The 72,089-nt window shown below is 41.3% G+C and overlaps 1 protein-coding gene across 1 annotated transcript; it reads right to left on the minus strand.

The window, feature by feature from the left end:
* Positions 1–3,426: 3,426 nt before the first annotated feature.
* On the minus strand, positions 3,427–25,580 carry TRIB2 (tribbles pseudokinase 2). The gene is made up of 4 exons (XM_064508453.1): positions 25,472–25,580; positions 24,145–24,581; positions 19,758–20,050; positions 3,427–5,781 (listed from the first exon to the last, which is right to left on the minus strand). Exons 2-4 carry the CDS (start codon positions 24,412–24,414, stop codon positions 5,313–5,315), a joined length of 1,032 nt encoding a protein of 343 aa, XP_064364523.1. The 5' UTR covers positions 24,415–24,581; positions 25,472–25,580; the 3' UTR covers positions 3,427–5,312.
* Between the last annotated feature and the right edge of the window lie 46,509 nt (positions 25,581–72,089).

A 72,089-nucleotide genomic window follows, 5' to 3' on the forward strand; every position in this document is an offset into this window, starting at 1 on the left:
AAGGTCAGGCGTGGACTTCTGTGCAAGGAGGGGCTGCCCAGCATCCAAATCAGACCAAGTGTATGCCTTAACACTGATGTTTGGAGATTATCATGGGAAAAAGTCAAGCCCAACGGGAGCTCCACAGATTCTTACAAGAGTTCTATTAAGCGCAAAGTGTTTTAGTCTCTCTAGGACTGACTACCCTGTGAGAGGACAAACGAGAAGCATAGGCAAATACACTGTTTCCTTTTTTGTGTGCTGGCTTTGCAGTATGCATTTTGCTAACCTAATCAGATGAAGATAAACACCTGGCAATAGACTGTATAACTGACGTCAGCTGTATTTGTGTGCTTGGAGTGATGTCAGCACCAGCTTTGCAACTACACTTTAATCTCTTGAGCAGAAATAAATGCAGCAACTAACCTATTACTTTCCACAAGCTGCCACACCAAGATTATTTTATTTTTTCCCTGCAGGCTATGGATGTTCTGCTAAGGAGGCAGGAGAGCCAGAACAATGTGATCTACTCCTGCACTAAGGCTGGGCTGAGCCACTTTTACTGAGGAGTTTAAATGAATTTAAATCGAACAATAACTAGAATAAATGACATCTTTCAGCACACAGGTCAGGCTTATTTAGGTCCTTAAGAAATGATTTCCAGGCTCATTTACGTCCACAAAAATAATATCAAATGAATCTCTCAGGATTTATACCACTATCACTCTAAATACAATTTTCCTTACATTTACATACACTAGCCAATATACTTAGAACTTTCACAAGCCACATACGACCTAGGGTTTCACAATCTTACAGAAGCCACTGGAGGAAAAAAACAATGTCATTTCAGGAGGGTCAAAATTTCAAGCAAATAGGCTAAATTGGCTTAAATCAGAAGTCAGAAAAAGCAGAAACAGAGACATGGAAACCGGTACTGAGAATGTAACTAACAGGGGCTATGGGAAAGGCAAAAGTCAAAGTCAGAATTAACCATTTTAAGCTTCTTTCTTTTGAAATAAAGGCTCCTCAGTCATTTTCCATGTTCCAGTGGAATTACACCATATTATAGGTCATTTATACCCTGCTTTACCTACACTTTGATTTCAGTTTGTCTCATCATGTTACCAATTTTCAACATTTGCTTCTAGTGAAAGAATAGGAAAGCTACAAGTTAGTTAAGTTGTTAGCTGTACTGTCACTTATTAAATTAGCAAGTTTTTTGTAGAAACTTTAGAGAAAACTAAAAGAATAAAGAACTGATCATTACTAATTCTTTTGGTATTCATTATGCTATTAGTCACAGCACTCACTCATACATTTCCAAATTTCAGCATAATCATTTCAGGATGAGGAGTATTACTTTTTTTCCCCTTCCCAATAATTTTTCCTTGGCATCGCATTTCATACCCTTCCTTTCTGCCTGCCAGGAAAGTGTGGTTTGGTATTTTTGGGGGGGTTGGGTTGTTTTTTTGGTTTCTTTTTTAGAAGCACAGGTTTTACTAAGGTTTTTTTCCTTCTCTAAGAGAATGCACTTTTAATTGACTTGTTTATTTCCGTAAAATATTCACACCTCAGTAAGGGATCAGGTTATATGACATCATAGTACCAAAGGAATAATTGTTACTTGTTTGTACAGTCCTGAAGAAGAGCCTGTAGCTCGAAATCACAAGCAGTACTGCACTGATAAAAATAAACCTCATTGTAGATAATGCAATACTATGGGGTTTTTTTTTTGGGGTGGGGGGGGCGGGAGATGGAGGAAAGATGGGGGGGGCAGCTTTGCACTCCAGAAGCCTGTGATAGGGTCAGGTCGTACCAAGCGGTTTCACTTATGGACACAGCTTTTCATCCTCATTCATTAGGAGAACGACAGCCCACTCAACAAAACGGGGAGCCAGCTGAATCCAGCAGACGGTCTCTGCTAGGCAGGATTCTAACTCCGACTGCAGTTGCTACCCAAAAAGAGGGCTGAGCCGTGTTAAGAAAGCTGCCGAGGGGTTTCTGCAGCATGTGGTCCCCTACAAGTACTCCCCTAGCAGCACCCATAAAGCAGTAATTAGAGCCAGAAATGAGCTGCTGGAATCACACATTCCCCCTTCTCAGGCATCGCTTTAGGGACTAGGAAGCTTGGAAAACCCCTTCAGCATTTTATAAAGCAGCTCACTTCAGCTGCCAAAGGATTCCTCCACAGTCACACCAAGGAAGCTTTCGCCTTGAATATAAAATTCACTGCAAACGAGCAATCATTAGTCAGCCACATTTTTCATATAATTACTGGCAGTGAAAAAGCAAGCGTGCAGGTTGCTGTAAAATAAGGTCTAACTACTTCCACCCAAACAGAACAGAAGCCGTTCACATAAGTTTTAGTGGGGGAGAGGGAAATCCTCTCGGCGCTCCTCCCTCCCCTTCTCTCTATGACTGATTACAATCTGCTTTTTTCTATAAAGCACATTTATTGTGGGAGTTTGATTTGAAAGAGTTTCAAATAATTTAAACTTGTGGCTGCAGGCACACAGATCATTTAAAAAATAATCTTGAAGTGTTTCTACATATTAATGACAATTTTGGTTGGTCTTATAAGTTAGAATTTTAATTCTCAATCTACCAACAAAAATATTCAACACATGCCAAGAATTAACCCAGGATGAAACCACGTAGTACAATATTAGACAGCCTGATAGTAAACCCAGTGCTAGCATTTTTGGTGCAATATTTGGTTATTTTGAAGTGGAGAGATTGGCAGGGGTTGTTTGTTTAGGGGTGGTCATTGACTACTATGGCTTTTTTTGCTACTGAACTGACAGAAGTAGATTGCATCCTGGTTCATATTAAAGTCCCATTCAAATATATATATATATTTTTAACTGGACCAATGTCCATCTATCTTGGCTCACGCTGACAGAGCACCTTATTATTCCACACTCTTCTAGGTGATCTCACTTGGTGGAGCTATTAATTATTATTCAAGATAAATGACAGTAGCAGACTCCAGCCTTAAACAAGACAGTAAATTAGGAGGTGCTATTTCAAATCCATCTTTTCTGCAGTGAAGAGATAAATGCAAGACTCACATTTCTCTAGGACTTTGAAAAATGGAGATACTAGCTTGCTCTGCTTTTGTATCACTTTCCATCAACAGAAGAGCCTGCCATCAACAGAAAGATATAGTTCCCACTACATTTGAATACATTCCATTAAAAAGGAAAATAGGCTTGACAAGTGGCAGCAACACATCAAAAGAAAATAAAACAAAAGCCAGTTTCATTTGTAGAAGATTGTAAAATTTTAGATGGAAAGGCTCACAGTGTGGCCTTGTAAATGTAAGTCCTAAGCTTGCTTAGCTCACAGGTCTGGCTTGTGAGGAGTACAGAAGATGAATGTTCCTAAAGGAGAAAACTCCTACAGCACCTCAGACCTTCAAAAGAACATCGTTCACAACTGAAATTTAGTTAAATATGCACAATTTTATTTATTGAAGAGATTAGGACAAAAACATTAAACCAAATACATGACAAAGCACCAGAGGCAGTAAAACCCCACCATGCACATCACCAATCTTTCCTCCTATAAGGTACTTAGGGGGAAAAAAAAAAAAGTCCTTCTTGACACAGCACCATCTTCAGAGTGTAAAAACATTACTCCTTTATATTCTTAGTTACCAAAATAGAACCAAGGCAGGTCAGCTGCAGCTAGCTTTGTCTCTTGATAAAGAACTGTGAAACATCCTCTTGAGAGTGGGACCATAACTTTCCTGCAGGGCAGGCAAATAGCATCCATACGTCAAATGCCAAGTAGCTGTACGCACATGCCACATACTATAATTAAGCACAAATTCAAGTAACATTTACATACTACAGAGTCCACGTGTACCTACCCAAAAAACATGACCACTTCACAAAACGTATACAGGCAGTAATATCAGAACAACTGAGGTACTGGAAACACAAATATTTATGCCAAGAGATTTCAATATCATACAGCAATATAAAAGCAGTAATAAAAACATTTGCCAGTCTAAATCAAATAAAGCTATCTAGAAAAAAAAGCTAAATAAAAAGTTATTTAGGGACAGAAATACCTGAACAGAAAAGAAGTGTGTTAACTACAGCATGTAACATGTCATCCCAAGTCAACCCGTAATTGAAGTACTGGCTTAATACATCACTACTGTGACATTTTCTTCAATAAATAGAATAAGTCTTGACAATACAAAAGGTGCATATTACTGTGTATGTTTCAAGAGGAATATCTGTAATATAAATGTTCAGCTTATTAATACCCTCTTATTTCTTATTCTGGACATAAACAAAAATCAAACCCAAACAATTCTTTTCCCAAGTTGAGAGGAATTCAAAGAAAAAAAAAACCACAATACTCTTCTTCAATAATAAAGAGCCCTCTATTTACATGTGGGCAAGTCAGTTAAAGAAGAGATCGGTTCTCAGATAAAGACATGATTAAGGGCTTTCTGCCCTCTCTAGTCATATACGTGCAGCACGGCAGATATGGAAGCCAGTATCTCATATCTTAAAAAAAAAAAATTATATAATTTTCTTCCTTTTTCTATTATAGCAGTAATGCATCTGGAAGTTCGAGTTATAATAGCTTCCTGCAACAAACCATTTGACACAAAACAGAACAGCTTGTTAAATGACAGTTACTTCCCCTTAAGGGAACAAAGCATTAAAATGTCATTTCCTGACAAGAATATTAAGTAGTTTATTTAGAAGAAATGAGTTGAAAATAGCTATCAAGAGACATGAACTGAAATTTTGTTTGTTTTTAGCACCCACTTTTCATGTCCGTCTTTGTGCACCTAATTTTTTCTTAAATTAATCCCATTAATTATTAGACATCCGATTAAAAAAATGTTAGCCAATTTTACTTTCCCTGAATAATGGCTGAAGTTAAATATCTAACAGTGCGATGCCAAGATGTGAGTTGAGGCAAAAAAGTTTCTATTTGTTGTGAATTACAACTATTTTTAATGAAACAGAAACAGGAGTGATACAGCTGCACCAGAATTGGCATGTGCAGTCTCCTTGGCTCCAAAAAGGTGAGAAGCTACAATTGCTCCATGCTGCCTTTTTTCCTCCAAATCAATCTAACCTGATAGCAAGCTCCCCCCGCCCCTCCCCCCCCCCCAATCTGTCCCCATGCTACATTTGTTATATTAGCTCCTTGTGGAGATTCCTTCTCAATCCAAGGATCTCCAAGTGTCTTTTGCTACCAAGCTAGGCTGATGCAGGATGTGATTTAACACGGTCAGGAAGGGCTCCTTCATGTGTCCATCTCCAGGTCGTGTACCTTCTGAACACCAGTCTTTGTGCTCAGTTAAAGAATGGGTCCAAGTCTTCTTCCATGTTGACATCAGGCACCAGCTGATCTGATACTTCCTTAGCACCATATCCTGAATTCGATACATTAAAATCTGTAGAAAACCATGGATGGTCCAGAATTTCCTGTGAAGTCAGCCTTTCTGATGGCTCCCGACGCAGTATGCTACGTATGAGGCATTTTGCCTTGGGGGATAGAGTTTCTGGAATGTTAAATTGCCCACGACGGATCTTGCTGAAGAGGGAACTAGGCTCAATGTCATGGAAAGGATAGCGTCCAACTAGCATGGTATAAAGCATCACACCTAGACTCCATACGTCCGCTGCTTTGCCAGAGTAGCTGCCATTTGTGTTCAAGATCTCTGGACTCACATAGGCTGGGCATCCATGCTTATCAGAAAGAGAGTCATCATTTCCTCTTAAAATATAAGCATCCTCTAGGCTTTCCAATTTCACTCTAGTCCTATGGGCAAAAGAAAATACAAACAGGGTAAGTGAACATTAGAACACAAATTCCAGACCACTACAGTTACATGATTATAATAATAAAATCCTACAAAATTCAACAACAGTAGAACTACCTCAGTTTAAATTCCCACTCACGATACTTAAGCTATAAATAACTGACATTGCCAGTTAGAGACATTAAGATGAACATGTAGGGAATAAGCATGGGTACTGCCATGCACACAGCTACCAGACTTCAATTACAGTTATGTTCAGTAAGCTCAGTAGTAAGGTCTTAAAAGAAAATAAGAGTAATTGCCATATCCTCTGATGCTGCAAAAGGAAAAAAAACCCTGCAAATTTCAGTTCATTTCTCTTTCAATTTTCAACCAATTCTAGAATTCTAATTTGGACAATATATCCAACAGATTTGTTGGGTTTTTTTGGGGGGGAGCGGTTGTTTGTTTTTTGGAGGGGGCTAGGTACTGTTTAACACCTTCTTCAGCATCCACCGCTACAACTTGGGAACTTTAGACTTCAGGCTAGTTGTGGCACTGATCCTTCCCCTTTCAATACCAGGACTTCACATTATGTGAGTTATGGCAGCATTTTGCCTGCAGAGGGTAAATAACCATTTTACTGGAAGCCTGTGCAGGCCCTCCTGAACAGTAAAAGAATCTAAACAGTTCTTTATTACCAATGCAGTTTTCAAATGGAGAATTTTCATGTGTTTGGTAAAGTTCACGTGGACATGACTTCCAAAAGGAGATAAAACCTCAAGATTGTTCTGTTGCCTGCCCTTTTATGTACATGTTTAGGACTCATGCCCAAATCCAAGTCTTGCCCTAACTAGAAGAGGCTATTCTGACAACTTCACACTGGTGAGCATTTATTTGCACCTGTAATTCCACAAAGTTCAACAGGAATAAAATTGTCACTCTGACCTTATATGAACCCTCTGGCCAGCCAACTTATTTCTTTATCCCAGTACGTTCAGGAAAAGCAAGTTTAACAGATCTTCCTAAGCAGACTTTTGGGCAAAAGGAGATCAGGTGAACCAAACTGCGAGATTAAAGACAAGTTTATCTATCCAGAGGAATCAGAATAACTCTGCGTTGGAATGAATGGAGAGGTTAGCAAAGGGTTTGCAGTGTGCTGACAGATATATCTTATCTAGACTGCAAACTCTTTTTGCCTGCAAAGTACTGTGAACTTCTCATTGCACTGCAGTAATCATCTCTGCAACAGAATTTCTTCCCTTATATATAGCACGTAGGAAAAGAAAAAAAAAAGAAAAAGAAGACGCCAAAGTTCCTTATCATAGCACTGTATTAACATAACCTTTCTTTCCTTTTAATTCTGACTGCAAGCACCTGTAACTAGTGTTTAAAAATCTGTGCCTTCTAAACGCATCCGAAAGGATTACCAATTACCCCTTAGGCTATTTGCCAGGAATGGCTGGCTTTAAGAGCAGAATCAGTACAGTGCAACAGAATTTGTCCAGTGCATGTAGATGGAATAGCGACCTAGCAGCAGCGCACTTTCTTTTCAAGGCAAACAGCTCAGAGATCATAACTTTGGGTATTACTGTCCTAGTCCCACCACCTCACTGGACTACATGGTCACTCTCAGCCCTGCGTCATGGCCATATTCTGATATTGCAGGCTTTCATAGACAGGGACTGAATTTCAACCCAGAAAGCATAACTCATGGCTCTTGACTAAAGCACATCATTTAACAGGCATTAAAACAGACAAGGAGAGCCCTGTTTCTTAAATGTTTACTGAAGACAACATTACTTGGGCTTGAGTTGCAAAAGACAGCTGGACCAGCTTTGGCTTCAGACTTGGTTCCAGGGCAGCTCAGTGCTATCTTCTTTGAACCAACAGAAGAGCATTTTACTCCATGGAGTACTCCAGAGGCAACTGTGCCATAAACTCTCATAACGACACTCGGACCTTTTCAGCAGCTAGAGACATTTACTAGCAGAGGTGAAAGCCCCTTTGGCAACGTGCCTCGAATCAGGAAGTCATAAACGCAGGACTCGGAATACCTGGCTCCCAGGCACCGTGTGTCCAGGCAGCTCCTTCTCCCATTAAATAGGCCACTGTTCTCTCCTCCCGTGCAGATGCTGGCGGGGTTTGTGCAACACACCTGCTTCCTGATTAATCACTCATTGCCAGTGCAACGGCACTTCTCCTGGCAATGGGCAACCACTCGTTAGCACTCAAGCAATACTTTACAGCAGCAATACCTCACACGGGAAGCCAGCTGCAAGAAGAAACTAGCTGCAATCACAAAGATCACAGCAGTTTCCTTCCGTCCACAGCTCACAGTCCGAATCGAGAGGCAGACCCGGGAGAGCCCTGTCGCGATGCTAGGCTTGGGCAGCTCCTTGTACCTGCACCGCACCGGGAGAGGAGCAAGGAGAAGCGCAAGCTGAGAAGTCACCGAGGAGGGCCGAGAACAGCAAGGAGGAAATGAAAGGGAAGGCAGGGACGTGAGCTGCAGTTCCATTTGCATCGCCCACCTCAGTTTTTCCATAGAGAAGTATGTGCAGCAATAAACTGGTGAGGCCAGCTACTCAAACACGCATTAAGTCACTGAACTGCCAGACAGGAAGGCATCGACTCCCTCAAGCTAGCTAGCAGAAGTGGAACACACACACCGGGAATGGGGAAGAGTATGCTATTTATAAACAACTTACAGGAGGGAGTTCACCCCCACACATGCTCTCTTACCATCAGCGTGTCAACAGCACAGGGAAACGCTGGTTACGCCCCTAGCCATTTTTGTTTTCTTTTTTTTTAAAACATTTCCAAGAGCTGCCACAGAATTTAAAGGGAGAAACAGTTCACCGAGAAGCTTTTACATCAAAGAAAATTATTTGAATGCCCAAATCTCTTATTTTCTATAACCCACGTGGTACAAAACTGAAAAGAACAGACTGCAAAGTCTGCTTTTGTCAGAAATAAAAATGCTCAGTGCTCATCTCTTTTTCTTTCTCACCTGATTTTTTATATATATATATACACACATATATATAAAAATAAATAAAACGGAAGCAGCATACAAACACCTCACTCCAGCCTGGATCTGCGTGCCAGGCACTGCAGGCCGCAGCCCCGCACACGTGCTGCAGCAGGGTTCGTTTCAGCCAGCAGATGAACAACCGCTGGCCATAGCTGCCCAATCCTTCACAAGCCGCGGCCAACGAAGCAACCACTCAACCTGGCTTTCCATCTCGCTGAATTGACAGGGTTTGAGGAAACAAAGGATCTCAAATGAAGCAAAAAAGCACAACCTTCAGCCCTCCTTCCGCCAGCCCCCAAGCCCTCAACCACCACCGTTATGTCGGAGGCCAGAGCAAGGAAGGGCCTCCGTGCCGCAGGGCCCTGCCCCAGCAGGTGCGGTTACCGGATGCACCGCTCCAAGCGGATGCACTTCCCCTCGCTTAAGTGCACACCTGCCAGGTACACAGCCCACGTGCTACGGCTTTTTCCTCACGCTTGCCGCCACTAACAGTTCAGCGCAGGTTTTCAGCGATGGGAAGGAATGAGGAGACCGGCCCTGTCCTACAGCCGCTCGCCCTCTTCGGCGGCGGCTTTGGCGAACGAAGGCCCTCGCTCGCTCTTCCCTGCAGTCTTCTGACCTCTGGAAGATGACAGGCCCAGCACCATGACTGAGCACCGAGGCATGGTGGAGACTCGCCCTCGTCTACCTTTTGCTAAGTGACGGAGGGCTTTACATACCTCAGTTTTATATACAGATTACAATCCTCCCCTTGAACGCTGTTTTCAGTGTATCTTCGTCTTTATTTTATTTATTTATTTTACGCTGTTTGTCAGGCAAGCCGAAAGGAGCAACCCGGCTTCAGAGCTGCTACTTCCCTGTGCACAGCTCATCTCTGCAAGAAACAGCCCTCCCCGGCTTCCAGCTCCGGCTGGCCTTCCTTTCCTCCGCATTTCCAACACTGCTTAAAAGAGCTCTGTTTTCAGTACCTCTGGGAGGACTTTGGATTTTTTGTTGTTTGTTTGTTTTTGGTGGCCGGGGTGGGGCGGGGGGGGGGAGGAGGGAGAAGGGGGGGCAGGAAAGAGAGAGGCCTAAACATACACAGACACCCTGGAGGAAAACCAATCTCTACACCCCCTTCCTTGCAGGAAGCACCGAAGTTTAATTGCCAAGGGGAGAGGAAAAAAAAAAAAAAAAAAAGCCACCCAAAACCACCAGAAACAAACAGACCTTCGAAATTGCAAGTAACTTCTGAAAATACAGAACCTCTGCAGCAAAGGGTGGGAAGTGCATCCAATTGCAGAGTAAACAAACAACCCTAAATTCGACACTTGGCAGGCAAGGGACAGACTCAAAACCAAACACTAAAACGTGAAATCACAGTCGGCTTTGAAATGCTTCCCATCACAAAGCAGAAAAAGGACAAACAAAAATCATTCTTTTTTTTAAAGTCACATTTCTAAAAACCTCTGATTCTCTACATAAATGAACTCCCATCAGTCAACTGAAGGACCTCCACAAGAGAAAAAAGTTTTCCAAAAGCATCAGCATTTCAGTTCTACCATTCAAATGGTTGCAACAAAATTAATCCCTAAAGTTCAAATGTAAGCTGCTGCCAAAGCCGGATGAGAATCACTTTGTACACATACTGCAGCTCAACAAAGACTTTTGTCAAGGCTTACGTAATTACAGTACATAATTTCAAGTTTTAATGCAGACACTGAATAAGCACTTGGAAAAAGAGCATTATGCATCTATCAGATCATTGATAAAACACTGCATTAGTCTAATGCATTAAAAAAAAAAATACAACCCTGAATCATGGCTATTTAAAAAGGGGAAGCTATTCTGCCTATGAATGCTTTCCCATTACTGGTGAATGAAACCACAGAAGTGCAATCAGAGGGCAGCAGCAGCACTCAGACGGGAAATGCGTCTTTGTCCCCATAGAAACTGTCAGGGATACCCATGAAAAACAATACGACTCTGAATTTCTTATCAATATGCCATTCATTACTTGACTGCATTCAGACTTTGCTCTTCAGTAATGTAACAAAACCTAATCAATTAAACGTCTTCTGGAAGATTCTTCAATGCAATCTCCTGAGTTAGCAGCACCCGTCTCTGGCAGACAGCTTTCTTGCACATCCTATACTTTTTTCGGAGTGGTTCACGTTATTCCTCCCTGCCGGGGGCTTAGGGGTTACCAGCAAATTACTGCCCTGCCTTCCACGGCAGAAGGCAGGGCCCCAGGAACCCTGCCTTCACACTCCAGCGCCACTCTCGTTCTCCAAAAGCAAACACAATTTCCATACCTGAATCAGTGGAATTACTCAGAGGGCGCTAAGCTCATTCTTACCATGAGACAGGGAAAAGGAAAAAAAAAAGAAAAAAAAGGAAAAAGAAAGAAAGAAAGAAAAACTGGAACATTTAAAGCAGAAATACTGACTGAAGCTCTGAGTGTTTCAGAGCAAAACATCTCCACTGCTCTGAATAAACAGTCAGCAGTAAAGGAGCCCAGGCTTGAATTAAAGCAATTGCTTCGTGTTTGTTCCCAAAGTCATCTGTACAAAAAAATTACACCTGAACCACAGCTGAGCTGTTGCTACCATTTTAGGAATGCTTTAACTGCAGACTGGACCAGTGACCCCAATCCAGTGTCCTCCCTCCAGCAGGGGCCACATCAGCTGCTCCAGGAGAAGCTGAAGGAGCCATCCTGCATCAGACAAGATGGGCATACTATTCACTTGCTGCTCAGGTGGTGTCCAAACAGGATGATCCAGATTTACAGATCTTATACTGCAGCCTCTTATCTCCAGAGACCAGAAAATAACTTTCATTGTCATCTGAATTGCCATTTTATTGACATGACTGCAGGCAAATATAAAATGGCAACTTCTAAAGAAAGGGAAGCGATGCCTCACAGTATTCTCCTCAAAGTTAGACCACACATAAATATGAAGGCACCCAAGCAGTGTTATCTCATATTTCAGCATCATGCTGACCAAGGATGCGACAGCCTTTCCCTAGGTGGAGGCACTCAAGCCATCAGCAGGAATTGTTACTACTCAAGAGATCAGGGATTGCTCCTGTGTGGCTAATAACTTACAGGTCATTTAATCAAGGTCAGTGACTAGCACCCCTCATAAAGGCAAGACAAGCACGAACGCAATTACGCCATCAGACTCATGAGGAAGGGAAAAAAACCAAAAGGGAACAACATTGGAGATGATCCTCTTTTGCTCATTGATTATTTTACCTACGGGAATCTCTCCTAAATAATGCAGAAGTATGCTGCCTCCACGGAGACAGCAAAATGGGGAAGTCTGCTAACGAAATCCCGCACAGATGATTTGCAGCTTGGTGCAAAGGATCATCCTGAACTCAGAACTGCCCTATCTCCTCCAGGGGCAGGGAGGCATGGAAGATCAGAGGGAAAATGTTGTGCCATCAATTTAAATCCTGCACCTTTCGCCGTAAGAGCCTTTCCAGTGCGTAACAGCACACAGCCCAGGAGTTCACTGCACAACAGCCTACGCAACTTCAGCGAAAAAACCTGCACAAAGGCTGCCAGACAAACAGCCTCTTGCATAATAAAACGGGCTCAAGGATATGTTTCAAAAGGCAACTGGGACTTTCAGGCAGCAAAGGTTCACAGGATGAACCTTGCTCCTAAAGGAAGATTCCCTCACTGTTACTTCCGTGGAATGAGGAAGCCTGTAAAAATTATATCTCCCCACCCTTCCTCAGAAGGGATCCTGCCAGTGCCCTCATGCCTCCCCCTGCCTCCTCCTCCTGGCATGACCCAGGAGCTTAACTTAACTTGCTTTGAGTTGGCACTTTTCTGTGGACTTCCACTAAAAAACGCACCAAGAAAAAAATATACTTCATCCACCTCCGGTAGGGCTGGGACCCCAAAGACCTCAGCCTTACAACATTTGAACAGGATTGCCGGGAACAGCCCATCCTGCATGCCACGTACTTAATTTCCTCCATGCCTTTATTGCTTAAGGACACAGCATGTTCCAAAAAATGGGTGTGCGTGTGGTGTGGGGGGAGGACGAGGACTGTCAAATCCCGCAAAGACCCTTTCACTGAGGATCTCGGTTACAATACTGTGAGAAGTCCATTATTTGATAAGCATCAGGCTCGCAGACACTACTTCACCTCACTTTTATCTTTCTAGATCACATTAAAAGTCACAGTTTTAAAAGGTTCTACCATCAGCTATAGCCTGTGTTCACCATGCTCTCTAGACCTTTTCATATGATGCATGGTAAAGCTCCACAAGGAAAGGAGGCTAAAATTTCATTTTGTTAACATAACTGCATATAGCAGGAAAAAAAATCCCAAAGCCCTACATTTTCCAAGTCTGGTGCTGGGTACGACTGCTAAGCAAGCAGCCTGCAGTGGGTGCTCGGCACCTCTAAGATAAAGGAGGCCCCTTATTTCACAACCCAGTTTAGAAACCTTTGGCTTAGATGCCTATAACCTGTCTCCAAGCAATAAACATCTACTAAAAAAGCAGGTGCTTAAGACTAACTATGCCCCAGGTTGGCTCCTGTTTACAAACTCTCCTTCTTTCCTTTTCCTCTCAAGCCTGAAGTAATCTCACAGTGTGATAATGAGGACAATTAAAAGAAAAGGTGTGTGAGAGAGAGAAGTTCACCCTGACAATCCATTGCAGCCGCTACTCACTCTAGCTGGGTTTGCTTTCCCTCCTCCTGGTCCCCCAGCTCAGAATTAAGCAGACTTCCTCAGTCTCAGCTCAAAAATAAACATGGAATATTTTTGCACCAACTCTACAGAAGGACATTTTTAAGTCTTCAAAATGACCAGTTGCTGAACTCCTAACGCAAGGTGTCTTGCAAGACATCTACTTCCAGAGACTGCAGACTACCCATCTTCTCAGGGATCAAATCCATGACTGGCATCTCGTGACAGGCATCTGAACGTGCCAATCACACCTGGCCAACACACAACTCACAGCATTCAGAGGCCCCTTTCCAAAAGTCATACAAGAGCCCAGAAAGTGAATACGCAATCCACAGGGAGAGAAAAATGTGACAACCACCACAAAAAGAGCCTGCCAGAAAGCTGGCAACTGTAAGAACGTGACCAGCTCCAATTCAAACAAAGTGCTGAGCAGTCGTCAGAAGAGCAGCATTCATTCGGGCGTTTGCCTACGCAAACCACTTCTGCACACTGCAAGGGAGGCCAGCGGGTGATTGCCTGGCCCAGAGAGGCCAGCAGGATGCTATCTGCGGAAACAACCTGCAGCAACAGCAGCTCATTGTGAAGCCTCAAACTATGAGCCAAAGGTCAAAAGACAGCAGGGTCCACGGGCAGAACCTGTTGGAAACTCCAGATACCCTCAAACAGCACTAGGGCAAAGGCTCTTTCCACTTCTGGTCTTCCTGAAGGACCTACACCTGACTCCAGGTCCCTTTGGAGCTCCTGGGGCCAGCTCACCACCCACCAACCTCTTCCCCCAGCTTTTGCTTTCTTTTATGACCTTAGGCACAGCACTTAACCTCCATGACTACATACGCCCTCGGGAGGGGATTTAAGCACTTCACAGGGATGGCGTGATGCTCGACATCTGCAGCTAGCCTCCCGGGCTCCACTGGGAAGAGGACTACATCCGTAACAAACAAAGTGCATTACTCCCTGGAACGCTGTGATCAAAAAGCAGACTTAGCAACCAAACCACATGAAGGCAAAAAGGGAGCATGAACCTTTCTGCGGAAAACAGTTGTGTAACTGTTTCATTTTGTATCTGAAGTTTGACATCAGAGGTTTGCTGCCTGGAAAGAAACTCGCCTTCCTCCTCATATTCTAGTAAGATACAAAATAATAAAGTTATGCTATCTGATGCTGTGGCATCTTTCCTCCCCATTCAGGGTCACAGGGAATGACAAATCAAATGACTGGCTTTGTTCATCTTTTGGTACATTAAGAGCAGTCCTGTTTTATTTAACTTCCTTTCACTTTTAGGACTCTCTTTCTAGGATTTGGGGAATAGGGAAAGCATTAATTCATCTATCTGTTCTCTACTGAATCTTAAGTAAAGCAGAAAGTTCTAACACCATGGGAAAAGTCAGCTGACTCATACAATTTTACAAATGCATAAGGGAGAAAACCTACTACTAACTAAAAGAGGAAATGTCTATTTGGAAACAGGTTGGTGCATGTATTGTGTGTTTTTTGTGGGATCAGGTTTGCATCACCAGGATTCCAAACAACATAACTAGGTCATTTTAAAGCATCATCCACTCAAAGCTGAGAAATTCTACAGGAAGAAAACTAAAAAAACCCAAACATTCGAAGAACGTCAAATAAATATGTCATGCTAAACAGGTTTTCTAAATCAGTGGATTGCACTGGCTGCATTTCCCTGGCGCAGAGCAAAAAGTGTCAAATTATATTTAATTTTATTGACTCCCACCTGCCTACTATTTCTCATATTTACTCAAAGAATAAGGGAGAATTACAATATCTAAGATAAAATTATTTTAATTTTCCCTTCAACAAGTATGATGAATGTACAAGGTCTTTAAGCTCCAAATACTACAACAGCTAATATTTTAATATAATTAAAGGCTTAAAAATGCACTAAAGAAATTAATAATTTCCTGACAGCAGACATGTGCTTGTATTAAAGAAAGCCACTGGAACAAGCAACACAGAAATGCTTGATTTAATTCGGAGATCTTGGAGGTGGCTCTTCCTCAAAGCATCTGCTATATATCAGACTGATGAATTGCTTTATTAGTAACACTGTGCAGTGCTATTTTTAGTACAACCCAAAAAGCCCTGCCCATTCTGCAACATCATTATGGGACACCAGCTAGGAGAAGGGCACAGTTGCTCTGCCCAAGGGCCTATTATGAGGACATACTGTACAAGGAAAACTGTAAATACCATATGACATGAACACAGTAAAAATAATCAAAATGAAGAGCCCCACAAACACAAACAACATTGACCTGGCTTAAAATCCAGGCCAAGAAAAAGTGATGTGCACTGATATAGAAAACATGCAAAAGCTAGTGTTTTGACCTGGCTTAAAATCCAGGCCAAGAAAAAGTGATGTGCACTGATATAGAAAACATGCAAAAGCTAGTGTTTTATCCTAGCTATCTCCAATGTTTTGGATTCCATTTTATTTAGAAGTTTAAGGACCCATTCTTTAAATATTCAAGAATCTTATAGATCCCTTAAACAGTCTGGTGAGACCCAGCATGGTAAGTGTTGTTTTCCATATTCTCAGTAGTCTGAAAGTCACTGCCCTCATTTACTGGTGGTGCTGCTTGATAACTCAGTCTCACAAGACATTTCCTGCCATGCTTTAACATCTTAGAAATTCTGCTTCATCACGATCAGGTGCAGGTTTAAGAAGCCTAACTTTGAAATTTCACTACTAAAGTACTGGCTATTTCACCTGTGATTCGTGAATGGAAAAAAGCCACCCAAAAAAACCCTTGAAAACGCAACTATCCAACTTTTATATAAAACAAAAGGAAAGGAAAACCATTAAAAACCTAAGGCGCCTGGCAACAGCGCACATCTATTCCATGGAATGCAGTTTACAGTATCTTCAACATTTCTGCAGTTCAGGATTAAGGGAAGCCAAAGTATCTTAAAGCACAGATGGATTTTTGTGTGTGTTTGTTTCCACACTGTGGAATTTTAGATTGGGGGCTGATTTCATTTTAAGCACTGAGGTGTTTACATAGATGCAATAGTAAGATATAACACACCAACACAGTCTAGCTTTGATTTAGCGTATCAAGGGAATGTCGTTAGTAAGATTAGGACCCCTACAAAGTGCCCAGCACCACCAGCCTCCAACATTATTTTTTAATCACCTTCGCACTTCCTGGGTCATTACAGATGAAGGCATTGCAATTTGCCACATTTAAAATAGCATGCATTCTTAGCAGTGACATTAGCAGGAGCAAAAAGCACTCATGACACTGCTAAGTCAAGATCCTGAATTTTTATAAATTCCAGCTGTAGTTTAGATAGCAGCAACAAGGTAAAAAAGAGCTTCCATAGTGTATGTACCTGTCTATAAAATTCCAGGAGCCATGACTTCGTAACAGGCTACCAGGATATTATTAGGGTCAAAGGAAGGAATATGGACTGAGATATGCTTTATTTAAAAAAAAAAAAAAAATGGAAATGCTTTCATATATCTTTCATATTCTCTCTGGCTCCTGCAGTCAGTGATGCAGGTCTCAGCTAAGGGCACACAAATTGAAGGAAAAAAAAGTGTTTTCCATTATGTGTTGCCTACATGCTAGATTTCCAGTCTTTTCTGATAGCAAGATAAAACTGGGGTAGTCTTCAAAAAGAGAACGTTTCAAAGTGGTACGTACTAAAGGTGAACTGCAAAAAAAAAAAGAAAAAAAAGAAAAAAAAAAAAAGCCCAGAACAAAAAACCAAAAAAACAAACAACAAAAAAACAGACTTGAAGAAACAGTTAGGAGAAGAACTCCTGGGAAAAAGCTCCACTGAAGAACAGGAGACAAACAGCAGAGTTCACACACATTTCTCAAAGCACCATTTTCACCTCTTTTCTTCCTCCTTGGTTCATTACAGGTATCAAAGAGCAGTACAGCTTGCAAGATCCAGATCACAGGCGCTGGCGCAGACTGCCGGTTTCGGAAGCGTGGCTCGCTCAGCAGGCGGGTGCCGCCAGCACACGCGGCATGGCGAGCTCAGAGGGGCACGCAGCAACACACAAACACCTCCGTGAACCCGGACGCACCGGGAAGGGTTTGCAGCATCAGTGCAGCAGCAGATTGAAAATGATGACTGATTACAGGCCGATGAACAGAGCAGGCGAAAGAGAGACAGTCGCTGCTTGGTTCTTCTATTTCCATCGCGCGCTGGTTCACCTCAAGTGCATCGCCATTTACTTATCAGAGAAGTGATTACAATACCTTCCTACTTACAGATCAGTGTTACCTCCAGAAGAAAACCACATTATAACTATCTTAAAAATAACCAGCGAATCATATTTGACCTTTAAGGTGTAGTATTTTATAATTAGAAACGCTGTTCAAAAGTGAGTAACTGTGTGATTTTGCAGACTACTGTTAATGTTAAAAACATCCATAAAAGTAAACAGTGCTATTATGGTACCTACCGCTCTTCTTGGGTGGCTAAAGGCTTTTGGCCTTGTGATGCACTCAGCTCTCGGTACACACCAGGGCGGGAGCTCAAAAGTATCCCGTGTGGACCTACATCTCTTCTCATTACAGGGCTCTAAACTTGCACTGACTTCACTTAGAGCACAAAGGTAGGGTGAACCCTAGTGCTTTTTCCAGTCCTGCCCTTCATGTAAAACCACCAAAGTTTATATATATCCCCATGAAAAAAATGCATTTTGACATGTAGTAATTAGGATGATATCAGCCACAATAGAAACCAATCCCTCCCTCAACTATTTTGTACAAGTTTCCTCGTCATCCACACCAAAGGTGCTATAACGGTGTTTAATTATTAAACTCTGAGTAAAAGTTGCAAAAGTTCAGTTTACATATTTCTGCTTTTCATTTCTTTCTGAATGGACATTTAACTAGTTTCATTTTTGGCTTTTTTATTTGAAGAGGAGGAAAAAACAGTCATATGTATTGGGACTGTGGTAGAAAAATAGGGAATAGCTATTTGCCTTGTAGAGAATTGTCTGAACTGAATCAAGAAGAGAAAAGATTGTCTCTTATTTTACAGTTTGAAAAGAGATTGAAAGAAGAAGTTCATTTTGCAAAATTGAACTTTGAACAAAATTTAAACAGACAACATTTCGAACTGGCTAGATGGCTGTTATTTTTATTGTAAGGTCAGAAATGTCTCTTTAATGACTGAATTGCATATTAGTTTTTTCTATTCTCAGGGATACAAATACAATTATTGTATTCTCATGGACTTACTGAGCCTCTAGACAAGTGATGTGCCTCCCCAAACAGCCCCAAAATGGAATTAAAATGCATTGGTTATTTTTAAACGAAGCTCTCCAGAACATCAATTTCACCCTGTAGCAGTTTAAACAAGCTTTCAGACAATTTATAGGATTGAACTAAAAGGGAAAAAACAGCTCCCCATCCTCTACCAAGCCATGAAGAAGCAAAAAGGTAGGCTATGTCCCAATTTCGGTTGTTTTCTGAAGGTCATCTTCCAATTTAATCCCTCTGCGGAAGCCTGACATTACTCTGGCAGTGTTCATTACTCCAGTGCGGTACGTGGAAGTTGCAAGCAAATACATGGTGTAATATAATTAATGACAACTGGCAACCACAAGGAAAGAGATGTGAAGTTTCCATAGCTTCAACAGTACAGTTATGGCTCAGCATCAGGGACAGCACCTCAACTGCTTACATAGAGCATCCAGTGTTACTCCTTTCCCTGTCCTCCCCAAATCATTTACCACCAATGACTGAAAGAGGTACGTGTCTGAGGAGGAAATGGGGGGCGGGAGAGGGAAGGTAGTTCCCCAAGTACCACAACAGCTTTGATACTAAAAACAGGCTATCTACACAGCAGTGCAGTTTCTGGCCTTATTATGATTATTGGCCACGTAACACATGTAGAAGCAACCTCCAGACCCTTCCAACTCCCTCCTCCTTTAAACATCAGCTGTATTTATGTTAACAGAGCTCTTACACCAGAAACCTCTGCAGAAGTGGTCTCTCCTCCAAGAGAGGCAGCCTCATTAGGAACGAGGTGCTCCTCTGTGCGAAGATGCAGAGCCCAGGCATAGATGCAAACCGTGCTCTTTACTTTATCCCAAAGCCTCAGCCAGAAGATAAAACAGCACATCCATCCCATGATCCAGGTGTAGAGGCAGGTAAGGAAAGTGAAAAGCCTCGGGTACCGCAAACTCACTGAGAGCCATATGGCGACAGAGAAGGACACGGTGTACCATAACCATAAATCTGATACCCCCACCTGTAAAGTAAGGGACACTCTTACCTTTCTTCATCCTTGAAAATAAACTTTCGCAGCTTGAGATCTCGCAGTACCAGTCCACCATCATGGCAGTGTGCAACAGCAGAAGCTATTTGATAGAAGAGTTTGGCTGCCTCCTCCTCTTTGAGCTTCTTGCAGGTACGAACAAACGAATGCATGTCCCCATAGCTCCTTTCAAAGAACACATATGCTTTTGTCTCCCCAAGAATTATTTCAGTAATTTGGTTGATATTTTTATGCGCAGGCAGACAAAAACATGGTGCTAATAACTCCTGGTAGCAGCCAATATCAAACACCTGCAGGAACAATGACAGTAAAGGCAAGGTTAGCGACACGAGGGACACCCATGCTATGATAAGCCTAATTCTGTTAGCAGAATCATCTGTAAGCACGCCTTATGCTGTCCCTGAAGCTGTGCTGATGCAAACAGGATGTCAAAAGCTCACAGCACTAAAGACAAGACCAAACAGACTATACAACCCCACACAGAAGACATGCATAGCCCAGGCAGGGAAGGCTGGTCTTCAAAACTTGTAGCTAATACTTTACTAACTTGTATTTTCAGCAGCTAATAGCTGAGCAAGTTTAGAATGTAATCTGAATAAGACCAAGAGACCGGTGACACACAGAAGCAGGGAGCAGTCCTCAGAAGGAAACTTGTTTATCTTCCATTTTAAGGAAATCCAAAGAAACGCACAAAGAATAGGGCCAGCAGCTTTCTACTGAGAGAAGCGGTCAAATAAAACCCACCCTGACCCACAAATCTCTCTCTCTCTCTCTGTTATTAACTCATTAAAACTTAAAGTACTTTCAGGTTTAAAATGCCTTCTGTCACCATTCATATTTACTTCCTGCATTTTTCTCATGTCTGACAGACAGTGCAGCCGGTTTCACTTTCAAAGCCTGGGTCTACAATGGCTGTTTATGCGCTCAGAAGGACAAGCGGGGCAGTGGCCCTGCCTGCCGGAGCGCCGGCTAGCAGCCTTCAAAGGCCGGCACAAAACCACGCCGAATGCTCGGCATTTCAATCGAGTGCTCCATTAAAAGCCAAGTGTCCCTTTAATAGCAAGTATGTTATCACTGATCTTATGAATGAGCTGTAAGAATTAAAAAGGCTGCTGGGAAACCCAAATATAAAAAGTTACTATAATCTAGTGATGACGAATGAATCTGTATTTGAGTCAATTGAGAAATGCCCACATTCGAAGAAGAAAGACTTCATTGAGAATAACAGAAGTCAGTGTGCTGAAAGGGAATATAAGCAAAGTATTGATAGGAGTGATTTTTACTTTAATTATACCTGCTCCAGATGTACTACAAAGCAAGAGATTAGCATTTCCACCAGCATAAAAATTCTATTAATATGTAACATACTCTTGGGTGTATTGTTGCTTCAGTAAAAAGGATTTAAGGTAGCCATGCCTCATTCTAGTAAACAATTGACATAAAAATGAAGAACTGGTATAGATCTTAAACCAGATGGTTTAAACTGCAATCTTTTTTTAAAAAAAAAAAAAAGAAAGAAAGAAAGAAAAAAAAGAAAAACATTTTCTATTCTAGTATTTGTATTCTAGTACTGGGTATTTGTATCCTCTCCAAGAAGCAATCTTCCTTGCTTTCTCTGAAGCTTTAAAAAGCTTTCAAAACTGAAAGTGCATGACATGGTTCAATCAAAATTTACATTAAGCTCCAAAACATGAGTCATTTAATGCTTCAGAGCACAATCCTAACAAGCTCCTTCCCCAGAAAAGGATCCAAAAACCAAGAAATTGCGGCATCCAATTTCCCCCTGTCCCTTCCACCTCTTTCACACCTCTTTCCACCCCACACCCTACCTGTGCTGCTATACTCCAGCACTGGCAAAAACAACCTTAAAGGCAGACTGCCAAGCAGATCCAACACATTTTGCAAGGGGCAGATTAGCACTGAGGCATTCTGGTGACATGGTGAACCACAGAAGCAGAGCCGGGCTGGGGAGGGGGTTTTGCTGCAATCCCTAGCGTGTCATTCATTCCAGAAGAAAATTCATTGACGTTTGGATCTGAAAACTCGTAACTGCTGCATTGTAAGTGAATGGCTCTTCGACAAAGTGGCTGCTATAAAATACAATTTAAGAAGGAACATTCACATAGCTCAAACCCTCATCCAAAAAAAAAAAAACAACCTTTCCAGAATTTTAACTAGATTATCCTGCTATAAATTAGTTACATTCTGTGCTTTTCAGACTGTGTTAAGTAGGTATGATATGTATCAGTAACTAGGTTAAAAAGGGGGGAGATAGGAAGTACTATCATATTGCTACAGTCTCAAATACCTTTTAAAAAGGGTTTCTTTGTGTCCCAGTATTTAAGGTCTCTGGCCTCAATTCAGCAAATGTCCAATAAGCTGCAGTTTGATTTAGTTCTTGCTAGGAATTGGAAGTGAGATGTTACCATTGTTTGGATACCACAGAGCCTTGAAGCAAATAACGGCATCTGTAGATGCAGTGGGTGCAGCCAAATGAATCTTGGGAATCGTCAGCATGTGTCTGTTACCCAAACCAATGTTTGTGCAAGCAATCTCTAACAGCATCTTCAATAAGATACCAGATAGCAGGTCTCTTAGCCCAAAGGCTACTTGACAAATAGTAGTCATGATACTGCAGGCGTTTTAAAGCATGCATTAAATTAAGATGAGTTTAGGACTGACAACTGCGTGTTCATGAACTAGCAATTCAAGCTAAGATTGTATTTTTGAAGCTCAGCTAGAAGCAGTGCCTCATGCGTATGGAAAAACTGATATAACTCAAACATCAGGATCAGTTTAAAAACACACAGCTTAAAGGGAGGAAAAAAATAAAAGTCCACTCTTTGTGAGCTGCACTTACGCTGCTTATACTGTTATCAAAACAGTACCCTAATCCTGCAAATCAAAGGGGAAACAAAGAGGAGCACAGCCCCTAAGTTTCTACTTGCTATGCAAGTTTACCTATAATTTCACGCAGAGCAGCAGCTTTGTGGGATCTGTTTGCTTCATGAAAAGATGCCAATGTCCTAGAGTGCAGCACTGTACTACTGCAATGAGCAGGGCTTTCATTCTAGAAATTCTCATGTTCTGTTTCAGTTCAGTAACAAAGCATTCACCTCAGCATGCAATATCAGTCCTTTGCAAAGGCAGGGGCCCTTTTTTTCCCCCCCTAAATAATCACACAAAGTCCTAGGCTGCCTTAACATCAGGTTTTATAACTCAATCAGAAAGTATATTTAAATTGCCCTCTGAACTCAAATCCTTATGAAGAGCAAACGAGAGGAATTAGTTTTAACTTCCCCAGCTACACACTAGTCCATAACTTCTTATGAATTAAGTACAGAAGTATGAAATAGTCAGCAATACTATCCTTAATCCCTGGAATGTGAATATTATAATATGTCTGCTTTTCAGGTTACAGACAGTAAGTCCAACACCAGAAATTTGCCCAAGACAGCTAAATGGCACCATTCCATTTTCTGAGAACAATACAAACGCTGAAGCATGTGTTACAAGGTTGCAATCTGCTACCTAGTTATAAAAACTACTACTGGGTACTGCTTCGGTTTGCTGGGCATAAGTCTAGCTCACTACAGACAATGTGAATTGAAATTTAGGAACAAAGGAAAATATTCCCTCAGCCCAAAAAGAGAAAAACATCCCTCGACAGAGGGACACACGTGTGGGTTTCTTTTTCCCACAGCTCACCTTTGAATAGTAGGAGCAAATGGGGAGGAGGCAGCAAAAAGCAGGCAGGCTACAAAGAGTGGGATAGCTATTTTGTCTGCTCTTCTGAAAAACGTAGGTGTGCAGGTTCTAGTCTTGCTCAATTGTGCAATGGGGGAGGATGCTGTTTGCAAACAACCTCCACGGTGAGGGAGCCCAGGCTGCTTAATTCTCTGTGCATTTTTTTAAATCACTTTGCAGACAAAGCTGATGGCAGCCTCCCCCTTCTCCACCAACCCCTTCCTCACCCCAACTCACAAAGACCGAGGGGCATGACAATAGAGGAAGGCAGCGGGTCCCAGCACCTTAAAATTAGCTGGGGATTCCCTACTCCATTTTGAGAAGTGAGAGTGGGGAAGATGAGGTTTCCTCGGGATCTGAACTCACGGTAAGACCCGCTTAAAGGAGGGCTCTTTCCAGAACAATATCCCCGGGGTGAGAGGCAGAACTGGCTCCAGGCCACCGCTTTAACGTGGCCATTGTCTGGAGAGAGGGAAAAGTTACAGGATGCGCCTTCAAAAGCAAAAGGCAGCGAGGAAGAAATTAAACTGTTTAATAATTGAACTGCACGGCCGTGCTCGGCCCTCCTGTAAGACACAGGAAATCAATAGGCTACGGCACGCTAGGACGAGATAATAAGAGCGAGGAGACGTTTTACCTTGCAAACCAGCTCCTCGCCACTGTGCAGATGTACAGCTCGGAAAACGTGGTCTCCCTCGAGAGGCTCCAACAATAAGTATTTCCCGATGCAAGAAACGCAATGCGACAAGTTCGGAGTCTCCGGCGGGCTCGGGGAGCCTAGATTCGGGCTAAAACTCTGGCTTGGCTCGATGGACCGTATGGACGAGAGCTCTTCAAAATCCTGGGTTTTATTCCGAGGTCTCCCATATCGTGCTATCGTGATAGGGGTTGACCTTTGTATGTTCATGAGTATGCAGAAGACCAACCGAAACGCCGCGCCAAACCCCTGGGGTCAGAGCAGTCCCCGGCCGTCCAGCTGCGGCTCTTTGTGTGGCTGCGGCGGGCGGCGCGGGCGGGAGCGCAGCAGCGGAACGGCGAGCGGCGGCGGCGCCGGACCAGCCTCAGCGCCGCGTCCTGGGCACAGGGAGAGAGCGTCAGCCCCGGCGCCTTTTGTCTCCGCGGGGCCGGAGCGGCGGCCGGGCGCGCAGGGGCGGCGCGGAGCGGAGCGGGGCTCGGAGCGGGGCGGCGCGGCCGGGGCTGGGCGCCCGCCGCTCCCGCGGGGCGCGCAAGGCGAGCGAAAACAAAAGGTTAGGTAACGCGCTGCGCGCAGGCGGATCGTCCTTTCTCTCCCTCTGCTACGGCGAGGCAGCGCGGCGCTGCCGCGGCCGGGCTGTAGATGGCGCGGGAGCCTTGCCGCTGCGAGCGAGGGCTGCCCGAAAATGCCCCGCGGAACAACGAGGCAGCATTTAACTTGGAGCGGGCAGCGGCAGCGCCGACAAAAGAGCACACGCCGCCGCCGCCGCGCGCTCGCCGCGAGGCCCCCGGGGCGCAGCGGCAGCAGCCGCGCGCGCGCGCAAAAATAATGCCGAAATGCAAATGCGCGGGCGCACCGACCCGCACAGGCGGAGGGAAATCGTCGTGGTCGTCGCGGCCGCCTCAGTCAAACAAAAAGTGCAACCGAGGACAAGGAAAGATCAATGCTTTCGCCTTGCTATTGCACAGCGGGATTTTTGTTTGGGGTCTTTTTGTTTCCTTCGCGGCGTTTTAATGTAGTTCACACACAAAGAAGAGAAAACAAATACTGCGGGGGGGGGGGTGGTTTCTTACTGCAAGATCTCGAGGTGCGAGAAGCGAAAGGCAGCGGATGGGGGAATAAACTGCAATCGCTTAAAAAGAAAAAAAAAATCGCAGGGAGCAGAATTTTTCCCCCTCGGGGGCAGGACGAGGGGGGAGGAAAGGGATGGCCGCGCCGCTCCCCTTCAGCGAGGCATCGTCTCCCCCACCAGGTATTAATAGCTACTTACGTGGCGGGGACGCTGGCTGCCTCCGTGCCTGCCTGCCCAGTGCCGGCCGCCGCACGCCCGCACCGTGCCCAGCGCGCAGGCTGACTGCCCCGCCGCCGCCGCCCGGCCCGGCCCCGCCGCCGCCGCCGCCGCCGCGCCCCGCCCCGGCCCGCCCCGGCCGCGCGCCCCGCCCCCCCGCCGCCGCCGCCGCCGCCGCCGCCGCCGCGCTCGGGGTAAACAAGGTGAGGCGGCCGCGGCGGAGCGCGCAGCGCCGGGCTCGGGCGGGCGAGGCGGGAGCTCGGGCACCGGCGGGGCGCTGCCCCCTCGCCGGAGCGCCGGCAGCCGCTGGGGGGCTGGCGGCGGGGGGGAGCCTGGCCGCTGGGGGTGGTGATTAATTAGTTCTGTTTAATAGAGCTCGATTAAAACAAAAAATAAAAACTCCTCAAACAAGACTCCGGCCCCCTGCCCGGGCACGGATGTGGGTGCATTACGTGTGCCGACATGGGAGATCAAGGAGGGTGCCTCTCCCCCCGCAGTGAAGAAATCAGTTTTTCCGGGCAACGTGGGTCTCCGCGTCTTTACCGGAGCAGAAGCGGCTGCTTCCCGGTGCAGCCAGGTGGGAGGAGTGCTCCCGGCTCCGGGCCTGCCTGCAGCCGTCCCGAGCCTTAAACGGTGCTGGGGCGGGGGGAGAAAAGGATAGTCGCTTTTGCCCTGCACAGAGAGAGCCGTCAGTGAGGTCTGCCTGTCCCAGCACCGCTGGGGTCTGTTTTGTTTTGTTTTGTTTTGTTTTCCACACATCCCCTTTTCTTTTAATAACAGGAATTTGGATGGATAGTTTAATGAGCAGTTTCCTTGTCCTGGTGTTTGCTCCCTCGAGTTTGGCTGGGTGTCAGTTTTGGATCCCTTTAAAGCAAGAAGAAAAAAAAAAAGCACAGAGAGGACAAGGAGAGCAGGGCTCTGCTTGTCACATGGAGCTGCAGCCTGCCTGAGCAAGGGGAAACCTTCTGCAGGGCAGGGCAATGCCAAGGGCCTGGCTGCATCCTGGCTCCCCTTTTCCCAGCTCAGTACAGGGGAGGAGCAGGAAGGGGAGGTGGGTCATTTTGGGGGTGCAACAGCTTTTTGAGGGTGAGGACCTCTGGGTTTGGATGAAGCTTATTTTTCAGGGATGGGGAGAAAAGAGACCTTAACCTGCTAATGAAATGAACCTGATAGAGAAGCCTGTCCTGGCGGAAACCTCTCTGGGGTAGAGAAAGTACCTCTGAACAGGCTTCCAAAGATGCTTCAGGGATTCCTCCATCAAGGATTGGTCTCAGCTGGGGCATCCTCCGAAGTGGTGTGGCAAGGACTGTTTCCCTCCCCTATCAACATTGCACTCACCTCTTTGCACCTCCTCCATGCTAGGACCTGTTCGCGCCCAGAATACAGTTCTAAGAAAAATACTACTAAGAAAGGATTGTCTTGAGCTTTGGTTAAGCTTAACATGAAGCAGATGAGCCTACTGGGATTTGGGCTCAGTCAATATCCATTAGGTAGTGGGGAAGGATGAACCAAAGATCTGCTGCAAACTGTAGGGTGACCTGCAGACCCAGGTTTTGCTATCAGCCACAGAATGGAAAGGTGCCTTCCTCCCATTCCTCAGCCATTCCCATCACCTCTGAATACCCTGTAATGCTTCAATACCATTTTTAGAAATGGGATGAGCAGTGCCGGATACTGAATCATTGCAAATAAGGACAAGCCATAAAGTTATGCAATACATTCTCCAGTCTCACATCCTGTGATCCAAATCAAACATTCTTTTCTTAGTAGATGGCTTTTTACACAATTTCTCCCTCCCTCTCCTCCTGCGTACTCCTTCTGACTATGACAAAGCATGAGAGACCCAGGCTCTTGCACCAACCTCTGCTCTCTGGACCAATGTGTTCTGTTTAACTTTCTGAGTCACCCAGGATTAGCTGGAGCCACAGTACCTAGAAACTCTGAAAAGGCTATAAAGGGCCTTCAAGTACAACACAAAAGGAGAAAGGGGTGAAAAATCTACTTCGCTCTAAGCCTCTAGCTGGCAGTCCCTGATTTTTAATAGAATCTGAAGAAGAGATTCAGGGTGGAATGGGATATACTCTAAGTTCACATCTAGATGTTGCCAAAAGGATAAATATTCAGTTTCGGAAAGAAAAGTCATGAAGATAATTTTAATTTCTGGATTTAATTCTATCTAGGAGGTATGGAGGGATCCAAATAATGTGACTAGGTGTGACACACATACCGATATATGGGATGAATTTGGCTTTTCCAGTATATTTTAATAATTGTATCTTCTGTTTCTGTGGCATCTTTCCCCAAACCTAGCACTTCATAAACATTGCTTCTACTCTCAGACATGTCAATGAAGAAACTACCATTTCAGTCCAATGTTAAAGGAATAAGCTCTAAATGAACAAATCTTTATATGCCTCATTGAGAGGCATCTCTCAATGCACAACTACACATTAGGTGTAGATAATCCTGTGCTTATTTTTACTGGTGCAAGTCTGTGTCAGTTAGCTGAAACTGTAGAGTAACATCAGCATAGAACGTGTGACATATGCAGAGGAATCGGGTCCTAAGTCAGATCAAAGTCTGAAGACGAAGTCAGCAGTAAAGTTTTCTCTAACTGCTGCTGGCCTTGCATAGCTGTGGTGTTCATGTAGGAGGCATAACCAGATGAGAAGAGATGCTTGGCTAGCTAGAGGAGAAATGCACTGGCCAGAATATCTGGGTTAAAAAGGCGCAGTGGGCTGGTCTAAGCCTAAATGTCAGACTCGCAGCACTTGAAGACTCTTGTCTTAAAGGAAGTCTCTTGGCACTGTCAAGTGTTGTTTCATTATATATTCTCATTCAACTCAGTGACAGAAGTGTTCTGAATATTGAATATAACACACAGCTTCTGAAACAATAGTGCCAAAGAAGTAACCAGCTGAATGGCCTGTGATGAAGCTATCATGATCGACTAATACTTCTGAAGATAATGTGCTTTCAATAAGTCAGAATGAAGATTGTCCTTCTTTCCCTCAAGTGAGCTGGGGAGGATTCCTTCTAGGACTATTTACTGACTGTGCATCTCTGGATTTCGTTGTGCTGATCTACCTTGTCTGGAAACTGTCACCCAGAGAGAGAGTCCCATTAGAAATTTCTTTATCTTTTAAAAGGACTCTGCTATTATTCACTTCTTTGATGACTGTGACCATTATGCAAGTGCTGATCTTCCCTCTCTGGAATGGCCCTTCCTGCGGGAAATCCAGCTGGGAGAGGCTTCCCTAGAGCCTTATTTTCCCTTTTCCTATTCTTCGGCATCCCAGGAGCATCTATGCATCTATTTCCTATTCTTCATCTATCCCAGGAGTTCTTCCATTTTCGTATTAGAGAAAATATTCAACAAGCTCTCTTTTTTTTTCTGTATGCAAGGTTTATCTTTAGGTAAACAACACAATAGATCTAGAAACTGGAATTTCCTGTGTCAGGGGCGATGAAAAAATAGCAAAGAAAAAGACATCTGATTGCATTATAAAGCTAAGCTTGTGGAAAGGCAGGGAAAGTATCATTTCTGTAACTCTGACTTTTAATACATTTTATCTTTTAGCATCTGCTTTTGCGTATATGGACTCTGTGTGGACATGAGCCAACCTTCTCCCCCCAATAGCAGTCTTTCTTCCATTGATGTCAATGAGCTGAGATCAGAGCACAAGTCTTGTGAGTGATCAAAGACAGTGCTGCATAAAAAAGACTTCCTTTCCCAGGTCAGTCTGCTCCTTGTCCCTTTACAGAGAATATATTATCAGCATACAAACACAAGCCAGAACAAAAAGGATAATAATTTTTGAAGTGGTAAAATAAAGACCTTCATTTTACTTTTTGCTGATTTACAAAGTGCAGTGCTGAGCCTATTGGGTACATTAAACAACGATTAAGTGTTGAGAACTGTCATATTGAGAAGACAGTCTCATTCCAGCAAAATTAATCAAAGTAGCTAGCTCAAAATATGCTTGCAAGTACCCCCCCACCAGTTGTCAAGGCTGGATCCCCATGCCAGCTTGGATATGCTTTTCTATTTTTTGTAATAGTTTTTTGTAGTCATTTACACTAGAACTCTAGTATGTTAGAAAGGAAGTATATGCAAAATGATAAATCATGGGACAGCAAAGGGACAAGTCTGTCCTCCATACATCAGAAAAGGGAAATTCAAATACATGGAGTACAAGCACCTGTTCTTTAGAGGTGTAAATGTGACTTTTGGTATGTGAGTCCATTTTTAATCAAATGAGCTACTGTTAAGAGGTAACTTGACAAAAAATGTACCCATTTGCATGGACTGCATGTGGGGGGGTTTACATGCATATGCAATAAGGTTATGACAATGTAAGGATAAATACCTATGACGTGGTGTATCTGTAGTCAGAATCAAGCCTTAGCTCCATTCTTCACTTGAAAAATAAAAAAAAAAGGTGTTAGTGAATAAATCAGTGCAAGATTTACAACTGACTACAGTGAAATAAAAAAAGAAAAAAAAAAAAGACTCCACAAAGTAGTTTATGTTCTGAAGCCAGTTAAATGAGGTAAAGCAAAACAGGTCCAACGTTTCTGCAAGCTGCCTTCTTTTTATGTTGTAGAGAAATTGTAAAGAAAAAAAGCTGTTTGCTGAAGTGTCATGAGGTTTGTCTTCATGTGTTTATCCATCTGCGTTGTAAGAAGTATCTTAGTTGTCTGTAGGATGAATCTGTGTGTATGGGAGAGCATTCTCCCTAGGACACAAAACAGTCCCTGGCTCAAGAATTGATGATCTTTGTCTCTGGTTCCTGATCCCAGTAATGTGTTAGACTTTCCAAAGTGATACCATTATATGCCCGAGTTTTAGCTGTGGCTATGCCCACAGTAAGTCCCCATTCCTAGTAGTTTAGAAGTCTCCACCTCTGTGCTGGATCCATTACTCATGTGTCCCAGATAGCCTTAGCACAAGCAAACCAACCTTCCAGATCACAGCCCTGCCCTCCAAATCAGACCATCGAGGCTGCGGGCTGTTAGCTATGCAGTCAGACCTTACATTTCTGTTACCACCAGCTCTGATTATTAGCACGCGGTGCCATTCCCAGAAGCAAAAAAGCAGTTGTGTTGTGTATATGCATATCAGTGTTGTCCCTTCCTAGCTGAAATCAGTCGTGTGTGGTGGAATTCTCTTCTGAATGGCCTCTGTTTTCCGCGGGGCTTCCAACCCCCTCTTTTAGCTGTAGGAAATTACCTGAAGTAAAAGAGCTCCCTCGCTGGTCAGATGTGACAGTGGCATGCTTTTTATATTTGCTTCCTTTTAAGTCATGCTGTTATTGGTAAGAGAAGAAAAAAGATGGGGATTACTTCTTCTGTAACTGGCCAAGCAAGTACCGCACACTCACGCATGTAAGATGAGAAAGAGAAATGCCGTGTTAGCACATTCCAGGGAAACCTTCTTTATATGCATATATGTTATGAAATATTATCAGTAGTTATTCCTAACCTTTTTGGATCAAACAGACTCAAATGAACTCCCAGTTGCCATTAAGGTCTCTTTTCTTTTAGCAAGCTGTGACTGGCCATTTTGCATTTTAGGAATAAATCCCCTTGGGATGTTATTTTCCAGACAATTGTATAGCCTGAGCCAGATGTCTCTTAGGCCAAGTTTTGCTACCTCAGTTCCACCCACCAACATGAAGCTGGTGGAGGTGGATGTGAGATGGAAAGCTGACAACTGGATAGGCATCTAGGAGATGTTCTCCAAAACCTCGCTGCAGTCTTTTATTGCCAGCTTCTTCCGTAGCACTGAGAAATGAGTGGGTTCCTAAAACAGACCTGCAATGACCCACCCCCCATCAATCACAAAGCACTTTGACATACACAAGAAACTACCATTAGCTAAACCTGGCTCCCTTACTTTACTCAGATGCATCTTTATTTTATTTGTTTAAAAATATAAGTCAATATAGTTTGCACTGTGGCATTCACAGATGTTAAGGCCATAAGCCATCCTGTGACTATTTTTGACTCTTCAGCACGGGTCATTAGATTACCTTGAATTAATTAATTCCTGTTTGAACTAGAGCAGAGCTCTTAGAAAAGACATCCAAGTTCTGTCGTTCTTGCAGTGCTTGGTAAATGGTTCCAGTAGTTACTTATCCTTAAAGTAAGTAAAATTATTTGCCTTCAGCCTTCCACTGATTGCCTTGCATATTTGTCTACCAGAGTGAAAAGTCTCCTATTAGACAGCGTCTGTTCCACATGAAAGCACTTACAAACCGTAATCAAGTTATTCCTCAGCCTTTACTTTGATACGCTCAATCTAAATAGACTTACCCTGTGGAGTCACTCCATTTTACGGCTTTTTTTCATTCATGCTCTTGTGGTTCTCTGAACTGCCTCCAGATTGCCAGCATCCTTATTGAGTCCCTGACATCAGAACTGACATTATTCCAGTAGCTTTCAGTGCCAAACACAGAAGTAGTGCAGCCTCTTCACTCCCCCTTGGTGCTGTCCTCTCCAGCTCATTTTTCAATCTCAGCTTCCCAAAGATAATCCTTCTCCTGCGAGTAAGGCCTGAGATTTTTGTTCCTAAACAGATATGGTGTACATCGGGTTACACATAAAATGACTGTTGCTTTTGCACCTGCTCCTCAAGCAATGCCTGAAAGGCGTTCACCAAAATCTGCCCATTTCCAACATTTGGATCATTGGGAAATATTAGCAATGGCACAGCATTCTCCCGCATTGCATCCAAATAACATTATTAAGCAGCCCAAGGCTGATAAGCAATCCCTGCAGAACCCAGCCTCTGATAAGCCTCATGTTACATTAGCCCGTTAGACCTATGCATTAGCCATCTTTAAAACAACTGAGTTGGCCATGAGTATACATCGTATTAGTTCCGATTTCTGTCTGAATATCTTGTAATACTATATGTCAAATGCCTCTGAAGTCAAAATATACAATATTATCACAATTGCTTTTATTCACTGAATTTGTATTCCCATAAAAATAGCACATTAATTTGATAAGATCATTATTCCATTAATCTGTACTGATTGTCATTAATTAAATAACACTGTTTTAATTCTTTATTAATTGACTTTCCTATCAGCAACTCTATCACTTTGCCTGGAAGAGACGTCAAGCTGACAAGCCTATAATTACCTGGTTGCCCCACTTTGTCTGTTGAAGTATTGGCAAAATATTAACTTTCTTCCAGTCCTTCCTCAGAAAGACTGGTTGTTTTTAACCAGTGGGGTTTCTTTCTTAATTGTGGCTTTTTGAAGATCTGGTGAAATTTTCTGAGTTGCTCCAAATTATCATCCACATTTTTGTTCATTTAAATTTTCTTCTCCAGGCTGGCTGATACATCTCTTAATTGTTTTCAGCTTTGTGGAACTGGATCTTTAAAAGCATTAAGTATAAATTTTACTGGTTGGGGCTTTATCCTGCTTACATGTAAAACATGTAAGACACATTTAAAAAAACCATATAAAACATAAAACCAAGTCATTATCACTTCCACCTAAGCAAACTTTAAATTTTGTGATTAATATTTCCCTGTCAGGATGAGGTCTAATGCAGAAGTTTCCCATGCCAGATACAGCTCTTTTTGAGTCAGGAAGTTGTTTTGTGTATTTTTTCTTGAAAATCCAAGAATGCTTTAGTACTTGCATCATGAGACATCTTTTTGCTCTCCCTTCAAATTTATCTTGCCAAGACTGAAAGTGCCATATATAGTGAAAGGCTTTTAAAAGGCTAATCTGGAAGGTCACACTACACCCAGAGGTAGGGCTGGCTAAATGAACCAATTCTGGGTTGTCTGGAACAAAGTCTTGCTTCATGCTATACTGTCAGTGCTTACCAAGCTGCTGACACTGAAGACTGAAGTCTGCGAAAGCACTAAAACAGAGAGTTTTCCTTGAATGCTGGCCTGGATTTCATCAGAAGGTATTACCAAGAGAGGGTTACTGCCTGTCCTGTTTCTGGCTCAACGCTGTGCACTGCTACTGCCCAGGTGTGTCCTAGCTTTCAAATGATAAGCACCAGATTTGCCATAATTTTGAAGAAAAAAAGAAAAAAAGCGGATCATTTCATTGTCCTTCAGCATCCGTGCTCTGGTTGCAGGTAGCAGAGATCTCATTTAGGTCACATGGAGCATAAAGAGTAGCTCTGCAGGCACTGATATGTGTCTCTTTGTAAAATGTTTCCTCTTTGGATTTCCATGAGCATATTTTTTACCCTCCACTTGCCTAAGTGATGACAGCAACCAGACAGAAAGTTATCGAATCTTAGAATGGTTTTTCATCATCTTTAAAGAGAGATGTTTTTTAGGCACGTTAAGATGTAAGAATGACCAAAGGTTCCTCTAGCCCAGGTTCTTGTCTCTGACAGGAGACAATAGTAAATGTCCATGGAAGAATATCAGAATTGTATAAGCATGTAATGGTCCTCCCTCATAGCAGTCTCTCAGGCCCCTCTCCTGATGAGCTACAGCCCAGGAACTTACTGAACCAGTGGCAATGCCATTGTATTTGATGTCCATCAATGGATTTTTCTTCTGTGAGTTTTTCTGATTAGTTTTTGAGCTTTCGTACACGGTTAGCAACCACGGCATCCTGTGGCCAAACATTCCATAATTTAATTGTATTTATGAAAAAGTAACTCTTTGTTTGAACCTGTGTCATTCAAGCCTCCTAATTTCATTTGATACCCCCTTGTTACTGCATTAGAGAAGACAGCAAACAGTAATTCTGTACTTACTTTCTCCATGTCATTCATTATTTTATAGACCCTGTATTATATCCCATCTGTTTTCCCAGCTGAAGAATCTCAGTCTATTTAGCAATTCCTTTTATAGAATATCTCATTTTGCTGTTCCTTTTCTACTCCTATTATACCCTTTGGGATGGGAAATCAGAATCCCATGCCGCCTTCAGGATACAGCAAAAGCATGGATGTGCACGGTGACATAATGATGGCATCTGGTTCTCTGTTTCTTTATAATAGTTGTTGATATTGATTTGCTTTTCTGACCACTACTAATTGCTCAGCTGTTTGTTACAGTCTGTGACTATGGTTGTCTGTCATAACTCCAAGATCTGTCCCCTGAGTGATTATGACCAGAGCAGAGCCCTTTGCTGGGTTATGTAGTTAAGGTTATTTTTTCTCCCATGTGAACTGCTTTGCATTTATCAGCCTTGAATTTCCTCTGCCATTTTATTACACAGTTGTTCTGCAGCATAAGGTCTCTCTGCAGCTCCTCCAAGTCAGTGTTCATTTTTATTACTCCACATGTGCAAACCCTGCAAACTCATTATTTGCTCCCATTTCCTGATCATTATGAAAGTGGCCTACAGGACCATATATGCGCTAGGTGTTCGGTATCAGGAGCAGCTGACACCCCAGAGTAATGCCAGATTCAACCTTTCTGGCATCGTAGAGATGCAGTCTGCAAAAAGCGACCAGGCTGGAAGAGAGAACGCAGCTTTGTTGCAGACTTTCTTGACCTTCAGAGACAACCTTGGGTCCTTTTCCTTTCTCTGAACTTCAGGTATGTAACTGAGGTACCTAGGTTGAAATCAGCCACCTTGGGCTCCATCAGTAGTCAATAGAGAGGGGAAGTACCTCTTTAAGAGCAAGTTAAATCTGAGGTGTGCTAGCATGAAGTTTTCTGTCTCTTTCTGCCTACCACAGGAGAAAATTCTCCATTCTTAGTCGCCTGATTTAGGTGCCTACAATGAGGTGGGATAAATCCAGACTTTGGTTTGTAGGCACATTTAGTGAATTGCAGGCTGTGCAGTTTTACAAGCACAGGGAAAGCAGAGTTATATGGTATCACCTAGGCAGGAACACTGGCTATTTGAAGCATGTTATAGCTATAATTCACATGCTTATTTTGACAGGCTGGCTCTTGTTAGTTTTCAGTGGGTGTGGGAGGAAATAGCAGTGCATAAAACTTGCACATTACTAATACCATTGCCATATAAAATAAATATTTGAATAGGAAGTTTCAGAAATGATTCAGTGCTCTAGCTACAGAATATCCTACAGGAATTTTTTATAGTAACAGAATTAATGAAAAGCAAATCCTATTTCTCCACCATGGGCATCGGGTGGTCCCAGTGCAGCAGAGCCATATGCAATGCAATACCATATCTCTGGGATAGATAAAGCAGCCTCTACAGATTGTTGGCCCCTTGGGTGACTGAAGCTTGCTTTGAAAGGACTCCTTGAGCTGAGAGGTTGCTATATCCTTTTTAAATGACTGTACCAGATCGTGTGTGGGTGCAGCAGACAGGGGCTAAAAGCCCTGAGCTGCAATACAGAAGCAATTGAAAAGCCACTCCGTTGTTGCCTCTCTACCAACTGCAAGGGAAAAGTCTCTTCCCACCCCTACAGACTATTCTAACCACATCTTTTGAAGGTACTGAAGTTATTTCACTCACTTAGCCCACAGTTTTCTCAACATGAAGTCATAATTTGAAAGCTACGGGGTGAGGAGATAATTGTTACGTCAGTAGCAACATTTCATTGAGACACTGTCACAAGCGGAGGATTTCTAGGCACTGAAAATATGATATGACCACCAAACAAAGAAGCAAAAATATCACTTTAAAAATAACCACCTTTGCAATGTGTTTTTTTAGTTCACTGTGAGCAATTTGCAGGAGGTTTGGTCTCAGATCTCTTTCTTATCTGGAATATGGCTGTTCCATGGTGCAGTGCCCTAGGTCAGTGCATACTTAGGATCAGACTGCAAACAGTTTGCGACAGACATGGTGTCTTCCCTACTTTATCATGAAATGTCTTTGTGTTTTCTCAGTTTGTGTCTCAGATTCCCATTGCAAAATGGGGAAAGAGCATTTCATTAACTTCTGCAGAACTGTGATCGTTTCAGATGCAACAGTGACAGGGTACACATGAATTCATGGAGCTGAGTCACATTTGACCCGTCCCTGGCAGCACTTTGGCAACCCTTACTATGCTCAGTGACACAACATTGTCTGTGATCTTCAACAACTTGGCCAAGGAAAGTTTCTATTTTTTCCAACTTTCAACAACTTTTAAAATGTTGAAGAGGGCATAATAGGTTTTTGACACCAGAAAATCCACCTCAGACTGGAGAATCCATTTTATCTTTTTGAAATACAGACAAGGCTGTGTCTCTTATCTGTACTTTGTTCCTAGAATCATTTTTAGATTGAAATGTAGTATACAACCATTTTTTGCCTGCATCTATTTTAATGATCACATATACATGATATGGCAACAGGTGGGTTTATTTATACACATGGAAAAAGATGTTGTTAGATCTGTAAGTTGTTCAAGATCTTAAAATAAACTCATGTACTACAGGAATCCTTTCTGTTAACCTTAGAAAAGGGTGGAGGTGTGGGGAGGAAATGGTTTTATTTCTGTCTCAGTAGACATGAATGAATAAGTTTTGTCATCTAATCTTCCCCTGTTGATCCCAGTCTGCTACTTGCATGCATTCTCATTACTTATTTCCCTATTTCCTCAGCAAAGATGGGCAAAAAAACCCAGAGAAGTTAGGTCAATTTATGTTTTCAAAGTGAAATGAACTTGCACAATGTATTTTTTTTTTCAACTTTTAGGTATGTGGAAATTAATGGAAACAATCCTAACTCAAAAATAAAGAGGTGTCCCTTAAACTCAAGAGCTTGTAACATCCTGCAACAGTGATGCAATGGTTGGTAAGACTGACTGACTAGCCAAGTGTAATCCTGATCCCGATACTTTGCCAAGCTGTGACGCTGTCAGATTTCCAGAATAAGCCAATTTCAGAACTGTGGAGCCTCTAAATATGATCTTCTGTCAGTCATAGATTTCAATTTCAGGAAAGGAAAGGTTGATCTAGCAGATTATAGTCGCTACTGTACGAGACAGTGAAAGAAGTGATCTTTCCTATAGTGGGATGCCAGCTACTCTGGTACTAGTCATCACCTTAAACTGTGCTGGGAAGTGGTGGTGACTTAGCTCAAGTAACACTATGTCTCATTCTGTCCATGTGATGCAAATCACTGTTTTTTCAATAGGTGCTAGAGTGGCAACTCCCAACCTGCACCAGAACAGTCAAAATGCATCAGAGTTTCCAGGCTCATCCCCATTTCGGGGTTTCACTTCCCCCCAAAAAGAGAAATAAACTGTGAAACTGAAGCTCACACTTCCTCTCCAGGCACACCTGATTTCAGGGCTTTCACTGCAGGACAGTGAAAGCTGGGACGTCTTCCTGGAGAACGATCTGCCTCCCCTGCATCATCGTGGGGTAACTACTCACGTGCCTCCATGACTCAGCGCAGACGGCATGTTGTGGTAATCTAGGCTTCAGTTCACCGAGCCGTGGGAGAGGGAGGAAGTTTAGAGCAGAGAAGTGCAGTGGCACCTCGCAGCTCCTGCACGGCTTCCCCCTGAGAGAGGGGACGTCCGGCAAAAGCTGGACATAACTTAACCAAGACAAATTCTCCAACACAAAGTATTGGACCCAATGCAAGGATGGCTACATGAAGTGAAATAACAGTGATAAACAGACTAGCTATAATAAACAAGCTGGTCTGAATGTGCTTGCTCCAAAACAGCTAAAAGACACTATTATTTATGTTAGATGAAGTGATCTTCTTAACCCTTTCCTCACCCCAAATGCTGTTTCCTTGCTAAACCTAAAAAATTTTATTAAGGAACATACTGTGTCTGTGACAAACCTAGATCTCTTGGGTGGTCCTTAGCATGGGGTATTTGGTTAGACACTAGTTTGATTTTTGGTAAATTTTATGGCTCCTGCCAACACCTTAAGAAGATTACTACTTCTGGTAAGGACTCAAAATGTGAAGGGAAAACTAAAAAGAGAGGAAGTTCTTTCAAGAGAATAAAGCTGATGCTGTGGGCAATTGGAATGAGCTACATCAGGTTTCAGAGATTAAACAGGAAACTGTAAAGAAGATTTACCAGTAGAAACTCCATGTCATTAGATATCACTTTTTTTTTTTTTTTTTTTGCAGTCAAAATAAAATCAGTAAGAATTTAAAAAGTGAAACTGTATGTATGTTTGCTTGGACCAAACAACTATTCTTCCACCTACCACTCAGCTGCTGCTTTATATAATGAATGACTATTCATTTCTAACATTTTCAGTGTCTTATCAAATGAAAAAAAATGAATGGACAAAATTAATTTGAAGAAACATCTGCCCATCTTGATACCAGTAATTATCTATTATAGCTTAATATTATGGGCAAATTTGCAGTACTCTGGCATTCAGTAGTTCCTGAGCAAAGTTAGTTCACTATGTGTTGTTAAGGTTGACTAACTCTGTTAGTCAGTTCAAGAGGAACATGGGGTTTAGTTGTTTATAACCTCATCAAACTCTAACCAACTGAATTTAAAATACCCCTGCCAGACATCTGTCTCAATCTCTTTTTATGTGTTTTCTTTTGGAAAATTTCAGCTAAAATGGTGTTTTGGAAACAAAAAAAGACAAAGGAGAATATGTTTGGCCTCATGTGTTTCGTTAGTAGTCTCTTACAGCACTGTGCTTAAAAAGCAAAAGCTGGAGGACAAGAGGTGTTTTGTCCTACTGCCAGAGAAGTGCTTTTGGTGGTTCCATGAAAAACTGCTTAAATCTGGCCAAATTATTAACCTCCTAGTACCAAAATAATCTCGTTTTGCACACGCTCAGCAGAGATGAGACCTAAGTTCACTGAACTGCAATCACCCTCTGCAGTGATCGTGCTCTGCCAAGAGCTGCTGAGGCTAAGTGGGATTTTTGGTGCATTACCATCAATGCCATAGTAGTGCCAGATATGAACCAGTCTGACTCCTTCTCCCTTCTGGACTGTTCATGCACTTTACATTAGATAATTATTGGATATAAAATGAGAGAATAAGTGCATATTTCTCTTGCTTCAGTGAAGTGCCCAAACTGCAGAGCCATAGTTCTTTCTCTTCATCTTTCCCAGTGGCTTGGCTCTAAGAGAAGGTATAGGATGAGCCTGTGCTGTGTATGGCCTCGGCAAGGCACTGTCCTCAGCTGTACAGCTTTGGGCTTGCATTTGGTCAAACTGAACCCAGTTCTCCCACTTCCTCAGCACATCTGAACCAGTAGATTGCTATAGGAACAATAATAAATACCACCATTTCTATTGCTATATATGGCCTTCTCTGAAGTAAGGACTAAAAGAAGTAAGGCTTGCTGAGTTATGCAGAAGTGCTTGATATGTACCCCTAGCTCTGGCACCCAAGTTCCCCAGGCTGAGGATGGATGAGAGTTCCTATTACCTAGCTCTGGACAGCTTCCTTCTGCATGTAAGTCCTTCTGGCTTAGCTTTAGGAGATGCAAAACTCTTCCTGTTGACTTGATATACCTGAATCACTTGACTGGAACAAAGGACCAAATTTAGGCATTATCAAGTGTCTCTGCATCAATTGCTAGATAGTAGGAATAACAGTGCCACAGAATCTCCCAGGAGCCTTATGAAGACAAGCGCTTTAAACTATGGAGGAACAACCACATACATGTCATAACGAAATTAGTATATATTTGATACAAAGTACAGACTTAAGGTGATTTGTTAGTAAAACTGGAGTACATACTTTGAATAAAGGGGTTAAAAAGAAAAACTGTATAGCTAGCATTCGTTTTACAAAATGGAACTACTGAACAAGGGAAAACCTACAAAATGTATTAGAATGAATATTAAAATATATGATAGAACAGTGTTCTCCAAAGTTAGGTTCAGCAGCTGGGAAGTGTCATGAGTAGAACAGTTGTCACTTCAGGTGACTAGCCTGGCTCATTGCTAATAATGTTCAACCTAAAGAGGATATCACTGTTTCAGTGACAGAAAAAAAAGAAGCCATAACATGAAATAATTGTTTGAAGTATTGATTATATTAACCAGCAGGTAGGAAGAAAAATAGTATGTAAAGCAGTTAGATACAAAATGGCCCCTTCAAACTGTAATTATCTCTCTCTCAAATTAAAGGGTCAGATACCAGAATACATACTGGGAAATGTCTGGATAAAAGAGCAAATCTAAAGCAGATTCATCAATAGTAGCAAGGAACTTGCAGTGAAAATTGCAGTACTTTAACAACTCTCAGGATACTTGGGGCAACAAGGTAAGGATATTCTGAGAGGGTGGTTTTTTAGGAGGGAATAAAAGAGATTTCGAAAGTTATATCTCTCGGCTTTCTTATTACATCGTGTTTACATAATCATATCCAGATGCTTTAGGCAATAGTCGCTTCCTGTGCTTACGGTTTGCAGTTGTCTCATCATTCCTTTATTAATCTTTGTGAGGACTAACAAAACAAACAAGATAACTGTGAAACAGAGAACATTTTCATGCTGCTTCCTATGAGAAGCTGTTTTCCAAGGAGCAGTATTATCTTTTTACATATCCTGAATTTCCTCACAAAATGCTTTCTTTTTTGTTATATGTATATTTCTAATGTCAGATAGAGCAAATCACTGAACTCTTCTCCTCAGTGGCACAAGTAGGTAGCATTGTGCATGGCTCCAACTCATTGCAGGAACAGGGCATCAGTTTTTTAGACCTTCAAGTCTTTCATCTGGCCTTCATACGTAAGACCATGCACACCTACAGCAGCCTATAAACAACAGCACTTTTCACATTATTGTCCCTCTAAAAATAGATTATGTACTTATTATAACATGGAATTAACCAAGCAGTTATTTCCTCTCTGCATGTCAGCAGAATAAAATATATATAAATAAAACATGTCCTATACACTGAAAATAGCACTCTGTAATCATGACGATATGCAGGAGGGAGTTATTGTGCAATGGCAGCACACCTTGTTGAGTGATAGTGTGAGGCTGCTGCCCTTTGCCTAGCAACATACCAAAGCATGTGTTTGGAGCCTACACCCTGTGTTATTGCTCAATTAGGATTTGGCAAACATCCTTAGATGTTACCCTGGCCTGTATCCACATATTTTACTCACATATGTAACTTCACATTGATGTTATTAAGGGTAGACCTTGCTAAGTGTCTGCAAGATCGTGGGCCTTGCGTAGCTCAGTTTCTCTTGCAGGAGGTAGACCTTTCAAAGGAAAGGGGCTTTCCTAACTGACATGGCATAAATAGCATTTAACAGAAGGTAATACTCCTGAAATTCTTAATTGTTGAAGAAGCTGAATATGGCAGACAATACACTGAGTTGAATATTGCCACAGAAAAGTTGCAAAGTGAGGAAGAAGTTAAAATAACATCTGCAATCTCCTTGACAAAGTATTCCATGAAACATTTCTGAAACTATCTTACTACAATTACATCGTATAAAATTATATTAAAAATGGCTAATATATATTCACAAGCATAACAGCTAATTCCTTAGAAAATCGATAATCAATATTTTAGGTGGATGTAAGTGAAAGGCACTGGATTTAAAGCATTGTTACCCCAAGGATCTCATTATTCAGGATCAGGTTGGTCACTCAGAGACTGGAAAAGAAGGGTCTGCTGCCTTTGGTTTGTCCATTTTGTCTTGTTTGACTCAGAGAAACCACCACCTGGAATTTCAGCCATTTCAGATGTGCAAGACACGTGCCCATGTGGAACCAACTCTGCTCGGAGAGCTATTTAAGAATATAGTGTGGCTCATTTTCACAAAATAATAACTGCATAGAGCAAGGGATGGAAAAATATCTAAGAAAAATATAAGACCTAAGAATATGTCCCCATTCTAGATAGGTTAGGCCACAGCCTTACTTTTCTGTAACATTCAGTATTTCTCATATAGACCTGGCTTGAAAAAAATTTAATAGTTTTCTGGTAAAACTTGACTAGTAGTTAAAGTGAAACATCTTTCATCTTAAGAATCAAAACTAGCTCACTATAAACCCATGTGTTCAGAGTTCTAAAGTGAATTGGACAAGATCCAAAAAAAAAAAAAAAAGGAACAAACATCTAAATCCTTCCCTCTAAGCTTAAATATTGTCTTTCTCCGTAGTCTCAAGAGCCCAACATGATGAAAATTCCTCCACAGATGCTTTGCTGAATTTTGGAAGACCTATTTGTGAAGAATGCACACACCTGTTTTAAGTTCTCTTTCTGCAGTTCTTCCATTGAACGGTTTTACAAGCAGCAGTGATCACACGAAGTCTGAGTTCACAGATACCCTTCATCTGTGAGGTGCTCAAAGCTGGAGGGGTGCCTAATTGCCAATTGAAAAAATTGGGTTTTGCCAGCGCACGCATTGCAGAGATACCCAGATCCCTAGAACAATGTCCATCGTGGTCAGGTAACAGAACTATATCGTAGACAAACTTGTAGAAATCAAATTGGACCTATGGTCAGAATCTTTACATAATCAGTCATCTATAGAATAATCTCTGGAAATTTAAACAACAAAGAAATCTCAGAAGGTTCTTCTCAGCTTACAGACAATTCAAGACAGACAAAATGATAGCAAACTCTCTGTGCACTGAAACTAAACTATCCCGGGTTTGTGTCTCATCATCAGTAAACTCAGGCAATTTTTTAAACTGATTTCAAATTAAATTTCAGCATTAGCCTCAGCCTTAGCTCTTAGAGCTAAGCTTCACCAGAACTCAGTGAAACTGCACAGGTAGGAAACTACAGCTGAGAAATAAATTCTCTAGTAACGACTAAGGCACAAATTCACAGTGAATTTTTTATAATGGCTGGGACATTTCTGTTTTGCTGTTTTACCCTCAGTGGGGACAACTAATCTCATATCTCAGAAGAGAAAAAAAGAGCAAGCCCATCATCTTAGGAGGAGAAATACACCTTGCAAATAGTTGTAGCACTTTCACTTTGTGATAAGGGATGTATGGTGGGCCCAACACAGCATAACCCTAGAAACCACGTATACACGGTCTAAAAGTGAACACCTGCCTAATTGGCAAGGTTCATTTGGAGCCTGGCCTTACACTGAGTCCATAAGCACCAGTTCAGGATCTACAAATGTGTGATATCATCATCTTCCAGGAAAGCTGTGGTGCATTCTCTAATTTTACAGACTCATATTTAATAGTACCCAAAACTAATGTACTTGCCATTAGTAAAATTCTCACCAATATTGCATAAGTAAACAGACCGTGTGAGGGCCATATACAGTTTGCCCCTATGAGGAGATGTTTGTCCCTATGTCCTGCACCAAAGGCTAGAACCACTTTGTGCATCTTGCTAATACAAGGAATTCACTCAGCAAGTAAGGGGAATGGGCTTATGCTCCATGTTCATACAATTTATGCTTATGATATCCCTAGCTTCGGTACCATCTCTTAGAGAGGCATGGATTTATCTGGAAGATAGCTATGTGCAATTAAGCCCTTCATTAGCACTACTTGTTTCTGCATCAAGTATTGTGGTCATGGCTTCACAGACACATCTTCCAACTTCAAGCCTGCATCTGTCTCCTTAGAAATAATGAATATTTACAATATCAGTAATTTGTTAAGAAAATATCTGGCCACCTGCATGAATTATAAGGGCTAGGGCCAAGTTCTGTAGCTGTTTGCGCATACAAGTTTCCACTAGTGTAAGTCATCCCCATGGGTTCAGTGTTACTGTTCACTTTTGTTTAACTTTGTCATGTGAACGTGTTTGCAGTATCATGGCTTTACGTAACAAGTTTGTGATATTGAAAGAGCAAACTCTTTCAACCAACAGACTTACCTCAATCTTAAAAGTGTATAGTGCTGTAAATGAAAAAGTTTCTCAATACCAGACATCAAGACTTCCAGGATTGCCACATGCTGCTAAAATGAACAAATGGATAAAGAGGTAAGTGTTGGTGTTTTTCTGTTTCATCATAAGCACAGACTCTTTTTGAAAGCATGTTGCAGTTGTTTATGCTCTGAAGAGAGCAATATTTTTAGCTTCACCACTTACAGTACTGGGATGTATTGCAAACTTTTTGATTAAGCATCATAGGCTACAAGAAAAGCTTAGAGCTGTAATGTCTCTAGCACATTTTTAGGCAGTTACCATGCCAACTAGAAAAATGATGAGCAGAATGGATACAAGAAGTTTTTTGGAAAAGAAAATAGTGCAAAGTTAACACAGGGTTCAAAGTTTTGGAACACTATACTCTGTTGCTGGAAGCTTTGTCATGATCCACATATAAAACTACTGGTTATATCAGGAGTCCATCAGCTGTCACTAACTTAGTCTGCAAACCTGCAGAGATTTTCCTTGAAGACTAAAGCATCTGTTTCAGCTTTTGCAAAGTTTGCAAATGCTGTAGAACCAAAAACAGACCTTCAAGAAAGGAATCACTCCAGACTTTGCACTTGGAAAATCTATGTTCAGTGCATGCTAAGTATTGAAAGAGAAACATGGGTTTCTATAGAAATTCATAGAAAACATCTGCATGATGCTAGATTAAAGTTCAGTATGTGCAAGCAAACACAAATGCAAACAAATAACAAGTATTCCAAACTCAAATCTTACAACACAGGAAAATCAGAGGTGAGGTTAACATAAAAGGCATCTAACCAAGTTAAGATTGGCAGTGTGCCCAAATACCCTGGGCTTTGCCTTGCAGTGACATAAAGAAATGCAATATAATTAGGATGAGAATGTAGTAATGTTTGTAGTTCAAAGTAAATGTAACTCATTTCTAAAAGCACATTAGATTTTTTTTCTTCACATGGCAAATTCCATGATATTAAGATGCCATAGTTGCACATCTATATATATTTATATATTTGGGCTACCATTTTTCTCAAAGGTAAGTTGTTCTCAGAAGACTGGGGATGGGGATTAAAGCCTTTGCAAGGATAATATTTGGGAACATCAGCACTGCAACCTCATTCCCTTCGAAAACAACGGAGAGAACAGCTAATTTGAAAGAAGGAAGTTATTCACGGAATTCTCTGTGAAGGAGCAGTCAACTCTGGGTCTGCAAAGAGTGGTCATTTAGGAATGCAAATGTGAAAAAAAAAGACGTTAGCAATAATGATACTACTAACAACCATAGTAAACAAGTAAGTCACTCAGTTCCTCCTTCCTCCTCTTCCCTCACTTGAAATATGGTTGAGAGAGAAAATCTCAGGGGGGGTTGAGTGTTTAGTTGTACACAACAGTGGGTATTCACCCTTTTGGCCTGTGCAAGCCACACGCCTTCCTCTGGAGACCAGAAATGCATTTGTCATACAATCAAGCTAAGATGATAAAAACAGCTGCCCTGGGTCACATCAAAGAGAAACGTGGGCTGGTGTTCTACCTCCAGCAATGGCCAAGAGCAGAAGTGCAGGAAAGCGTATCAGAGTGCAACAAACATATTGTGGTATTTTGCCACCATACTCTCTCTGTTTCCAGCATTTGTGTTTCAGGGACTTGTTCAGTCAGAGGTGATATCTCTGGGTTTATTAGGACCTGTCTCTAAGGGGCCCATTGAAAAGGGAGCAACAGAAAGTGGGAAAAATCTGGGTGAATTGCTCTGGCAGACTAGACCCAACCTGCAACAATATTGATGTGTTCATGTTTGAGGACTAATCTTTATGAAACCCCAGGAGGAACTCTTATGATTGCTCTAGAAATCTCTTCACATTAACCAGAAGAATATTTATATTTTTTTTTCTCAACATCCTATTCCACAGATGGGATTTCCTATTAAATTTATGGGATGATCCTCCCCCCCTCGACAAATGGCAGGGAATATAAGAATTTAGCTGCCCTGCAGAGCTTATTTCATAGCAGGGACTTTAACTCTTATTCAATAAAAGTCTCCTTTAGTATTAGCTTTTCTTTTCATTTTTGGTATTAGATATTGTAGGCCTTCCCAGAGATGTCAGGTCAATGAGATTACTTGGGGTTTTTTTTCCATGGGAATAGGTCCAGGCCACTAGCGAGGAGCGGCATTGGGTGGGTGGGTTTGGAGCGAAGATACACAGTTGCTAAATGAGAAAAGTGACAGGGAAACTCCAGCTGCCTTTCTTTATTCATGGCTGGAGGTACAGTAGGAGGAAGAGGAGGCAGTGGCGGTTAAGTGGAGGACACTGGATTGTGCAATACATGTAGGAAGACAGCCAACATAAAGAGAAAAAAAATGTAAGCGGCAGCCGGCACACAGGCTACTTTACACAAGTCAGATGAATGTTCATCTGTGTCTTGCACCAGGGCATGTAAAGCAAAAACAAGGGTGACATTTCCAGCTGTACCCTAGTGTGAGAGTAATTGTGGTTTAACAATCCACGCAACAAATGTGATAATAATTAATTAACAATTAGCCCTTTGTAGTGCCCGCAATCCAGTGCTTCAAGTGCGTGTTTGGAGCCCTCCAAGCATTCATTTACCAAGGCCTCTGTACGTGAAATTCAAAGTAATCAGTTCACCCTTTGAGGAGTTAATCCTCCTGCTCCCTTCCACCTCCCCCTCCCAGACCCCACAAGGCCCAGGAAATTTGGGCTATGGAAGATCGCCAAATTGAATCTACTTAGTTGTGAATAACCAAAGTGATTGTATCCTAGGATTATCCGAGTGCAGGAGACCCTGCCCTCTTTTCACACCACTTTGCCACGAGCATGAGTCTGCAGCTCCATTGATCTAAGCTAAATTTTATTCCCTGGCAAAGACTTGTAGAAACGAGGGGAGATACTGGCCCTGGTTTTAAATATTTGAACAGGGTAAAAGCCAAGTAGGGTTGGAAATTATTTAGCCTGCTATTAGGGGATATAATTAGACATTCTTGGGTATAATTAGACTTGGATTAAATGAAGGGGAAAAAAATCAGCATGAAAAACAGCCTTGCTAACAGTGCAATCTCTTATATATTGGAATAAGGCAAAAACGTGTGAAAACCACAGGGGAAATGAAATAGGTGACAGGATTCGTCTTTTATCTCTGGTACTGCGGGGCAGATTATGTCCTTCGTTTGCCAAGTCAGGAAGTCGGGATGTCGCAGGAAATCCACAGACACAGGCCGTAGTTTGTGATCTGGGATCCATCATGCTCAAGGTATCCCCATCTGGCGGCAGGGAGTTAAAAGGGATGCGTCATCTCTCTCCAGACCCCTGTGGGTTTCCTTGCGTAAGGCGCAGTGTTATATTAGGTAGACGCTACAATGAGCCTTTTTTACTCCTTCAGCAAAGGTGACATTGTTTCTCAGGAGGCACCGTTAGGAGAATGGCTTAGGAAAGAATGATACTGCTGCATCAGGCAGTGACCCAGCAGAGCAAGTCCTGAGGCTTTCCTGGGGACGTACGGAGAATTGAGGCTTTTTACCTCCACACAGCAAACCATTCACAAGTTAGGCCACAACTTTTCAGTTCTAGTAACTGAGATGTACAAAGGTTTCAGGTCCACCACAGACTTTCCCTCAGAATTTTGGTAAAAATAAAAACAAAACCTGTGAAAGAAAATTATGAAGGTGGAAAAATCAAGCACTCAAAATGTAGGGAATCCAACAAATGTGAATTCAACTGTATGCAATCCTAATTCTACCCTTTTGTGTGTTTTGATACAGTCTTTAATTGCATAATCACATACTATTTGGTGAATAATTCCAGACCCAGGGCCGATTTGGGATTGTATGAACTAAATAAGGCATGAGACCACACACAGTGAATAAAGTGGATAAAAAGGAATATTGAACAGCTGCCTTGTTTACGGAGTACCACCCACTAAATGAGGCAGTGATTCTGCAGAATTAAAAAAAAAAAAAAAGTACATGATCAATATAATTAAATACTGAATCATAATGCGTATGTTCAAGGAAGAATGGAGAGGCTGTATGGGCAAATCAAGTCCCCTTCCCTAAATCTGCCTTTTATTCAAATCACACTTGCTTCACTATTTTTTGCAGGTGCCAAGAATGCCTGCTCTCACTCTTTCCTCTCAATAACTACAGTGCACTTTGATTAAGTTAATCAAACTTGCCCTGATTATAACTGCTAGAATTGCTTTTGCAGCCTGTTTTCCTTTCATACAGTGCTATAGCGAGGATGAAGTTCTATGACTGCATGACTATGGGCATATATATGCCATCTATAGAACAAAGTGCATTTGATCTGGCATACGGATAATGAATGTCACTCAGCACAAGTAGTTTTTGTGTTAAAATGTTGGCATGTCATTGATTGTCAAACCACTTCTTTTTCCATCCTTCTGAAATACAGAAATTTTATGATGCATCATCTCCATAGATATCATGATACATCACTGAAAAATATCACAGGAAAGTTTTATAATTCCACTTGCCTAGGAATGTTTTATGAGGATCTGGCAAAGTTAGCAAACTTCCTACCGAAGGTGTGGGCATTTTGAAAGTCTTAAATATCTGTTGTAAAACAAGCACGCACACACACAGACACACACAGACACACACACAAAATCACGCTTGAGTAATCAAGAAGAAAGTATATTTAAATCTACATGTCTGTAATTTTGAAAATCATGTCTGTCCTCAGACTGATAGCTCTCACTGTTTTTTTCTTTTTTTAAAAAAAATCCCAAACCAGAGTTTCCAGCATTAAAATCCATTGAGGGCTTTGCCTTGATGTAAAAGGATCATATAAGTCTCTCAAAAATATATATGAGAGGAAGTACAATGCAATGTTAGAGGTAGGGGTCAAGAGGCCTGCAGTTTGTTCCTGTTTGTACCTTATTAGTTTGCTTTGGAAATCGCATCATCTTTTGTCCATAATTTCTTCATTTTTAACATAGAGATAATGTGCTTTATAAATTTTATGATAAGTATTGAACTCTTTTGATGGAATTCTTTCTAGAATTGCAAATTTTCCTTCTTAAAATTTGTCCATAGCTGAAAACCTATCCATGTCAGATGGTATATTCTTCAAGTCTCACTGAGACCTCAGGATCAACTGATCCTGCTTTCCTAAAAAGCTTGGTTCTTTGAGGTACAAAAATGAAACATTTAATCCACCTGTAATTTTAAGAATGAGTAGCTCCAACAAATCCACACATCTAATTTGAGCACAAGTACTAATTGTTTTTCTTGACTGAGGATCTGTCACTCAGCACCTTGCAGGTTTGGATCAATGTAACATGCATTTTCAGAGTAATCTTGAGGTATGTTGCTTCTCAGAAGAATAGCTGCCTTCCGCCACAGATATATTATGGCAGGTAAAAAATCTCTGCATGTCTCTTGTGTACCTCACGTAGGTATTATGGGGTTTAATGGTTATATGGTATTCTTTGAGCTGCTTGGATGAAAAGTGCTCTATGAAGCAAAAATAGTTTTATATCTCATTAAAGGCCAAAAGAAGAATAAAGTGAGACTAAGAAACAAAGCAAAGTTGGAAGAGAAGAAAAATGTGGTCATAAAGGGGGCAGGAGTGAGTGGTGTCAGCCATGCCCACTTGTTGGAGTAAATGAAGGTCTCTTCACGTTCTGTAACTTTGCTGTGCAAGAAGGTTTTAAAATGGATACCGTACCTGGCATAAGAGTACAAATAATGTTTGAAATCCTCTGTCTTTGCTCACTACCCTCATGCACAATATATCTTTGAACTGTTGCTGAATGGATAATCTATATTTCATAATTCAGACTGACAGTATTTCCTATACATAATTATAACAGCAGGAAATATATAAGGCCTTTGTGGAACTTGAAAATTCTATTGCCTTGGGCCATACTTAATGTGCAATAAATTATTCAGCAACAAGGCACTCTTCATTCTATTTACAGTAAGTTAGAGCTAAGTGTGTGAGGTATACATAACTAACATGAAACAGTATTTACTAACGCTGCCAAGGCTGAAGTGTTTTTTGAAGCCATTAGTCTCATATTCAGTGAGCCAGATCCCCATCAGGTGAAAACTGGCGTAGCCTCATTGACTTTACCTTGAAATAAAGGGGAAGGGGAAGGTGACCTTTCTGATCCCCAGCTGAGAATCAGAAAGGTCAAGGGATAAATGTTATGGTAACTCAAGATTTAAATAGGTTATATCTTCCTTGCATTTGCTTTTCTCTCCAACTGAAAACAGTGCTCTTGAATGATTATCTATTGACAACAATGTTGTGGAGCTTGTTTTTAACTGGCAAAACACAGGGAGTAATAATGCTACCTCCTCTCCTGGATCCACTGATGTGCTTCAACTTATGCCTTTGCTCTGCCCACTGACAGTAACCAGAAAGGCTTTTGCACCATGCCTACTATTTGCTTCTGACAAAAAGTGATTTCTGTTGCATGGAACTTGTTCATTGACATTTAGATATCAGACATACATTTGTTTCAGCTAAGTTTCCAAATAACAGTTACTTTTTTCTTATGCTCAGAGTGGGCCTGAAACAACTTAGACACAGGACACCTCTCACCTTTTATATTAATGATCCAAGCTATCCATCCCAACTATCTTAATATTTGTGTAGATGTAGCTAGCAAGATACATGCTAGTTAAAAAAAAAAAAGAAAAGAAAAGAAAAAGAAAAACCGTATCATGTAACAGGTGAAAGTTGGCTTTATTGAGTAGTGTGAGTTCAGGGTAAAATCATAGAAGCCAGAATTAGAATAAAGAGTGTGATGCAGTGTTGGCAAATTTAAAGAAGGGCAAGCAACTGATTACCACAAACCAGGTTTTTGTGACGGATACATGAGATCAAAGGAGAGAAAAAAAAAAGACACCTTTTTATTTGTTTTCCTAAATATACCAAACTGAGAACTGAGAACTTTTTCCCTGAGTTTCAGAAAACAGGAAAATCAAACTCCTCCTTATATTTCTTTCTAGATTCACAGTTCCCATCAGCTCTCCAGCCTTGATTTAGCATCCTACCGAGACCCAGCATTCTCTTCTTGAAGGTAGTCTTTAGATATCTGAGGAAACAAAAAGGGGTCCATTTCATCTCTGATTGCTGCTGGGACCAAAGTACACCTTTCATAACAACAATTACATTTCCTGTACAGTTTCACCACATTTTTGTACCTGGCTGTCCTCATTTTTGGACATGGAAAGAGCTAAGCTTTACCAGTGGAGTACCTGCAGGCGTTCTACCCCAAAGCTCATGCTTTATGAGGTAATTTGATGTTCCTGATAGCTAAAAGAACTTGACTTATAGGCACAACTGTTGGCTATGAAAAGCAGAGGGGGTAAATTTAACGTCCAAAACAGTCAGTTCCTGAAGGTTTCAATGGACCATGAAGTAATTCAGCCTTGATCACCACCTGACCATTAAAAAGAAGAGAGGGAAGACAATTTGTGGGGAAAACCTCTCTCTCTAATGTTCAGAGGAGTCACCTTCTCCAGGTGTGTCTGAAGTCAACAGCCTTGGTTCCTGAGAGAATGGAGAAGGCTTAGGTTATAGTCTTTGCTCCAAGGACGATTTATTTAATATTCTTGGAATAAAAGCGAAGTTGATGTCTCCACACTGACAGGTGATTGCCCTAACTGCTGTGGCTAGAGCGTCACTCATTCTTGCTTGCTTTCTGAGTTATGTTTAATGGATACAAGGACTCCTGGAGCAGCAAACCAAACAGGAGATATGCCTGCTATGCAACCACACTACCACAGTCTACAATTTGGTGGTGAGTGTCCTCTCCCAGATAAGGGGTGACCGAGGCTTTAATTCCTCCTTGTGAGCAAAGGAACTCTACTTATTTAGTTGAACACTAAACTATTGAGTAAAAGCGAAGGCTCTGCCTTTGCTAGAAGAGTGTTTGAATTAAAAGAGCAATCTCTAGGAGACGATAAAGAGTTTGTCTAGCCTGTATATCTTTGCGTGTTTAATCGTGAACCAGGTATTGAGTTTCTTAGCACTGAAAGAAAGAGATGCATCTGAGCATGGATAGAAACAGAACTGGTAAAAGCTCAGCTCATCACTGGCTCATACCTTACGGAGTAGTCTTAGGTTTTCTGCCTAAATTAAACTTCTAGATCCTTTTCTCTGATCCAGCCTAAAGCATTTTTCCAGAATTAGCCTCATTATCCCTTTTCTCTGATAGTCCATCAGATTTCTCAGAGCTTATGTAGCACTAAGTGGAGTGTAGTACAATTTTGGTCTGTAATGTTTCCTTAAAACATAACTTGTAAAATTCCAAATTAAACTCCTCCTTTTTTTCCATGGAATTCTGATAACATGCCATTTGACTGTCAGTAGAAAGGAACAATTCAATGTACCCTTAGCCCTGATTCTGTAACTCATTCTTGCAAAATTTCTATTATTTAAGAAGAATTTCCTAGTGTAATGTGTACAGGAGCAGGCCCACAGAAATTAAAAGAAGGCATAATATATATTTTGCTTTGATTTGCTTTTGGAGATGTGTATAAACTTTGTGGAATCAACTCAGCCACTTTTAAAGTACTTATGGAAAGGAAAATCTCTGCCTACCGAGTTAATGGTGGAAATTCAGAATCCTTTGCAGCTGCTGCTGTGTTATTTACAACACAAGTTTGGATCAAAAGATGGGTTTTAAAGAATTCCTAATGCTTTACTCCACTGCCAAATATGTTCAGCTTTTAACAATGTTGAAACAGGCATTTCTACAGTGGCAGTTCCTCTAGGGTGATAAATCCCGGTTTATGTTTCCACGGACTGAAGATCTCTGTGATCATTCTGTCCGTGTTTGTAAGCCAGGATTCAAAGAATCACACAGAAGGAAAGTGTAAAGTGTACAAAATATGTAGTATTTGCCTTGATTCACTTCCACTTGCTCTAATTAAAGAACAGGCACTCTTTTATTAAATATCTTCTTTTAAACATTTCATTTTTGTTACTAAATGTTCCTTTTTACTCATATGCTTGACATTACTGATAGCTCTAATGCGATCCATGTTTCTTGTGATTTATAACATACTGAACCCTTTATTGCTTTTCTAAGTTGTTCAGAGTTTACTTCTGTCTGATTTAGACAATGTCTTGCAAGAAGTTCAAGTGCTGGACAATGTGACTGCTAAGTTGAGATGTTATACGCAGCTCTCTCAACTGTTAAAGTGGCGCTTTCTAATTCAAATAGAAATACATCAAAGAACTGTGTGTACTATTGTTTTTCTTCTCTACAGCTAATCCCTGCGTCTCAGTGGTGCCTTTCTATTACACTGATTACAAAACAGAGTTTTAAGTCAAACAGGATTAAAAAACATAGTGCTGTGACTCCCAGCCTAATTCCTGACAAATCTGTGATGCACCAGATGTTCTTTCCGTCAGGATGAAATGATACGTGGTGCTCTCTGTATTATCACTGCATAGATATGTTTACTCCACTTAACTTGCTCACATGGGGGAGAAAAAAAGACTGTTTACAGGAGATGTGCTTTCAAACAGAGTTAAGGAAGGAAAGGTTGGTAGGCAGAATTCGTACTTCCTCACCTTTCGGTGTTCTTGTTCACATCTATTTTGTTTAAGTGGCACTTTGGGGGAAGGAAGCCACTCGGTATGTTGAGCCTGTAGCTGTTAAACGGCGGCAGCTAACACGCACCCTGAGAGACCGTCAGTAGATTCTTCTCTATCCATAAAAGAAAGCCAAGAGCTGTCAAATGTCACTATGATTTAAAAACAACGTAGAAACTTTCAACTTTTCACCCCCGATGTTCTTTAAAGAAGCCAGGAAGAAGGTAATTATAATTTAAAAATAAAAGTAATATCCGTTCCAGTCACCTTTTAATTCCAAGTGTGAGAAATGACAATTATTTATGGGCTTCATTCAATTAAAGTCTGTGAAGCCCCTTAACCACTGATAAGATCAGAAGTGCCAGGCTGGTTTCTTTTCCATGTAAACAGCTCCTGGAGGAATGGGGATTGGCAGGGACTCTGTGTGGCGTTCTGCAACTCATGGTCTAGCTAATATTTCAGGAAACATGACGCATGTTAGCTACAGGCCCAGTCCTGCACCTATCAATGTTAGTGGCATGATTTCAGTAGCAGCAGGACCAAGCCTGCTTTCAGAATTAGGTACTCTGAGTGTTTCAAAGGTGTGGAGAGGAATTGTCAGGAAAATTATGAATCAAGAGGTAAATCCATGTCTATGGAAAGAGATTCAGTTTGGGTCTCTGTCCTTGTTCATGTGCGCTTTTTTTCCATTCACCTCTGTGTCTGTACAGCTGAATGGACACAGACAGACAATGCTGTTGTAGACAACCACTGATTTGCTCCTTCCACCTGAAGCCAGCCTCCATCCACCTCCGTCCAGCCGCCATCCACCTTCATCCAGCCTCCAGCCTCGTCTATCGATTCCGCAGGCAGCGCTGGTGCAGCAGCTCTGCAGGATGGTTACCGGTGACTGCAGTGAGAACAATTCCTCACTGCAGATAAGGCCTGAGGCTGTTTGTGTGACCTGTCAGGATAACTTTTAGTATTTATTGCAGACTGTAAACTTAGTAGGCACCAGAAGCCAGCAGAGGTCTGTTCACCCTTTCTACCTGCTACAGCTCTACAGCCTGGGGCTCTTTCAATAAAAGCCTGGACCTAAACATCACTAACTAAGGTGACTGATCAAACAGAGGAGCTCTCTTAGCCCCTCATTAGTCAGGAGCAAAATAAGCTGCAGCAAAGTTTTCATTTGTGCAGGCTCATCTGCAACCAAAGGCTTTATTCAGTCAACACTGATCATAGGAAAAGTATTTAATGATGGGAATTATGTTTACTAAGACTTTAAGCTCCATCCTGGTTTCCTTAGTAAAATCATTTTTAAAACAAAGTATTCCAAAAATAGAAGCCTTTATTAGGCTATTGTTAAAACCTAAGTGTTTTCCATGCAGGCCAAAACGCCAATATTGAACTCTCCTCCTCCTTGGATAATTCTTCATCCTTTCCCTTTTTTGACTATGTCTTGTTATTCTACATGTTTTAAATCACAGCTGAGAGAATCCCCTAGCTTAAAAGGAATGGTTATTTTACACTTGGGAGGAAGAATAAAATCACTAAACCGATATACTTATCTTTGTGCTGACTGTCATTTTCTGAATTTAATTTCAGGTCTTAATCTCAGTCTAGAAAGTATTTCATAAGCTTTGTCAAGCTATACTGGAAGGCAGCTGCAAATTTGAGATCCCCTGAATCATCAGCAGTAAAGGGATTCTTCAATTAATTTAGCGAACAAAAATTTTTCTGCAGAATTTTGGGCCCTAGATCATGAAATGTGCAGCTCTGGAACACAAGACTGAATCCAACCCTTAAAGTGTTCATGTGGTACAAATACTAGTCAAACAAAAAAACTTCCACTCAGTAATGATACCTTCCCAGGACTACACATCGACTAGTTCAATGGGAATCAGTGAAATAAAAGCAAAGAAAAAAAGCCTAAATTCGCTCTGTAGAAAGAGAAGTTAAAATGTAATATAAGTAAGTGTTGCGTGTCACAGAATAATACAGTGACAGTAAGCTAGAAAGGGAGATAAACTAGAAGAAAGCAATGATCTTAGACTACTGTTCTGTATTCCTGGTATATCCTGCTATAACGTAAGTGTTAACATTAAATATAATGAGACATGATGCCAAATGCTTCAGAGTTGATATGGACTGTGAGTAGGCTCTGTATGTAAATGTATCGCTGCAAGGGTATGTGAGAACAAACCACTCCGCCTACACTGAGAGGTGTAAATGGAGGCAGATCATGCATACACTCCACAGAGGACTTGATGATAACATGATTCTCCTCTATGATCATTAACCTCTCTCAGACCTGATTTCAAATGGATGTGTCCATCCTTCCTGATTTTTTCAGAGAAGATACTGAAAATGTCTCAATAGACCGGCTGAGGCAATTCTGCAGAATGCAGAACTCCTGGTATGAAATGGTTGGGGGAGTATAACACAGAGCATGAATAAACCTTCAAATTCACTGATGACACATCATGGTAGGAAGGGATAGATTGCACTATAGGTTAAACAAGTGCCTTCCAACTGGAAAAAAAACAGCAATTAGAAAACACTTTCCTTCACATTATTGAAAATGTGTGTCTGCCTGCCTTTTAATTACAGTGTGTGGAGACACCGTGCTGAATCATTCAATTTGGTATGTTCTAGAGTGCTTATTGTCATCATCTCCCTCCATGGAGTCCATCTTTTCCTTGATAAGACGGAACAAAAACAATAGCTATGATCTGCGGCTGAATCACTAAAAATTTCAGAGGCAGACAATGCATTATAGATTTTTCAAATCATTAGTTTAAGAAAATATTCTGCTGTGTACCAAAACAAAGGACAAAACAGACGTACCATCAGGTGCTTTGTCTCAACTTCAAATCAAGCACTTGGAAATCACAGTCAACCAAAACTCTGCCCCCGTTGTGGGGTAACTGGAAGTCTGTCCCCTCATACAGGAAGTTAAAATAAGGTCTCGTCTGATCTGAATTTGTCCTTAATACAATGTGATATTAAGCATGTTTGGAATATGAAGTACTGTGAAAAAAGTCACAAACTTTTATGTCCATGAAAAATAGCAAGTGTCATGTTGATCTAGACTAACAGCAGCGATTTTAAGAGCATAATGCGATAGTGTTGTGTCTATGCTGGAAGAAGAATAGTTCTTAACACATGGAAAAATGGTTCTGGTATTTGTATCAAAACCAGTAACTGAGTAAAAATGATGGTGACTGAGTTTATCTTTAGAGTTCTTTCTGTCTATTTAAGGTCTGTTCTCCATTCTTTTGTTGAGTCTTACATTGCTGTTTCATCTTCCTGTGCTTATGATTGCTCATGGCCATCTCTAAAATTTCATTGGCAAATGAATGAGTGAGCTCTGACTAATAAGTCTAGAACTACGAGACTCACAGAAAGAAATAATGTCTCTCTAGACTAACATGCTTTATTTCTTTATGCTGCAAAATATTTAAACACATAGGTAAATTCTAGTGAAATCTAAGGAGCCCGAAAAGCATGTGCCAAAATTAAGGTGAATATAATGTTTTTGTAAATGTAGGCATCCTGGAATGTATACAGTGGAAGTGGTCTCTACAATGTATGGGAGGTGCATTCTTGCATTACCATATTACTGTTACTTTAGTTTGGAAGTGATCCAGTACTTCATTCAGATACATTTTTGAGGATTGGAAGAGCATGACCATGCCTGTTGAATCTATTCAATTTCCTAGCAACCATTGTTCCTTGTTTTTTCCCTTGTATTTTTTTGCATACCCTGTTTCCCCAGCTTCCAGTAATCTGAAAAACATTCCTTTCTTGCGAACTAAAGGCAACTCTAAGCATTAACTCTGAGTGGTGGCACAAATGCTTCTCTTCTGCCTCTCAAGACGTAAGTCACAGGGCATTTATAGATAGGAAGTGAGGAGAAACTAGTCAGCTACATCACATGGGCTCACCAGTTCAAAGTACTTTAGTTTGTTTTGTTACTACTTCACATGATATAATCCTGATTTTGATGTTATGTTATACTGACCTTTAAGTTTACTGACTAAAAAGAACAGTTATGTAACTGGGATCAGCTAAACCAAACAGAACAAAAATATGAAGAGATGGAATCCAGACCCGGGAAAGTACTATCACAGAAATATGAACTGCTGTTCGCAAATTTTGCTGACTGACCAGTTTTATACAATGTTAAAAGTGATTTTGTTTGAGAGAGAGCCTCAAAGCTGATGATCAGTTACTGTCCTGACAGGCTAACTTCTTACTTGATATGTCATAAAGAGATGTGAAACGGTCCATGTGCATGTGGAGGTGAGAACAGATCAGCAGAGGCATGTATTAGTGCTTTGTTTCTTTTTTTAATGGCAGTGTTACTTTAAATACCAGCAGGTGTAACATGCTTTTAAGTAGAGCCAGCCCTGATTAGCTTAAAGTAGCTAATGCTATTTAAAAACCTGGCCCTCCTAAGAGCTGATAGTCCTGGAAGGACTTCCAGAATAAAGTGTGAATGAGGGCTCTGATACCAGTTAAGAGTAGCACAGGTTGGTCTTAGATTTGCTAGGAGTTGGATATGTCCTTGAAAAGTTTAATGTACAGGGAGTGTAAAAGGATTAAGACTGAGGATGTGAAAGAGATCTGGAGCTGGCTGTAAGTGCTAGGTGAGAACAGAAGAGTCCTCCTTGTAACAGGAGGAGTCTAGAGAGAGCCAGGTCTGAGGATCAGACTGTAGGCAGCCTGGCTCACCTGAAAGCAGCCCCTCCTATCACAGTGTGGGTCACTGTGGTCCTTCTTGACTGTAGCAGCTGTCCTTCTCTGTCTACTAAACCTGTTTTCCATCTTCCAGAGGTTCAGTATCATTGATATCTTGAACTCTCTGACTACGGCTTCCTCTCTCTTCCTACTTTTTTACCCTATTTTCAGCTAATCCTGGCTACTTTTCTCTCTGCTGTGAGGTGCTTGCAAATTGGAAGTCTTGAGGTAAGAACGACTTGAGCCTTGGTGGACTAATTATCACTGTCAGCTAGGCTATAGGTGGGAAGAAGGCTGACTCAAAAGACTTAGTACAGGAGAGCAGATGCTGAGGGCTGTCTCTACAGCCTTTGGAAGTAGGCACATAGCTGCACAGTGCTCCAGGCCTTCATCCTCGAAAGCTGTTATGCAGCTAGCTGTAGAGCTTAGCTTAGCTACAGAGTTCTGAGAGCAATCAGCCTTTTGGCTCTCAATTAGTTAAAAGGGCAGGCTTAGAGCTGTGCATTGGCACCTTGGACTCCTCTGCTCCACAGCTTGAGCTCAGACTACTCATCAAGAGGGAAAAAGGGTGGAAGTCTGATATCACTGGGTCCAGGATTTCACCTAGAAGGATCCTTGCTACCACATGCAAGTAAATGGACCTTATTTTTATCTTAGCAGAACTGACAGGTGCTTGTGGCATGGCTTCTACCAGAGAGCCTTAAGCTGCACCACCACAGCTTCTCTGGAAAGCTCCATGTGCAGTCAAAACTAGGAAGGGCTTTTAGGCTGCTTTGTTGTCGAGTTATCATAAAGGTCAAGCCACAGGAAGGAGGGAAATTTGGAACGAATGCACTGTGTATGTTCTTCCCGGAGAAGGGTGGGAATACACTTGTTTACATCCTCTTTCCCTGGTTTCCTTTCTGAATAGTAAGCAGCGTGCCTCAGAGACTGTCTTTTGGACTTCTTCATTTTGGATTTTGCTCTCCTTTGGCAAGAGGGCAGCCATTTGAAAGCCCCTTTTTTTTTTTTTATGCACAAGAACAGGGGAAGGAGGAAGCCCTGAAATAGGCTTGAAAAATAGGCTGCAATAGGTAAAGGAAAGGGGTAGTTTTCTTCTGTATTAAAGTTACAGAAACAAAATGCTGCCATTCAGCAGCAATTCAAGTAATGTGTGTTCGCTGTGTTGCTTTTACCCACTACTCTTTTTTTTTTCCTTAGCAGTGCTCCTCTCCTCTACTCCCCATTTCTGATCTGATGCAGTTTGTGTTGTTTAAATATAGTAACATTGTTTTAATTGACCAAAACAACATTCTAACGTCATATCTGCTTTATTTTGGCTTCCTATCACTTCTACATGGTATTTCGAGCCATTTTCATTGTTCTGTAGTTGCAGTTTTATTGATTGCTTTGACTTACAGATACGCTTCACTACACATTGATCGTATCTAATGTTTTCCCTGTTTTTTTCCAATGTTGCTATTTTTCCGCTTCATATTCTTTTCCTCTATTTACTTGATTCTTGTCTTCCAACCTTACATCCTCCCTGATATGATCAGATTACATTTCTATTGAAGGATAGTAGCTGTCAGGACCTTAGAGATTATCTTACTGCTTAAATAAATAATAATAAAAAAGTTGATGTGAAGTTTGCCTATAGCTCTAGCTCAAATTTTTGTGCTTATTGATGAGCCCTGGATCAACAGAGTTACTCATGAAATTCAGGTAATCCTTAAACTTTTGGACTTTAAGAGCAAAAACTCCTGTCCAGTTCTTGCGGAGAGTCCATCTCTAACATTGTCTTTAGCTCCCTTGCTTGTTATGACTCCTTTCATAGACATTTATAACAGTTAAAAAACAACATTTTTTTCCTGAAACAAAAACTTGCTTATATGCCAAGGAGAATAACCTTTAAGACTATGTGTAACAATGCCATCTGGTGACTCTTGCCATAATAAGCTTTTTCTCTGCCTTTATGTCCTACTGCTTTTCCCTCCCTTTCCCACCCATATCATCACTCACCTCCTTAACTTTTCCTTACCTTTCTTCCTCCTCACTCCCAGTATTTATCATAGCTGTTATCTCTCCTTCCCTACCATGTCTCCTTTTGGCTAACTGCATCTTTCTCTGTTGATGCCCTTCCACCACCACAGTATAAAGCTGTTGCTAAGTCCTCTCTCTCAGTTCAGTCTGGAGTGCTCTCCATTTGAAACTTCCCCAAGGCTTTGTACTCAGTATCCATCTCTAATGTATGTGTGCTTTTTATCACTTTTCCATCCTGTCTACCAAACCGATACATTGGCTTTTCTTTCCTTATATAAGATGAATCACTTTCTACTGCTTCTGCCTTCCCATCACTTCTGTCCTCTGGAGTCCAATACAGGAGACTTCTAGCTAATCCTTTCCTTCTGTGTTACTGTAATCTACTCACTTTCCTGACTTTTTTTTTTTCCTAATTGCTCTTGACTTCTTTTCTCTTACTAAGGGGCATTTCAATGGAGTAAATTTTCCTGGTCTAGTCCTTCCTTTTTCCTTGGCCCCTTAATACTAATCAATACACTGTTGCTGGGAGTGATGGTCATAGAGCGTGTGGGCCATGCTTCCACAAAAGGTGGTGGAATCCTGGAATGCAACAAAACTAAAAAGAATTTATGAAGGGTAGCCATCAGATATGAATTCCTTAAGGTATGCCAACATTAGTTTTAGGTATACAAATGGGAGGATTTAGAATAGGAACAAGGAAATGTTATTGCCGCAATGCTGCACCCATTGCTTCATCAACTTCTCAAAATGATATTTAATCATAAACAGTTGAAAAGAGCTATAAGAATTATTTCATATATGACAAATGTCTACAGTGGAAAATTTACACCTCTTGCTTGTATTATTAAAAAAAAAAAGAAAGAAAGAAAAATTACTTCATTATGTCTTCTGAGGACCTAATATGGAAGAGATTCCTGACAATAGATGACTGGAAAAAAACTTGTCAAGTCCAGACTAAAAATATACAGCAAAGTTTTATTCATGAAGATAAGTAGCCAATGGAATAACTTAACTTAGAGACTTGAAAGCATTTATTATCATTTCTAAAAAAAAAAAAGAAAATGTGCTACAACTGGGAAATCAGGCTTGCTGTGCTGAGGATATATTGCTGACAGAAGTCTGACATAATGATCTACATGGTCCACTGTAGCCTTCAACAGCTATTCTCAGACTAAGGGTCATGACGTGGTCACGGCATTGTAGACAGAAGCTGCAACTCAATGGAAATTCAATTGCGGAAATGGTTCTTGAAAGCAAGAGTTTAACTGAAATCTGAATGTGAGACTGTGAGGGAAGCTATTAAAAAGTTTGGATGTGAAAGAGCTCACTTACTAGGCTTTCTCTCTACTCTGTGGTATTCTTTCTACCTTGGTACCTGATTTCCCTCAATGACATCCTGAGTGAATCTGTCTGTTGTTCTGTCTTCTAAGGACATGCCAGACACTACTTCTACCTCAGCACCTTTGTTCTTCACCAGGCTTTCCTACTCGTATGGCTTCAACTCTATAGTGATGCCTTTGAAACTGACTTCTCCATGTCTTTGTCGTCTTCTGTTCTTCCTTTCGTTCAGGCTCTCTACACAGCATACTATCCCAATGGTCACTCTAACAGGATGAAATGGGTGAACCCCAAACCTAGTTTCTTACAGCCTTTCTTCAAAAGCTTTCTGGATGAGATCCTCATCTGGTGAAAGTCACTGTAGCTGTAATTTGAGAGCTGTAATAATTTTTAACACTAAAGATTTAAAGAATCTCTCATTCTGTCCTCCATTTCCCACTGATTTCCTTCCACTGCTGAAAACACCGCCATCCTTTTCATTGCTCAGCCTTGAATTTATCTTTCTCTTGTTGGAAGGCAAATGCAATGGAAAAAGTTCATGAAGATATTAAAGTGTGGAAAGTGAATCTATCAAAGAAAGGAAAACGAGTAAAAATGTGAGGTATCTCAAAGGAGATTAAAAAAAAAAAAGGTCCCAGTCAATTGCATGCAAAAGAAATGCAGAGGAGTCAGAGATAAGTGGGTAGCAGCAAACATTGAAAGGTGTTTTCAACTTTTATTCTCAAAACCTCCCACTCTTAAAAGGTTTTCCTAAAAACTATGATCTATTCCTTACGTATGTCAGCTCATTTATGAAATTGCGGATAATGTCAGCCACCATGTTCTTGTGGAGAGCCCATAGCTTTAGTTCTAGTTCCATATAGCACTCCTCTACTAGTCCTCTAGTGAATGCTTAAAGGTCTTAAAAGCTCACAGCTTCCTAGGAACAAGTTTGTTCTCTTTTCACCCAAAGTAGTTGAATGCCTTATATGGCAGCAGATTGCCAAAAAGATTAAATGTTTTTGTGATGTGCAGAGTAAACCATCTTTTTTTCATTTTGCGTGAAGATGCATTTTTATACTTTAGATGGTATCCTATGATCACAGCTCATTCATAGCACTCAGCACTGGCCATGCAAGCATTCTTTTTCAAAACTGTTCCAAGTCAGCACAACAGCAGTGAAATAGAGCTCCTTCTGAAGGATGACCACCCACCCGCTTTGCAGAATGATAACAATTTGGTGTGCTTGGCTTTGTTTTGCAATTTGACTCAACTGCACTGCATCGTAAGTGCTTAAAAAGCATAAAAGACAAGAGGATATTACAAATATCTAATGCTATACATTACATTTGTATGCATACCAGGGTATAAATATGCAGGACATGTGCCTGGACTATTAATCAAATTCTTTATTAAGCTTTTGAAACAGTATGAATCTATGAATAATGCATTATTTCATAGCATACTGTTCACCTTATTTAAAAACATGGAACTCCATGATTAAACATCTACGTTTTTTATCCCGTATGTGTAGAATTTTGGGGGTGGTTTTCACAGGAGATTTATTGGAGCATCTGAAACAATTCTAATAAGCAGCGAGCCATTGAATCTGCCGCTTCATGAATAGAGCTGGTAGTAAAGCATCCGCACAGCTGCAGGATCTATCTACAGCAATAATTTTAGATCAAGTGTTTTGTATTTGCTTACAAAGCACCCTCTGCTGTTTGAGCTGTTACATGCTTTGCAGATAAAGCTGCTTTTTGGAAAGATCAGAAACCTTTTTGAGGGGGCCTGTAAGAGCCACAAAAATATCTGGAGACAGTCTTATCTGTCTTGCACCTATAATGCACGTCAGGTGACTTGCATTTATATGCATCATGGAGTTAGAACTAGTGTAGCTTGTTTTCTTATCCAAGCAAAAACAAAGCAGAAACACAGCTAACAGTAAGGGTAACAAATTCAGTAGATGGAACAAACCCTTCCAAATTTGTCTGGTATGTTGGCAGAACTGCAATGGATTTTCCCCCATCATAAATGCATTTTGTCTCTTGAAACCTATATTTCTTGTGATAGGACTATATTGAGTGTTCATAAACTGCTTAACATAATCATTATTTCATGGTTATGGCTTAAGGATTCAGGTTTGGGATGGATCTTGCATTGAATTGGAAATACGGATGGACCGAAAGAGAGCTTTTGCTGTACCTTGCAAAGAGATTTAAAAGTAACTGCTGGTGAGTATATGGCTTTTTTCAAAGCTCTTGTGAAGCACTGTCCAGTATCCCTCGCTTGGTTTGCATGTCTATTCCTGTGACTGCCAAGAGAAGTCAGGAAGACCCTGCACTTGCACATAGATTCCAGGATACGGAAGTGAGAACAATGAACAAGATATTTTACACTTAAGAGGTCGTGGTTTGATTAGTCCACTTATACTGGCTGAGAATGGAGAGCAATCTCAAACTGAGTTTTGTTCCAAAATTAAAAGGGTAAGTCTTAAGAAATGGGGAGGGGGACATCCATTACAGTGAAATAATGTTTGCGGAAGGAACCATGTCTGCCCCTGAAGTTGGCGAATATTGAGTGTCACTGCAATCAAAGGAACAAAAATCTTTAATTGTTTAAAAAAATATCTTACTCTGTGTGTTGACTTCAAGGGCACTTCTAATACATGTTGATATTGCTTGGTATGATTGAGCATGTCTAATTAATAGAGCTTCTTAGGAATTTTGCTAAGAAAAATCACTTCAGAAGCAAAAAGGAATTTCTGCAAAAATTGTAATTTTCCACGAGAGAAATGAAAGAATCAAAACAAAATACATTGTTGCAAGCTATTGAAAATCAAAGCACTTCAGTTGCTTGAACTGAACACAAATATAATTTCAGTTTATCTCAGATACTTGGAGACACTATACCAAATGCTGTTAAGGTCCTAAACATTTAAATGTGACTTGTGAGTTTTGGCTACCAGACATAAAATGAACCAGATGGTTTTTAAAAGCTGAACACCTGTCTGAGAAGGAGGACCTTGTTATGGTGCTTCATGTTGGACATACAAAATCACAAATGATTTTTGAGAATTTGTGCCAGTGTTTATTACAGATTGAATTGTCAGAAATACTCAGTACTTATCTAGCTCTGCTTCCATTGACGTCACTGGGAACAAGTCAATGTGACTTCAATTGGAACAAACTAGGCTGATGCGGAGCTGTTTTGAGATCTCCACCCTACATCTTCTATATTGCATTAGTAGATTATTGTCCAAGTTTTGACTTAATTTAATAATGCAGTCTCTGAAAACATGATGAGGTTTGCTATGTTTTCTTCTTTACCCTGTCAGTTTACCTGCAACGTGATAATATAATGATCTCTCAGTTATATCATTTTCCACATTTTTGCCCTAGAATTCACTTTTTTCACAACACATTGTCAGCTCTGTATGTATGAGAGACCTTGAAATAACCTTTTGCGTATCTCATTTAGTCTACAGGTATCTCCCTGCAGGTCACTTTCTGTGTATTTTGAGCAACCTGAATAATCACATAACTTGAATGCTTACAAAACTGTGTTCCTAATTCAGGCAATGTTCTATACATAGAATAAATCAGCAAGGGGAATCGAGATAAAAAAAAAATCTGACAGAACAATATTTACAGAGACTCTCTCACCAATGCACATCCTGCTTGTTTTTTATTTTTCTCTCTCTTTTTTTTTTTTAAGCAGCACAGCAGTTACCCCGGATACCTGTATCAGTTTGGTGTGGGCAAACTTATTTTTTCCTTTGCTTTGTTTACAGTAGCTGTCTCTCTATTTCAAGTGGTAAAACGGACAGTTCATCCTCCTTTGCACACCAACCTAGAGAATTCAAATTTTTAAAAGTGGAGACTGTGTATATAACTAAACAGTGCCAGGTATCAATTACAGGTGCTGGAATTAGTTTGTCTACACTGTTTGTTGTTAACTCAGTTCCTTGCACAGCTTTGGCCCAGGCCAGCTTGCACCCACTTGAACAACTCCCAGGTGTGACTCAGAAGCTAGCATCGACCAAAGACTACTGCCAAAAGGCAGTTTGGGTGTAATCAGCCTATTCTGGAGGTTAAGAGAGTTGGTGGTATGGGTGGGGACCGAACACAGCAGCGAGGGACAGAGGACACAGACTACCTCTCCATGAGTAAACTGAACAGTTGCAGGCCAAGATATGCAAATTCCTGTAAGGATGAAAAGTATAATGCAGTCTGAGTGGGAGATGGTGTTAAATAGTCTTGTGAAAGGTTCTGAGTTATAGTGGTTTTTTTTACTGAAAAACGAATATATCCTCACTATCAGAACAACATATGTGATAATCATAGAATCACAGAACCATATGGGTTGGAAGAGACCCCTGAAGGTCATCTAGTCCAACATCCTATTCAAAGGAAGACCAGATACACCAGGTTGCTCAGGGCCTTGTATACACAATGTCTGAGTATCTCCAAGGATGTATTCTCTACAACCTCTCAGCAACCTGCTCCAGTATTTGACCATCTTCATGGTAATTTTTGCCTTATATTGAGTTGGAATTTCCTGTATTCCAACTGGTGTCTGTTGTCTCTTTTCCTTCCATTTTGTACCTCTCGCTCTCTTTCCTACATTTTTCTGATAGGTTTGCACATAGCGGTGGGATTCCCTCCTGCCTTGGCTGTGTCTTCTTAAGGCTGAAAAAAACCAATTTCCTCAGCCTCTCCTGCAAGCAGGACACACTATCCATAAGTGGTCTTACAAGTACCGAATAGAGGGGAACAGATCCTTCTCCTGTACTGCTGGCTACACTCTTACTGATACAGCCCAGGATGCTGTGCCCAGGCCTTCTTTCTGCCAGGGCACGCTGCTGGCTCATGTGCACCAGGACCCCATGGGCCTTTTCAGCACAGCTGCTCTCCAGACAGTCATTCCCAAGGCTTTGCCATTGCAGGGGAGTAGTCTGTCCCAGGTGCAAGACTTTGCATTCATCATCATTGATAAAGTTATTAAACAGGATAGGTCCCAGGATAAACCCCTACAGTATGCCACTTGTAGCAAGCCTCCAGGTAGAATAAGAAACATTAACCACTACTCTTTGTCAATACAGCCAGTTTCTCACGCATCTAGCAATCTACCCATTGAGACCATACCATCCCAACCTGGATACAAGAATGCTGGGGGAGACTATGCCAAAGCTTTGCTACAGTCAAGGTAGATGATATGCACTGCTCTCCCCTCATGCGCAGATCTAATCAGTTCACCATAGAAAGTGATCGGACTGGTCAGGCACTATTTATTCTTTCTAAATCCTTTCAAAAGGACTTGCTCATTTATTGCCCTGGGACAGAAGTGAGGCTGACATATAACAGCAACAAAAAGACCTGGGATATAAGAATCACAGTTTATATTGGTGACTTTAGGATCTACGTCTCCCAGTGTCTTCTGTCCCACTACTACCCACACCTGTTCTGGTATTGGAAATCACATCCTGTTTCACTGGGATGCCTGGTGCACAGAAATACAGGCCCTGTGAGCCCACAAGTTATAATACACAAAATCTCTCTCATATATGATCAATCGCCTTCCCATTCTTTTCTTTCACTCAAGCAGTCCTTGAATGAATGGAGTGAATCATCCCTGCGCTGCAACATATGGAGCAATTCTCAGAGTAAGCGTTCATTGATGTGGCCCATCATTCATAAAGCTTCCCAGTATAGAAGGCTCTTGGTCAGTGAAATCAAAATTGATGATCTGGGTTATGCAGCAGAGTTTAGATTGATCTCAGCCTCCGCATAATCAAATTACCATTGCGCTGGCTTTAAAATGGGCAGAATGGAGTCTAGTATAATAAGACTTTTCTTGTACAGTTCAGGCTATTGATCATGCCAGAGCAAAGTGAGCAGCATATTGGTGTAAAATGGTAATAAATCAGAATAGTAGCATTTTCTGTGAGTTTTGCACTGACAGCACTGGGTTCTGAACAACTAAGAACTAAGTTAGGACTTTTTAGATTTTATTTATTAGGGTAGAAACAGAACCAATTGCCAGAGGAACAGATCTTCCAGTTTCTCACAAAACAAAAGAATTAATTCCTTACAGGACGGTTTGAAGTAAAAATTAGTATGTGCATGGGGGGAGGTTAGTCTAGAAATTATATAAATTAAGGTATATTGTGGTCTAAATATGATCTTCTCTCCTCTCTCACAAAAAACTTCCATCACAAAGTGTTTTACCCATGTATCTTGAGTCTTGAAGATGTTTTGTTTGCTTCCTGTCTCCCTGGGAACAGCTAGTTTAGCTGGGACATCCAACTAAAAATAATGCTGAGAAGACTTTTTATTTCAGGGATAATAGTATGTAGGCTTCTTGAATTTTGCATTGCAGGCTTGTGAAAGGATGAATTAAATTCCTCTGCACTGTGGCTGTTTGGACTATGAGAAAACTTAGTGAGCCTAGCTAGAAAGTAATAAACCCTAATCACAATCCACAGCCCTAACCACAATCCACAAAAGGCAGCTTCGCGGCCATAAGGCCAAATTTTGAGGGCCTTATTTAGATCATAGTTGGACTAACTCCCATTTTCTTCACCAAAATGTACCAGCTTAAGGACATCAAGATTTATAACCTTGATTTGAAGGAGGTATTGTCAATAAAATGAATAAGAAAATCCTTAAAAGTTTCTCCCTAGGCTTTATGGCCCTGAACCAGCAAAATGTATCTTATATTCAAATCAGTATAACCTAAACATACAGGTTTTTTTTGTTGTTTCTTATGTGACGCTATAAGCAATCCCATTTGATTACCAAAATGCAGGGTTGGCTGGTATGTAGGGGGACTGTGAGGGGAATCTTTTTGCTCTTGAACAAGATACACAAATACCCCCAGGACATGGGTTGGCAACTGGGTTGCCAAATAAGGGCAGATATGCCTGAAACTGCTAAATGTTTATGCTTTCCCTCAGAAAAGACATTAGGCCAGCAAGGACATCTGTAAGGAGCTAGAAAAGGGGGAAGATGCTGGAGGCACCAGCATGCCTTGTCGCAGTTGTCAGGCACCTCGGAGAAGGAGAAAAGACGGAGGGCTCTTCCTTGGGCAGGGCAGGCGCCAGCCAGCTCGGCTGCCTGGGCATGGAGGGACAGCCAGGAGCTCCCCTTGGAAAGGCAGGGGTCTGCCATGCTGTCACTCTGTTGCTGTTAGTTTGCAGTGCAAAAAGAAGGGCATCCTGAAGTATTAATACTTTTTTTTTTTTCTCCATTATTGGATATCTGACAGCTGAGAGAGGGAGAGAGAGAGAAAGATTCTGGTCTTAAGCATGCTACAGCATAAAAAGCTGCCAAAAGACATCACGGTTACACTGAATTTGATTGAACAATCCAAAATATTTTCAGTTCAGCATTGCCAATTAAAAATGCTTGCCAATTATCAACTGCTTGTAGCAGGAAAAATGTTCATTAGCTTACAAATCAAATCGTGTATTATATCCAAGTAAGTTTGTACAAACAGCTTATATGCAAGTGATTATCCTCTCTACCTTTGGGGCATTTTGCTTAAAATACTTTTAATGACAATAGGAAATAACAGTCTGCAAATAATGGACATGCACTAAGTGGGAGTCATGGTCTGCTCTCCTACTTCCTTACACTTGTCAAAACTTGCAGAGTGCCTGCTTACTAATAAACAATACAAGGATACCTTTTAAGACAAGGCAAGCAGAATGATTTAATGTCATTAGTTTAGACTCAGGGGTTTTGCGATAGTGATAATATCTGCAATGTTATATTCCTGTTGCTCCATATTTGCGTGGATGCCAAGACTGGAATCTTGCTCACTGCTCTTCTGTTTTTTTTAAAAATGAATTTTTAAGTCTATAGATTCCTCTTGAAATTGAAACAGGAAGAAATACACCCAAACTATCAAACAGAACAACAAGCCACTATCATCACAAATAGATCATTTTAGTTGCCATGGGTAACCAGTGCCAGTAAGGTATTCAGGCACTGCAACAGCAAGCACTGATACCCTGCTTTGAAAGTGCTGACTGTGCGTCACATAGCAAACTTAAATAATTATTATGTGTAGGAGGGTGGTGGCACCAACAGGATATATGCTTGTAATGAGTCATTCTTTAAATAGCTTAATTTATCATCCTCAAACAAAAGGGGAGGGATTTATCCAATACAAGGCATTTTGAAATGCCTGAATTATTAATAAACTAGAATAACAGCCAGACAGAAAAAAGCTGGACAAATCTACATATATATATTTATGTAAAAGCTTAATGTTAGTACAACTGAAGGAAGGATGCTTCTGTAAAAGTAAAAGGCACAAACCAAAAAACATACACAAATAGCCTTGCAAGTCTGCAGTCACACTCCGTTTATTCATGTTAATGTGTGAATGTAAATAGTGGATAGATAAGGTGCAGCAAATACGACTCAAGGATGTGTACAACTGTTCCAGGCTTTCCCAGACCAGTGACACTGGATTTGCTCTGCACAGTAGTGTCAATTAGGCAGCTTTTTTTTCTTATATAGGAAGAAATGCAAAATCTCAAAGACTAAGCAGGGACATAGTCTGAAGAGAAGGCTGCCTAAGGAAACTTTTATCTTCTAGCAGGAAATATTGATAACTCAATATGTGTCACTCTTTCTTCTGAAGTGAAATTGAACAATACCCACAATTCCTCCACTTTCCTCCCTAACACTCAAACAGATAGGCACACACAGTAAGATAAGGATGGGCATGTTGTGGACATTTATCATTTGGAGTCAAATCAGAGTTACATAAAGAATCATAGAAATCTAGGCTGAAAGGCTACTCCCAGGCTGGGTACCCCAAGACACCAAGCAGGGAGAGAAATCAGGTGACTGACAGCCCCTCATCCTTTTCTCGGGTAGAGGGAGCAGGATCAGCTGCACAAAGCAGAAGAGAACAGCAGAGACCTTTATTCCAGGTTCCCAGTCTGCGTAATCAAGGATTGAAGGCCTTGGGGTGCAGTGTGCTCCACATATCTGTCTCTGAACAGCTGTATCTCAACAAAATCACCTAGTTCAATTTGCCATATTGAGACAGGAGGACATAGGATGGCAAGACAACACAGGTCACTTTTGACAGGTCTCTGTCTCCAGTGGTGCAGAGTCTATAGATCCACTTGATTGCAAGGGCCTCTATTTCACCTACCAAGAAGCAGATTTTTTTTCTTTCCTTTAGTATACTTCTTTAATCCTCTGTGCTCAACATTTCTCCTCAATCCTCTCCTAGAACCATGCAAAATGAGGGATCATTATCCCCTTGCTATCCTCCTTGACATGATTGAAATCTTTCCCTCCATATCACACATCAGGCTTTTCTTTAGATTCAGCACCCTCTTCCTTCAGCCTTGCCTCAGGTGTCATGTTTCTAAACACACTTTGCAATTGCTGCTGTTCTTTCAGAGCTCTCCAATTTCTACTTTCATATATTTATGAAAGTCTGACCAATGCTGGATGTGCTATTTCAGCTGCTGCATCCCTGTCATCAAATAGAGCTGTTCACTCATGTCTGACATTCAATATTTCTCTTAATGCATTCAAGGAGGAGATTCACCTTTTTTTGGAATGACATTTATTGACTTGTGTTTAGTTTGCGATCTGTTCCAACTTAGAACTTTCTGCTATGCTACTAACAGTACAAAGTCCTAACTACAGATTCTTTGTACTTGTCTTAACTGAATTTCAATGTGCAAATTTGTTAAGGTAATTTCAATTTTTTTTTTTCTTCCGAGTACTTTCATCCTCTCAGCTTTTTTCTAGTCATCCTTAGAGAATAATTCTTCAGCTTGCATGTGGGGAAGCCACACAAGACAATGTCAAAAGCCTACTTAATTTGATGTCTATCCCACCTACGTCTTCCATCATATCAGTTAGGCTAGTAATCATATCATAAAGAAGATCTGCTTGTATGATCTGCTCTTGTCACATCTACACTAGTTGTTTTTATCATTTTGCTACCTTCTAGGTTACTTGCAAATTGTCTGTAATAATTTGTTCCAAAATCCTCAAAGCACTGAAGTTAGACTATTGGATAATTCCTCATGGCTACCATGATCCCTTTTTTAAAGACAGGTATATTGTGAGCCTTTCTCCAATCCTCTGGGACTTTTCCTGCCTCCTCACCTCCCTGAAAGGTAATGGTCAATGTCTCAGTGACTGCCCCAAGGCCTGGCTGAAGTGCTCCCCAGTGTCTCATTAGGGCCTGCTGACCTTAACACAACTGTCT

This window comes from Dromaius novaehollandiae, chromosome 3, assembly GCF_036370855.1.
Source record: "Dromaius novaehollandiae isolate bDroNov1 chromosome 3, bDroNov1.hap1, whole genome shotgun sequence".
Lineage (NCBI taxonomy): Eukaryota > Metazoa > Chordata > Aves > Casuariiformes > Dromaiidae > Dromaius > Dromaius novaehollandiae.

What these genes read in the sequence shown, in the direction of transcription:
- TRIB2 (XM_064508453.1), bottom strand. Translation starts at nt 24,414, where the DNA reads ATGAACATACAAAGGTCAACCCCTATCACGATAGCACGATATGGGAGA. An exon ending in GCGAGGAGCTGGTTTGCAAG is followed by an intron (nt 20,051 to 24,144) that starts GTAAAACGTCTC and finishes TTGTTCCTGCAG; the next exon opens with GTGTTTGATATTGGCTGCTA. An exon ending in ATTTTCAAGGATGAAGAAAG is followed by an intron (nt 5,782 to 19,757) that starts GTAAGAGTGTCC and finishes TTTTGCCCATAG; the next exon opens with GACTAGAGTGAAATTGGAAA.